At 47.9% G+C, this 54,976-nt stretch overlaps 1 protein-coding gene across 5 annotated transcripts; it reads right to left on the bottom strand.

Moving 5' to 3' along the window:
* Positions 1 to 1,115: 1,115 nt before the first annotated feature.
* LOC109701958 (rhomboid-related protein 3-like) lies at positions 1,116 to 53,458 on the bottom strand. Of its 5 annotated transcripts, XR_012438688.1 has the most exons (10): positions 53,042 to 53,455; positions 51,439 to 51,462; positions 34,646 to 34,804; positions 30,801 to 31,025; positions 27,303 to 27,451; positions 25,294 to 25,406; positions 19,193 to 19,293; positions 4,344 to 4,404; positions 3,692 to 4,258; positions 1,498 to 1,634 (listed from the first exon to the last, which is right to left on the bottom strand). XR_012438688.1 is itself a non-coding variant. In XM_074046404.1 (9 exons), the coding sequence occupies exons 1-9, from the start codon at positions 53,150 to 53,152 to the stop codon at positions 1,363 to 1,365; spliced, it is 1,215 nt and encodes a 404-aa protein (XP_073902505.1). In that variant the 5' UTR covers positions 53,153 to 53,255; the 3' UTR covers positions 1,116 to 1,362. The 5 variants fall into 5 exon arrangements, 4 of the variants coding, with proteins under 4 accessions (XP_073902505.1, XP_073902508.1, XP_073902507.1 ...); XM_074046404.1 differs by lacking the exon at positions 3,692 to 4,258 and having other exon boundaries at positions 1,116 to 1,634; positions 53,042 to 53,255; XM_074046407.1 differs by lacking the exons at positions 3,692 to 4,258; positions 53,042 to 53,455 and adding an exon at positions 51,674 to 51,772 and having other exon boundaries at positions 1,116 to 1,634.
* Between the last annotated feature and the right edge of the window lie 1,518 nt (positions 53,459 to 54,976).

The following is a 54,976-nucleotide window of genomic DNA, read 5'->3' as shown; positions in this document are numbered from 1 at the left end:
GCGTCTGTGGGCTGCTTCACCTTGGATGCTCATCCAAGCTCCCAACAATTCTTCCCCAAAGCAAAGTTCTCTATCCTAGTTAAAATTCCTTTCACAGCAGCTTCCTGTCCCACCAACTCACATAGACACATGGCCTTGATATTCCTATCCCAGCCTCTCTTGTACCTCAGAGTCTCTTCTGTGGGAGGCAGAACGGGACACTTTTGGATTTGAAAGCCACCCCAGAGGAAAATAGGAGTGTAATATGGCTGAGAGTCTTCTCTCAGTAGTCCAAGAGCCCCTGATAGAGCCAGAAATCTCCAGCATGGACAGTTTTTCCTACAGTCAGTGATGCTCAGGGAGGTGTCTGGAAGGGACAGGAGATGGGAAAGAAGGGGGCAGCTGTGCTAAAATTAAGGACATTCAGTGACCACACCACAGCATACCATGGCTCCCCTTCCCAGTACCATCTCTTCTCTTACACAAACACCCTCATACCCTCACTGTCCCTCCCTTACTCTGAGGCTCCTACGTCCCTCATATTGTCTTTCCCATCTCTCACTCTCCCACACACACACACTCACACCAAAACACTGTCTCTATACCCAAAGGAGAAGCACAAAGTAAGGAAAGGGCAGTGAAGAGAAAGAAAGACCTTAAAGTCCAAGCAGAGCGTGAACCTGGGGCACTGGTGTGAGATGCCAGCATTCTGGATGGCAGGGAGGGAATACTCTAAAGTTGGTTCTAGGCCTTCCCCAGGGGGAACTTGGGATAAACTTCATTCCTCCAGTTTGGATCCCTTCACTGGTCCTGATAGGCAAGAGTGAGGCCTTCAGCGTCTCCCCTGCTGTGCCCAGTGCAGGCCCTAGAAGCCATGCCCTAGCACCCACAGGCAGCCCAGGAAATCACGCTGGCTCAGAAGTCAAAGCCAACATAGCCAGCACCAGGCCCTCTTCTCACCCCAAGCTGCAGAGGTAACACTGCCTAGCATGCAGTTATCTCTGGGCAACCTCAGGATCTCTCCTCATGAAGGATAAGGGAAAGGGCTGCTGCTTGGTCTGTGGCAGGGAGAGGGGAGCACATGCAACCATGTGGCATGAACCCAGCTTGGGGGGATGGGCCACTCACCCAACCCCAGGCCTTCACTCTAGCATGATGTCTTTAGAATAGTCAAGAAAAATGATGGCAGCCACATGCAACTCCTCCACCAGTGCCTTTTAGAAAACCGCCTCCATTGCCTGTTCAAATCTAAACACAAATATCCCAGCGACCCAGTCTCTGTCCTCTATCCCGGGTCTCACAGAGCTGGTATGAGAAATAGATGCAGGTGCTCCCTCTGCATGCTGCTGTTCCCTCGCCTCCCCACCTCCATTCTCCAGCCCCTTAGGGCGGGGGCGGCAGCTTCAAGTCCAGCAGGGTGTAGGCAAATATGTTCCAGAAGACAGCAAACAGTACGAAGATGGTGTACATGGCCACAAAAATCCACCACAGGGACTGGTCCTGTAGCCTCTGCTCGTAGTTCCTCAGGACCACTACGCCCAAGGTGATGCCCACAGCAACACCCCCCAAGTGTGCCACGAAGCTCGGGTGAGGGCATGGAGGGTAAGCTGATGGGTGGAAGCGGAGCCATACAGCCCGCCCAAACTCCATGCTCACTGCAAAGAGAGGAAGGATAGAGACATCACAGGAGGGTTCTGAACAGGAGCTGGGGAGAGGCTTGCACTCCAGCCACCCAGCCACCCACTAATTCATTCACTGTCATGAGGCCAAGTGCCATATATGCACTGGAGACACAGTAATCAAGAAGACAGATGAAACTGTTCTAGAGCTTACAGGGTCTGGCAATAAACCAGTAAATGGCTATATACATAAGACAATTTCATTAAGAGATACAGACATGGAGAAAAACAGGTGCTCCAAAATCAATGCTTGGCATAAGGAGGCGACTCTTTGTTTGGAGAGTTAGGTAGGACCCCACACCCCCGCCTCAAGCGGAAACATTTGACCTGTGATCTGGGTATTGAAGGAGCCTTTTCAGGAGAAGACCCTGAAAAGGGCATTCCTGGCAGAGGGCACAGCTCTGCCCAAAGGCTCTTACACCTCTGTGGCCCAAAGGCTCTTGCACCTCCGTGGTCATGGCTGAGTCCTGGGGGTCTCAGTTTCCTCATCTGCCCACTGAGTCTCAGCCTCAGTGTACCAGGCAGCTTTGGTAAACATGACCGCAATTTCAACAAGTGCCTAGCACTTGGCAATCTATAGTGTTTCCATGAATTATCTCAAAACCGTTAGAAAACCCTGTGATTTTGTGGTTGGAAGGAAGGGATGGAGAGCAAAGAAAGAATGAAACTGGTTGTGGTGGCTCACGCCTGTAATCCTAGTTATCTGGGAGGCTGAGATTGGGAAGATCACAGTTTGAGGCCAGACCAGGCAGTATTTTAGTTTTAATGATTTTTAGAGTTGGATTTTTATAAATAGTGAGACTCATTCCACTCTCCTTCTTCCAAAGCAAACAAAAAGCAGAGTCTGAACAGATATGGCAGCTCTGTTCACCCTGCCCCACTTCCTGTCCCCTGCTGCCCTGGCTCAAACAGCGCATGGATTTTAAGGCTGGAAAGTCCTCTCTGTAATTAGAGATCCAATCCCATCCACGAAACAGATCCAGAGGGCCCCACAGTGGGTCAGGGGCAGACTCAATTTTGCAACAGCCATGAGGCAAAGAATGTGGAAGTGAATCAGAATAAAGCCCTTACAGGCCTGATCCCCACATCCCAGTTTGCTCTGCCTCAGTCTTCCTCTTATCCCCATAGTAGGTGGCTGATCCAGGCTGAGAAAGCCAAGGAGTTTGACTGAAGTGTTGGCCCTTAGAAATGGCACAAACTGGTTCTATGTTCTGGCTTTATCTCCCTTTAGCTTGGTGGCCTTGAACAAGGAGGCTAATACTCTGAAGCTCAACTTTCTACCTGGGAATTAAGCCTAAGGATGCCCTCTTCTTAGGTGTGTTCTGAGGACTAGAGGAGAGGTGGTGTTCATCCTTCTGTCTTCACTGCCTCTGTTCAGATCCATCTCTCCTTCTCAGGATGAGTTCAGCAGCCTCTGGTCTCACAACTCCCCTCTAACCCATTCTCTACACTGCAACTTGTCTTCCTATACTTCAAATCTTCCAATAGCTCTCTTGGTGAAAGTCCTCCTGGTGTGTTCAGGAGGATATATATGTATTTTTTCCTTTGCATTTTTTTTTTGTACAACTGGGGTTTGAACTCAGGGCTTTCTGCTTATAAAGCAGGTGCTCTACTGCTTGAGCCACACCTCCAGTCCATTTTGCACTGGTTATTTTGGAGATGGGGCGGTGGTCTCAAGGACTATCTGCCTGGGCTGGCCTAGAACCGTGATCTTCCTGATCTCAGACTCCTAAGTAACTAAGATTACAGGTGTGAGCCACCAGCTATGGGCTTCCTTCACCTCTAAAACCATCACCACCTGACTTCTGTGATTTCACTACATGTATCTTTTTTTTTTTTTTTTTTCTGAATCCAGGGCCTTAAGCATTCTACCAGTTGAGCCATACCTCCAGTCTTTTTGTTTTTATTTTGTTTTTGAGATATGGTCACCCTAACTTTTCCCAGACTGGCCTTGAACTCTTGGTTCTCCTGTCTGGCCTCCTGCTTTCATCTGAGTAGCTAGGATTACAAGTGTGTGCCACCATGTTACTTACCTCTTGTCACAGCCATACACAGTCCCAAGCTTCATTCATCAGTTTTGCTAGTCCTCTTGCTGGCAATGATCCTTTACCTGCTTCTCTCTCTTTATTCTCATGGTACCTGTGCCTGACATGCCCTCCTGCACCTGGGATGCCTTCTGAACACCTGCTTGCCTTTAACACACAAATGATCTCTGCAGGCAGAGATCAGCTCTTCAACGAGTGCCTTACCACACCATGGTTCATAGATTAGTCAGTTTGTGAACCTGCTAAAACTGTAAGTTTTAATGTGTGCATGTGTGTATGTGTATGTGCACACACAGAATGCACATATTCTGAGGAAGGGGTTGCTGACTTTCAACAGGGAATCTGAAAGAATCAACTCCATGACCCAAAGGCCATGAAGTCATTTTCTTGAGCTGGATGCTGGTCATTGAACACTTTTCTGTTTGCATATTTTATGTCCATAACAAGATGAAGAAGAGTTAAGAAGCAGTGTGGAGGAATAGGTTTTCTCACAACATCCCCATCTTGTGGCCTCATTACTGACGTGCCTCACTTCCTTTTCTTGACCACAAGTCTCTGAAAGGCAAGAACAGTGCCATCTCTGTATCCCTAGAACCGGGTGCCAGGCTTTCCCCCTCCAGTCTGCCCCATCAGTACTTACTACAGATTAAGGCCACAGCCATCCGTAGTAGCTTGAACTGGCATTTCATGCCTGACCAGTTCTAGAGAAAAAGGAGAGAGTTCTGTTAGTTCCAGATCAGGGCCACTCCCCTGCAGGTGTATTTTGCTTAAGAATACCTGACATTTAACCACCTCCATGAAGTCCTGAATGAGAGAGTTGGGGCTCAGTAGCAGAATACAGCAGCATGACTTTGAGCTTTGGGGCAATCATAAGTTTATCCCCATCATAAAAGCTCTTGAGCTGCACCAAGAGGGGCAGAGAATATTAACTCTGAGGACAGCCCATCTCCCTTCCTGGATGAATAATACCTGAGTTGCATCAACTATTGTGTCTTCCTGTTGACAAGGAATGCGGGGCAGCACCAAGCAAAGATAAAGGAGAACATCAGGGTGATAAGAGAACTCAAAATTCTTCTTATGAGGAAGCCAGGATCTTTCTGCCCAAAGATTTAGGGGTCAAGTTCATTGTTATCAAGCATCAAGTGAGTCAATACTAGGAAAATGTTAGATTTTTTTAGCTGAAGGCAAGTTTCCATTTGTAATAGGCAGAACGGTTCAAAGATGGAATGATCCATTGTGTGTGTGTGTGTATGTGTGGCGGGGTGATGGTTGTGAGTTTCCCATCAATGAGGTTCCAAACAGGGATTTCATGGCTCAGAGAGAATGCTCTAGAGAAGAATCAGGCATCAGGGAGGGAGTAGGCCAGATGGCCTTCAAACAAATCTGTCTCCCCTAGAAACTCTGAACCTCCAAAGCAGATAAATAGAATACAATTATTCACCTAAGAAAAGGATTTTTCACTTTACAAAAGACTTTGTCCCAGGTCTCCTTTGAGGAGTTTGGGTGGTGCACTCAAAGCACTCTTCTGCTTACACAGATGAACACACAGACAGGAACCTGGAATCTTCCTAGAACACATCAGCCCCAAAGAAGGAGGCGACTGGGCACTGCCAGGGAACATCTGTTCCTTCCCACCTATCCAATCTGCCTCCACTGGCTGCCAGGGCCCACTCCAGGGCAGAGCTCATACTCCTTTGAGGTTGCAGCAACATGTGTTGAACCTTACAGTGGCCAGATTACTGGGATCACAATACTGTCTATGAAGGTGTCAGTGGAGCAAGCAGGACATGGGGAAGCTGCCAAAAAGAGGGAGTTATCCTCACAGCTCTGGGCTTCTGCCACCTCCTCCTCTTTCACACCAACCAACAAGCCTTTCTTCGCAAAGGGTGAGGTGAGCAACACTCAGCCCCTCTGCAGGTACATAATAAAGAGCTTGCTGACAGAAATAGATGGCATGACAATGCCATTCCAGCTGGTGTCTGTCCACAGAGGAACCTCTTCAAGAGACAGGGTACAGAGAGTCAGTGCCTCTCCTGGACCCAGCAACACCATGTGAGGTAGCTCAATTGGTTGTTGGTGGGCAGCCCTCAGCTCCTCTCCAGGCTGAAGCCTGCAGATGGGAGAACCTGGGGAATTCCCTGATGGGCCACCTCTTCTGAGGATGGGTACCTCCCCCAGGTTGCCAACAAGATGGCCCTACAGCCCCTGTGAAGGGGAGCTCACTACCTCCTGGGGAGGTCCTGGGAGGAGCTCTCAACACTGGAAAGTTCTTCTTGATATTGTTTTCAAGGCTGGGTCTCCCTGTTTGTTTGTTTTGAGTTGGAGTCTATATTACTCAAGCTTCAAGTGATCCTCCTGTCTCAGCTTCCTGAGAAGCTGGCACTACAGGAACACACCACAATGCCCATGGATCTTAATTATCCCTTAAAAGTGAGAATCATGTTCATAGTACAGTATTTATAATAGTCAAAAGGTGGTTATGGACAGGTGAATGCAGAAACAAAATGCATTATGTATATGCACATACACACACACATAATGGAATATTATTCAGTCTTAAAAAGGAAATTCTTCCACATGCCACAACATGGACGAACTCTGATGTTATGCTAAGCAAAACATGCTGGTTACAAAAAGACAAGTGCACACTGTGTGCTGGTAGTTTATGCCTATAATCCTCGTTACTTGAGAGGCTGAGATCGGGAAGATCAAGGTTCAAGGCTAGTCTGGGCAAACAGTGAGACCCACCTCCAAAATAACCAAAGCAAGCTAGGCACCAGTGGCTCTACCTATAATCCTAGCTACTCAGGAGGCAGAGATCAGGAGGATTGCAGTTTGAAGCCAGCCCAGGCAAACAGTTTGGGAGACCCTGTCTCAAAAAAATCCATCATAAAAAAGAGCTGATGCAGTGGCTCAAGGTGTAGGTCCTGAGTTCAAACCCCAGTACCACTAAATAAATAAGTAAATAAATAAAACAACCAGTGCAAAATAGAATGGAGGTATGGCTCAACAGGAAGAGCAACTGCTTTACAAGTATGAAGTCCTGAGTTCAAACTCCAGTCACAAACACACACACACACACACACACACACACACACACACACACACACACACACAGGACAAGGTACATACAGTAGTCAAATTTACGGAGACAGAAAGTAGAATGGTGGGGCTGGGAATACAGCTCAGTATCAGTGCTTACCTAACACGGACAAGGCCTTGAGTTTAATCCCCAGCACTGCCAAAAAAAAAATTAGAATGGTGGTTGTCAGGGGCTGGGGGAGGAGTATATGGGGACTTAGTGTTTAATGGGTACAGAATTTCAGTTTGGGAAGATGAAGAAGAAGTTCTGGAGACAACATGGTGGAGGTGGCTGCAGGACAATAAAAGTGTACCTAATACCACTGAACTCAACATATGTGACATGGTTCAGAAGGGGGCTGGGAGGGGGCAGCTCAGTGGTAGAACCTAGTATCTGTAAAGCCGTGAGTTTGATCCCCAGCACCAAAAAGAAATTGATAAGATGATAAATTTTGTTACATGCAGTTACAAACAGAAGTGATACAGAACACTTCTAATATCCTGTTCCTCATAAAACTCTCTGAATATTGTATCTGCAGGCAGTATCTCTTTCTATGCCCTGAGCACTGTATCCTGAGCTGTAATCAAACAATGTAAGTTAGAATGTCCTCTCTCAGCCAGGTCCACTGCCTCCATTCAGATCCATCCATATTTTTGATCTGGTACAGCCATCCATTGCATGGCTCAGAATTCCTTTTTTTTTTTTTTAAGGGGGTGGGGGGGACTAGGGTTTGAACTCGGCTTCATGCTTGCAAAGCAGGCACTCTACCACTTGAGCCACACCTCCAGTCCTTTTTGCTCTGGTTATTTTGGAGGGAGCCTCAGGAACTACTTGCCTGGAATGGCCTCCAACCTGGAGGCCAACTAGCTTCCAAGTAGCTAGGATTACAGGCATGAGCCATGGCACCTGGCCTTCAGAATTCCTTTTTCTCTAGTGTCCTCTTTTGTGAATTTGAGATAATAACACTACCTGCTGATTACCTACGTCATTGGGTGGTTTAAAGGATGAAATGAATTAATATTCATAAAGTACTAACTCCTGGCATATGGTGGGTATCACATAAATGTCTAATATTAGTATTTAGACCTGGAGCAAATATGATGGGTTCACCCTCTAGAGTGTCTTTAAACTTTTGGAATACGAAGCCAGCATGATGGTACATGCCTATAATCCCAGCACTTGGGAGGCAGGGGCAATACAGTTGTGATTCAAGGCCAACCTGGGCTACACAGTGAATTCCAGGCCAGCCTGGAATACAAGAACCTGAATCAAAATACAAAACATTTGGCATCTAAATGGCCTTAGGAGAGCGAGGGAGCTCCAGTTTTATCACAGCACTTCTCAGGCCAGCTTCATGAGTTTTCAAACCTGCCTGGACCCTAGCTGGAAGTACTGGAGTTTGTCAAGTTGATCCAGTCCAACCCTCTACCCCACACTTCAGTGAAGAAGAAACTAAGGATCCAGGAGAGCTAGTTCAAGGACTCAGTGCAGGGTTCTGTCCACCACCCTTCAAAGACAGGGTCACATTCCATCTGCCATCATCTACCCAGCTGTCCCCAAAGCTGTCTGGATGCCAGTAAATGAAGTTCTCTCTGCAGCTGAGGTGTTAACCTAGAAAGTCACCCCTTCCCACCAGCTGCCTTATTTTCCCCGACCCATTAATTCCTCCAATAAAACAAGTGCAGTGAAACACCAGGAGAGAAGGGAAAAAACCTCACACACAGCTGGTACTGCTGCTGCTATAAATGTGGAAGGCCTATGGGCCTCTGGGGAACACAGACCTCTGTAGGCCCTTTAATTTCATTCTCTTCCAGAGCCTCACATGATAAGACAGTAACTCAGCCACAGCAAACAAGCCCAGAACAAGTCCTCTCAGCATCCTGCTAAACCAAGCCAAGCAGTTAAGAGCTCACAGGCTGGTAGAGATGATCGAGAGTTGTCTAGTACACATTTGCTCAATTCAGAGAGAGAGAGAGAGAGAGAGAGAGAGAGAGAAGCTGAAACTCAAGCAGGGAGATTCCATTCCATTATAGCTTTATATATGCTGGGTAGAAACCATTTCTTGCCAAAAAACTTCAAGAAAACCCAACACAGGAAACATGAAAGCAAGACATAGATAAGTCAGGGAGTGATTACCTGTTCTATAAAAGGATTTTCATGAATTACATTACATAAACCTTACAACAGATCTTTGGTGTCTTTTAGACAACTTTCTTTCTTGTGCTTTGATCATCTGGTTCAATCTGCAAAATTTCAGATTTCAAATATATTAGGAAAACATCTACCACACAGAGCAAAGTGTAACTAAATATTTTGTATATTTAAAAATGGAACTGTGGCCTACAGGCCCCAGCAGAAAGCAATTAATAAATTATTCAATTAGGTGGATCTTTGTATTTCCAGTGTCTAAAATAAAAATTCTTTTGTTTTTTTTTTTCTTTTACTATTCATATGTGCATACAAGGCTTGGGTCATTTCTCCCCCCTGCCCCCACCCCCTCCCTTACCACCCACTCCACCCTCTCCCTCTCCCCCCCGCTCAATACCCAGCAAAAACTATTTTTCCCTTATTTCTAATTTTGTTGTAGAGAGAGTATAAGCAATAACAGGAAGGGACAAGGGTTTTTGCTGGTTGAGATAAGGATAGCTATACAGGGCATTGACTCACATTGATTTCCTGTGCGTGGGTGTTACCTTCTAGGTTAATTCTTTTTGATCTAACCTTTTCTCTAGTACCTGTTCCCCTTTTCCTGTTGGCCTCAGTTGCTTTTAAGGTATCTGCTTTAGTTTCTCTGCGTTAAGGGCAACAAATGCTAGCTAGTTTTTAGGTGTCTTACCTATCCTCACCCCTCCCTTGTGTGCTCTCGCTTTTATCATGTGCTCATAGTCCAATCCCCTTGTTGTGTTTGCCCTTGATCTAATGTCCACATATGAGGGAGAACATACGATTTTTGGTCTTTTGGGCCAAGCTAACCTCACTCAGAATGATGTTCTCCAATTCCATCCATTTACCAGCGAATGATAACATTTCATTCTTCTTCATGGCTGCATAAAATTCCATTGTGTATAGATACCACATTTTCTTAATCCATTCTTCAGTGGTGGGGCATCTTGGCTGTTTCCATAACTTGGCTATTGTGAATAGTGCCGCAATAAACATGGATGTGCAGGTGCCTCTGGAGTAACAGTCTTTTGGGTATATCCCCAAGAGTGGTATTGCTGGATCAAATGGTAGATCGATGTCCAGCTTTTTAAGTAGCCTCCAAATTTTTTTCCAGAGTGGTTGTACTAGTCTACATTCCCACCAACAGTGTAAGAGGGTTCCTTTTTCCCCGCATCCTCGCCAACACCTGTTGTTGGTGGTGTTGCTGATGATGGCTATTCTAACAGGGGTGAGGTGGAATCTTAGCGTGGTTTTAATTTGCATAAAATAAAAATTCATGATCGAAGGTCTTTTTGCAACCCAGATCTTTCGTTGAAATATTTTCTGACCTTAATACTTTGAAGAAAACCATGAGCTTTCTGAAACTCAATGTGTTTTTTACAAAAAAATAAAACATCCAGGCACAGGCAGCTCATCCTAACTACTTGGGATGCTGAGATCAGGATGATCATGGTTCAAAGCCAGCCCAGGCAAATAGTTTGAGAGACCCTATCTCAGAAATAACAGCAAAATGGACTGGAGGTATGGCTCAAGTGGCAGAGTGCCTGCTTTGCAAGTGTGAAGCCCTGAGTTCAAACACCAGTTCCACCAAAAAAAAAAAAGACTTTTTTTTTTTCAGTATTGGGGATTGAATTTAGGGCTTCACATTTGCTAGGCAAGGGCTCTATCACTTGAGCCATTTCCCCAAACATTTTGATTTTCAGTTTGATTTGATTTTTAGATAGGGTCTCAAGCTACCTTTGCTTGGGCTGACCTCAAATCATGATCCTCCTACTTATGTCTCCCAAGTACGTGAGTTTACAGGTGTGTACCACCACACCTGGAATTTAAAAAAGTTTTTTCTTTGAAGTACTGGAGTTTGAACTCAGGGCCTCATACTCGCTAGGCAGGAGCTCTCCCATTTGAGGCATTCTGTCAGCCCTTTTTCTGTGTTCCTAACAATCCCCTTGTGAAGATGGGATTACAGATGAGAGCTATAGGGATCCCAGAAGTTGAAGGTAATGGACTCAGTCATTAAGATGGTGACACCAGTTCTCAAATCCATATTTTTTTATTGTGTAATCCATGCCTTCTGCTCTGATGAGGTTCTGTATTATGCACAAACACAACACACCCCAAATCTTCATTTTGGAATTGAAGACAGTAGTGTATCTATTAGGTTGAACCATATGAAATGGATAATATTATTTAAATACCCCTGGGCTACAGAAATGGCAATTTCATATGGGTCCACCCAATACATCCCTGAAAATCTGAGCACTGAGCTAATTTGGATAAAGGTGGGCTCTTGACAAAAGGAAACTGACTGATCTAATGAGAAAAAGAGGTTTCTTCACCATCAACAAGCACCACATAACTTTCTAGGGCAGGCTACTCATATGTCAGACTCTGGGGCCTGCACAGCTCCCAGTACGCAGGGAAAGTCACTTGCTTCTGGGAAGGCACTGTGGCAGGAAGGCAGGGAGGTAGAAGAGAGACTAATGAGTGGTACAGTGAAACAAAGAAAAACTGGAGTTAGGGAATGTTGTCTGGAGACCAGAGCAGGGTCACCTCACCCCAGAGATTAAAGCAGCCAGTGAAATAATATGTGACAAGCTGTTATTCCCCCGCCCCATTTCTGTGACCTGCTCTAAATGGTATATAAGGAAAGCCCCCTTTGTTCTTGGGGCTCAGCCTTTGGACTCGAGTCTGCTGAGTCTCTGCCTGCTTGCTTAATAAACTTGCTTCCCAAAAGCTTTGGTGCCCTCTCAATCTCTGTCTGAACCCTCCTGCCACATTTCTGAAGGCCTGCCTGGGATTTGGAGGGTGGTGTTTTCACCTACTTGTCACCAGCCCAGCGTCCTCAGCCTACTGGGAGAGACTCCCCTGCCAGGCACCACTGGACCACGTTGATCCAGGGGAGGGAGCCTGTCTCCTGGCAAGCCAAGGAGGTGAGGTCCGGTTGCACAAAGAAACCTGGAAAGGCTCAGAAACCAACCTGGGAGTCTCATCAGACTGGTAAGAACCCAAGCTCAAATTCAGGCCTGACTGAGGAGGCAGAAGGGGAGTCCAATCAACTCTCAAAACGCACCCTAGTAACTGCCCTTTTTGGGGTAAAATTGTGTCTTTCAAGTTCAGGGAGTGGGGTAGAGGTACTATGCTGTTTGGGAGTGTGAGCCTGAGACATAGCCTGGTTACAAAGCAAGTGTGGAGTACCAATCCATGGTTTCATGGCGAACTCGTATGATCTGGGGTAAGCCCTAACAGGGCCTCCGGTCTGGGGCTTATAAAAACTTACTATGGCCAAGAGATGCCTAAATCCCTGAGAGGGGAGTGGCCAGAGACAGACAAAGTGAGTGGTGTTATTTGTTTTACATTGTGTGCCAGAGAGGAGGACCTCTTACCTCCTCTCCACAGCCCTCATCCCTTCTGTCTTTGTCTCTGTCTCTGTCTAGACGTCTGACAATGGGAGGAATGGGAGGAGGTCAGAGTAAGAACACCTCCCTAGAACTTTAAAAAGGGATTTAATGGAGATTACAGGGTCAAACTGACTCCTGGCAGGCATAGGACCTTCTGTGAAATAGACTGGTTTGCTTTTGGTGTGCCATGGTCCTCGTAGGGGTGATCAGATAAGGTCATAGTCAATAGAGTTTTTGAAGTGGTTGTAGTGGAGCCTGGAACACCCAGATGGTTCCTTGTATTGATTACTGGCAGGATGCAGTCCTCATCAGCCCACATGGCTAAAGCCTCACCTAGAGAAAGCTTGTAAGGTAGCTAGGTGGCAGCAGTTTCCAAGTACAGGGAAAAATGTAAAAAGCCAGAGAAACCCATATTAGTGGGGGACCCCGAGGAGTCTCAGCTTCCCCCCCCCTTATGTGCCACTATACAGATTAGAAAATTTCTCAGAGCTGCAGGTTTCTGCTGGATCTGGATCCCCATTTTATTCTCTTTTGGAAAAAACCCTTTATAAAGTCACAAAGCGGGGAGAAGAGCAAGAAAAGTTCTTTAAAATAATTAGGAGGGCACTCACAAACACCCCTGCTCTGGGCCTGCCAGATGTGATAAAGCCTTCTTCCTATATGTACATGAAAGACTGGGAGCTGTAGGAGTTTTGACCCAGCTGCTAGGTTCCTGACACTGCCTGGTGACCTATTTATCTAAGCAACTTGGCACAGTTTCCTGAGGCTGGCTGCCCTGCCTGTGTGCCCTGGCAGCCACTGCCGTCTAGGTGGCTGAAGCAGACAAACTTACTTTAGGACAAGAACTCACAGTTTTGACTCCCATGGAATATAAAGAAAATTATTGGTTAAACTCTTGAATGGCCAAATATCAAAACATGTTATGTGAAAACCCGCATGTCTGGCTAGAGAGAGGTTGTTAAGACTCTAAACCCAGCCACCCTGAATTATGGGTTAATTCAGGCCCACCGGAGCACAACTGTTTAGAGATTATGGATGAGATATTCTCCAGCTGGCCAGACTTGATTGACCAGCCCATCCATTAGTCATCTGGACATTGAGTATTTCATAGGTGTTTTGACTGGACAGCACAAACTCTCAAGGGACACCACAGTGGCAGGAACATGCTGCGTGTATTTGAAGGAGCTGTCACTTCCCAGGCATTTTGCAAAGACTGGGTGGGGGCAGGTTATAAGGATGAGCTGTGTCTGGCCTAAGCAGTTAGACCTGCGGGAGGTCATCCGTCCTCTGGCGACCGGGACAACAGCTCTGTCCGGGACAGCACACATTTTGCCAGTATACAGGCTCTAAATATGCCTTCATTACCATTCATGTCTATGGAGCCCTATATAAAGAAGGGAGCTAATTAACGCAGGAGAAAAAAGTGTCAAATATGGACAAAAGAATTCTAAAATTACTAACAGCTGTATGGGCCCCTAAGTGAGTAGGGTCATGCACTGCCAAGGGCACCAGAGAGGGGAGACAACAGCTGTTCAGGGAAACTGAAAGGCTGATAGAGAAGCCAAGCTAACAGCCTTGTTCAGAACAGGAGGACAAATCTCAGCCTCATTGGCAGCTGCCTTGTTCTGTGTCCCTTATCTGAATGGGACCCATGGTATACTTCATAAGAACAGGCTTGGTTTGAGACTAAGGAGAAAATTTTCTACCGGACTGATGGTGGAAGTTTAGTGATGGTCACATTACCATACCTGAGTCACTGGCTCCCATATTTGTCAAGCAGTTCCATGAAGGAACTCACTCAGGGCAGATAGCTCTCGAGACCACCTTGGCCCAGCATTTTTATGTCCCCAAACTCTCCAATATAAGACAATATGGGAAACGTACCATCTCTGTGCCAAACCCCCCCCCGCCCCGCCCCCGGGCCGATATTTGCTGGTGTTTGTCTGTACTTTCTCAAGATGGATAAAAGCCTTCCCCACAAAGACTAAGAAAGTCCAAGAAGTGACCAGGTGCCTATTAAAGAAAATCATCCCTCGATTCAGAATACCTGTGTCTACTGAGTCAGACAATGGGCCCGCCTTTATAGCTGAGGTGGTGCAGTTAAAAGCCTAGCACCCCAGAGTTCAGAAAAAAATAAAACGTATAAACAAGACTCTAAAATTACAATTAGAAAAACTTTATCAGGAGACCCATCTACAATGGGACCAATTACTGCCCATAGCCTTGCTCAGGATTAAGTCAAGCCCCACCAAATGGATAGGTCTCTCCTCTTTTGAAATTATTTTTGGGTGTCCATTACTTTTACTCAAGGGCCTGCAAAAAATAAAAAATAAAAAAAGGGTGACCTCACCTTAAAACAACAGATGCAAACCCTCAGGTTGACTCTCAAAAACCAATGACTGCGTAGTGATGAGAGAGACTCCCCATTAGCCTGACAACTCCCAAGCACCTTTATAAACCAGGGGATGCTGTTTGGGTAAAGGGATGGAATGTTCAACTGCTAAAGTCCCACTGGAGGGGTCCTTTTGTTGTTGTTTTGTCCAACCCCCCACAGTTAAAGTAGCAGAGATCATTCCCTGGATCCACCACAGTCGAGTAAAGCCAGCTTCCCTCAAATGGGAATGCATCACTGACCCAGCCTCACCATACCCTGCTTCCCAGGAGACCATGGACGATGAGATGTCAGCCCTGCTCTAGTCACTCCAGAAACTGACTAGTCTATGCACAGTGGAAGGTTGAGGAGTCATCTATCTCACCTTTGAGGATGAGTCCATTCTGTGTTTTCATCTTGCTAATCTTGGTCAGCTCTGTACCTGGGGAATGTGTATGCACTACCCAAGCAGGGAGTGCTATTTCCAAAACTCTGGTTTTCCAAACTTATTATTCCTGTGCAAGCACAGTTGTTGGTTCATGCACCCACACCACCACCACCTACTCTGTGTGCTTTCATGATGGTCAGTATATCTGTTTTAACCCCATCTACTGCTCTCAAGAGCAATGGCTAGAGGTCCGAAGCTTCACCAGCACTGGGAAGCTCATTAACCACACCTGGATTAATGACCCCACCAAACCTGTGTATGTGTGTGCTGCAATAGCTGAAAACACCGGGCCTTAGGGCAACTGTGGGGGGCTAGCCTGGGAAAGGACCTACAGGTTAAATGACAAGTATATATGCTCAAAACATGACAGTGAAACATCTGGTTGTGCTTACTATGAACAACTCTACTGCCCTTGTTGAGATTGTAAAAGGTGGGCAACTGGCTTAACGGGGAGGTCCATACCTCACATGGAACTGCTGCTCTTTTACAAAAAAGGGAAGCAACCCCCAACTGCACTCTTGGTGCCTGTAACCCTGTACATGTCACTATTTTCAGCCTCAAAGAAACAGGCTGGGAAGTTGGGAAAAAGTTTGGCATTTTGATCTATAAAAAAGGAAACAGATCCCAGTACTTTGCTACATTTTCATGATCACTCATGAGAGTTCCTCATACCAGGCTTTTCACTCCTTTAACAAGGAAATACAAAGTGAGTTTCCCATCTTAGTTACAACCAAAAACCTCTCACTATCTGAGTCCATAGCACAAACTCTGAATATAATTTCATGTGATGTTTGTAGGGAAATGAATATGGGAGACCACTGAACATGAGAGGCAAAAAAAAACTAAACCCACAACAGCCCTTTAATGAAACCATTCCCCCAACCATGGACTGTTTGGCTCCTACAAACTTCTATTACTGGGAATTACTGTACCTCCTGTCCAAAAGGCCAATTCTCCACCCTGGTAGGGGACTTGATCTGCTTGGGACAAAAGGTTTATAATGATGCTACTCAGGAGATTCCAATCACATGGAGCCCCAACCTCACCCACTGGCTAACTTCCCTAAGTTTACAATAACCTAAAATACTCTCAATCTGAGTAGCTGCTGTTTACAGATTGATGATTAAAAAAAAGCTGATTAAAGAGATTACCAACAAGATGAAAAAGCCTGCCTGTGTCCCTGTGCAGATCTGAAAGGGATGGCGTCCCAGTGACCTATTCAGGGCTAGTTCTCAAGTCTAGGTGGGTTCAAGACCTTAACAGGGACAACGTTCCTTGTCTTAAAAGCATGCCTGATGTTACCCTGCTTAATCCCCCTGGAACTGTGGTCTTTATCAAGATGATGCTCTTTGACCCAGAAGTGGGTCTGAGCATCAAAGGGAGGAATGTGGCAGGAAGGCAGGGAGGAGGGAAGAGAGATTAATGAGGGATACAGTAAAACAAAGAAAAACCAGAATGGGGAATGTTACCTGGGGACCAGAGAAGGGTCACCTCCCCCCAGAGGTTAAAGCAGCCAATGAAATAACATGTGATTATGTGTAGGACAATCTGTTACTGCCTCCCCTCCCATTTCTGTAACCTGCTCTAAATGGTATACAAGGAAAGCTCCTTTATTCTTGGGGCTCGGCCTTTGGACTCGAGTCTGCTGAGTCACTGCTTGCTTGCTTAATAAACTTGTTTCCTGAAAGCTTTGGTGCCCTCTCAGTCTCTTTCTGAGCCCTCCTGTAGCCGTAGTGGGGTCTCAATCAGACTGTGCATCACCACAGCCACAGGCCATGGCTGTCTGCCCAGGCAGAAGTGTAAACTGGAACCAAACTGCTTTCACACCTCCCTGGACCCCCATACCCTGCCCCTAAATCTTGGGTGGGCCATCCTCTCCATGGGAACTTCTGGGCTGCCTCTCATGAGAGGGCAAAGGCATGGAATAGCACATCTTTATGAACTCTTATTTATCTCTTCTCTCCCCTGTTCTCATTCCGTTGTGCCTGTTCATCCCCCCTCCACATCCACATCCACATCTTTCGGGAATGCGAAGAAGAGGCCAGTACTTTTCGGGAATGCGAAGAAGAGGCCAGTACTTCCATCCCTACTGAGAGGAATTGGGGCAGGGGGAGGAGGAGTGGAGGAAGCAGAATTCAAAGGAAAAGCTGTGTCTGGGGAAAGATGTGACACTGATAAAGAATGACCCATTTAAGAGGGCCATGTGAGGCAGCCCTGTGCTCTCGAGCTTTCAGCACCTGAGCTGTGTGTGTGTAAACACACATGCACGAACACACACTCACATTCACACATGCTTTTCTGTACCCACACTCTCTAAGCACTCACTGGAAGTTGCCAGAATTCAGGCCAGGAGCTTCTCTCAGGAGTGTCTGCCTCTCTCTCCCTCTTTCTGTCTCTTTCTCCATTTACAAAGGGAACAATGATGAAAAGGGGTGGTGTTGGAAGTGTGGCAGTTGAGAATGGAATTGACCAAGAAAGCATGGATCCCAGTACTCAGGAGGCTGAAGCAGGAGATCACAAGTTCCAGGCCAGCCTTGGCTACATAGTGAAACCCTGTCTAAAAATCTGCTATACTGAGCAGTCCCATAATTGCTATGTGGGGAAACACAGTGATGGAGGAGGGGAGTGGAGGCAAGATCCATCCTTTCTCCCATTCTTCCCCCTCTTCTTTTCTTCCCTCCCCAAAACTTAGTGGGCATGGGACACAAGGCGAGCTCTAGGCTAGGTACAGGGGAATTGGTGTATAAGGCCTGCAGTTTTGTAGGCCAGCAGGGACATGAAGCAGGGCAGAAGGCCCTGCCAACGAGTTTTCCATCCACCTCTAAAAAAGGGGCTTCAACATCTTCCATCAGACTCATTCCAATTTCTTGCCTTGAAGGTCTGTCTAAGCTGAGCCTACCCTAGCCTCTTCTATGAGGGGCAGGGAATTAAATTAACATTTATCTTAAGTGGTCTTTTCATTTTCTCTCATTTCTTTCATTTAATGCATGTAATTCCATTTCCCAGATGCAGAAACCAAGGCACAAAGCAGTAAGTCGTCTAAGTGGTAGCTGGGATTCAGACTATGCTGCCGACGCTCCTGACCGTCAGACGGTGCTGCCCTTCAGGGAAAGGCGAAGAGAAGCAAGAGAAATGGAACGGAGTCTGGTCATCGTGAGGAGCTGGTACAAGGGACCAACACTTGAAGGGCTGTCAGGAGACATAGACTCAAGTCTTGATTTTACAATCAACCTGATTGTGATTTTGGGAAATTCACTTAACAAATTCCATTTGAGAATTTGGGTGAGATATTCTCCAAGGCCCTGTTACTTTTAACAATCTATGACAAACAAGGAACTGTTTGCATCCTAATGATCATGCATACTAGTGGCTTAATGAACACTTTTGTGCCGTACTTGGGGTTGAACTTAGACCTCATGCTTGCTAGGGAGGTGCTCTACCACTTGAACCATTCCACCAGCTGAGTTGATTTTTTGTTGTTTTTGTGGTACTGGCATTTGAACTCAGGCTCACGTTTGCTAGGTGGGCACTATATCATTTGAGCCACTCTACCAGCCCTCTTTTGTATTGGGTATTTTTGAGATAGGGTCTCGCTTTATGCCTGGGTCAGCCTGGACCATGATCCTCCTAGCTGGGGATGACAGGTGCATGCCATCACACCCAGCCATGAACTTTTTGCCCAGGCTGGACTCAAACCAAGATCCTTCCAATATCTACCTCCAAAGTAGCTAGGATTACAAGCTTGAGCACTGCACCAGGCTTAAATTCTAACACATTTTAAATGGGAAACAGGTGAAATAGGGAGACAGGCACATTCACAGGCCAAGCCATGACTGGAGAAAATATGAACTGGTATGGGAGGGACCCAGTTGAAATGGGCCTGCAAAGGAGGAGAGAAGCATGGATGAACCCTGCCACCAGTCAGTTCTATCTGGCACTTGACAGGCCAGCTCCAATGAATGAATGCCCAGGCCCAGTGATGGCAAAGGAGAGGCGAGAAGACATGCAGGGAACAGGATCCACTCACCATGACAACGTTGGCCAGATGGGCAGAGATGAGTGCATACACCCCTCCGGAAGAGCCCACGACAGGTGCGGTCATGTCAGCCACAGACACAGCCAAGGACCCTGGTATAGAAAGATGGAGAATTGTCAAGAATGGACTTGGCTGCCCAGCCTAGGCCCTGCCACCTGGGCAAAAAATCTCTACAGCAAGACACTTCATCTTCTCCTCCTTTGATACCACATTGTCTTGGTGCTTCCTGTGGATTTCCCAGAGGACTGGTTTATGGCAGAAAGAACTACTTGATTCAATCTTCACATTTTACAGATGGGAAACCAAGGCTCAAAGAAAGGAAAAATGAGCCTGTGTGGAGGTACATGCCTGTAATCCTAGCACTTAGGAGGTAGAAGCAGAAAGATCACAAGATGGAGGCCGGCCTGGGCTACACAGTCAGAACTTGTCTCAAAAAAGACAAAAAGTCTGACTTGGCCAAGGTGGAACTTAAGATTAAGACCCAGGTCATCTGCCTCTCCTCCCCACCTCTGCCTGACATTGTGCTGACACAGGGTTTTGCAGCAGCAACAAAAACATTGGCAGCAGTTACCCCAGAAAGAGCTGCCACACAGGTGGACTATGTGTCAGACCCTGGGCAGGTATGTCACATACATTTCTCCCTCTACCCCCAAGGCTGCGCTTTGTGGCAGGTGCTAACAGCCTCACTGCAGAGATGAGAAAAGGCTCTGAGCCCAGAGTTCTCTGCTGGGAAGTATGGGTACCAGTATTTGAATCCATACTTGCCTGACACAAAACCCATGCTCTTCTTTTGCAGTGTTGAGTATGGAACCACATACTCACATGCTAGGCAAGCACTTTATGGCTGAGCTATACTCCCAGCCCCAAACTTGTGAACTTTTTTAAATTTATTTTTATTTTTTGGTAGTACTGGGGTTTGAACTGAGGGCCTCATACTTGCTAGGCAGGTGCTCTACCACTTGAGCCATTCCACCAGCCCCAAACTTGTGTTCTTGGCCAAAGCCCTTATTCTTGACCTCAGTAGCAGCCACTTCCCACACAGGTACAGAGGTCACCTCCACCTTCTCAACTTCTCCCTCTGCTCTGTGATGCTGAGCACCACCTCCAACCTCCTTCTGAGTGAGCAAAATCACAAACAGCTAACAGGATCCCAAGTGGGGGCTTTCTCTGGAGGAAAAATGTCCTTGAAAAGTCCCTAGGAAAAGAGAGATGATGTCATGGTCTCTGGAGGAAAGGGAAGTCTACAGTTCTTGGTCTGGGGGATGACAAACTTTTGTACTGACAGGGAAGCTGAGCAGAGAGGAGATGGGAAATTTATTGTTCTGGTCTTATTTAAGTGTGATCAATGCTTTGGCCTCCCGAGAAGGACACAGGAGACTAAAAATAACCAGGAGGTAGAGCCCAGGGCACAGAAGGTGAGCAGTGGCTGGCCTGGGTTAGTGAGCAGAACCACCATTGGAAAATGTCCGCAGGCTCAGGAGCCAATTAGCCGCTGGAAAGAGGAGGGACAGGCAGAGAGCTGAGTTCTTCAGGTTCTGCAACAGTGGGGGGGGGGGGGCCAGCCCTGGAACCAGGGCACCTGACCATCTAGATCTGGACATGGAGAATTCCCCCATCAGAACATCATGAGCCATCTGCCTGTCCCCACCACCCCGCTCTGTGTTCAGGAGATCCTCAACCAATTCTTGGCCTCAAGGGAGATAAAATCGCTCAGAAAAAACCCCGAACAATCATGAACTGAAGACTCCCAAGTCCTTCGCCCCTCCTGGGGCAACTATAAATCCTTCTTCACCCCTTTCATGCCTTTTCTCTGGCTTTAATTAGGTATTGATCTATTGTCAGATAAACTTTCTTTTCTTTTTTTTTAATGGCCCAGCCAAAGGGTCAGCCATATATAACAGAGGAAAAAAATCTCAGGGTGGCAAACAAACAGACACAGATCTGAATGACAAAGGATTCCCATGCTCTCCTGGCAGGCAGTCTGAGAAGGCTGCATTGCAGGGCTGCTCAGGGCTGGTTGTCCAGCTCCTCATTAATTACCATTTGGACAGAGGAAGCCCCAGCCTCCCTGGGCTGGCCTTTTCCCTCCCACAGGCCCATGCAAAGCTGCTCCCTTATACTGCCCCAGCATGGTCCACTAGGGACTGAGAGGCTCCAGGGCAGCCTCCAGACAGGGAAGGGTCCCTGCCAGGGTCAAGCCTGCATAACACTGACCTTTCCCTCACCCTACCCATGGTTTAGAGTCTTGACCCCTGGGCCAGAGGCCAGCTTGGGACTGTGGCTGCAGTATGGAATAGGGGCATGTTGGACAATTATATGACCTTGGGCAAATGTCCCTGAATTCTTTGGGCTTCAGTTTTCACATCTATGAAATGAAGAAGTTTATGGCTTTCCAAATTTTCAACAGTGAAAACCCTTTTTCAAAAGAAACCTTTCTGGGGTCTCCTAAACCATGATCCACTCTGGCTGAATGGGGGTGGGGGGTAGGGCCTGGGGAGCAAAGCTTGCCATCCAGCAGAGGGGAACTTGAATGTTCTTATCAGGTCAGGAATTCATGGATTGTAGGCTTGGCCAAAGGCTCAGGGGCTGAGGCTCAGATCCTGCTTCCATAATCTTAAATGTAACCTGAACCCACCTGCTCAGGCTCTCCTAAGGTGCCTGTAGATCAGCAGGGAACTGAAAGGATTGGCTGGGACTAATAGAAATATAGTACTAAAGGCCATCCAGGATACATGGGCGAGGCAGGATCTCTTCACTAAGCTCTGAACCTCAGGGATGACAGTTCTATAAGGCCAGGACAAACTCCATGGAGGTTGTGGGGAGAGAACAGCAAACAAATGAACACCTCTCCTCTGCACACTGGCAGAAAAAGGGGCTGGGTCTATTCAGAACCACACATTTTCCAAAACACATTCTGGGTCCATGTCAGCACACAGATGAATTGGTGACCTTGCCATAAGGCACAGCTGTGGTAGTTTGAGCTTGGAAAGTGTTTGTTTGTTTTTGTTTTGTTTTTTGCAGTAGTGGGGTTTGAAGTCAGAGACTTCACCAAATCCTATTTTTGTATTGGGTTTTTTCGAGATAGGGTCTCAGGAACTTTTTGCCCAGGCTGGCTTCAAACTGTGATCCTCCTGATCTCTGCCTCCTGAGTTGGAGGATTTTCAGTGAGCTTGGAAAGTTTTAAGCAGGTATTCTCCAACATCTCCCTTGGCCATCAGAAAAAAATCCATATACTGTTGGGCGCCAGTGGCTCTGGCCTGAAATCCTAGCTACTCAGGAGGCAGAGATCAGGAGGATCACGGTTCAAAGCCAGCATGGGTAAATAATTCCTGAGAACCTATCACACGCACAAAAAAAAAATCAACATGAAGAGGGGCTGATGGAGTGGCTCAAGATGTAGGCCCTGAGTTCAAACCTTAGTACCACAAAAAAAAAAAAAAAATCAAATAAAAACTGGTACATCTACCCTTAAGCAATGTAACTTTATTAATTCATGTGTTCTTTTATTTACTGTACAAATATTTATTACCTAATTGGTGCCAGGTTCTGGATAAATACATCGCTTATATCTTATATAATCGGTAATGAAAGGTTGGTGATATAATTAAGATGCTGGTTTTTAAAGTACTTACATGGTTAGCCATAAGTAAGATATATATTGGCCCAAGTGTTGATTAGAAACACAGGGTTCTATCCTAATTCTACCATGTGTTAGGTGTGCAAACTGAACAAATTACTTCACCTCTCTGAACTGCCTTTAAAATGGGGATGACAGTACCCACCTTGTAGAACTGTTGTGATGCATGAGTGATGACATTCACAAACCTGGCATCACATGCCTGGAGCATTACATAGAGGTCAGCTATCCTTACAGAATGTGATGGACTTGGATCTGGAACACTCTTGCTAGGCAGAAATTAGAGAGTAGGGCCAGATATCTATTAGGCCTCCCTTGGTTTCTGATATTAAATTATCTGCACAAAGGAAAAGGCTGACTTTTTAGTTCTCTTCACACTATGTTAGTATTTACAGGACAGAGTTTGGGGTCACATAGCCTGGGCGTGAACCCCTCTCCACCATGTATGAGTTGTGTCTTTTTGAGCAAGTCACTTGTCATTTGTTCTAAGCCTTGGCTTCTGGATTTTGTGTGTGCCAGGGATTGAACCCATGGCTTTCACTTTTATTTATTTTTTTTGGTGGGACTGGGGTTTGAATATGGCCTTCACATATTGAACAAGTACTCTACCACTGAGATACACCCAAAGCCCCCAAGCCTTGGGTTCTGTTTCTGCACCAGGTAGAGAGTAGTAGCATCTGCCACATGGGCTAATTATGAGGATTAAATACAGCTGCCCGTGGTGGGCACAGATAACTACTACTGGCTCTCCAGTCAAGGTCTGGTTCTCTGTAAATGAGCTCTCCTCTGGGAAGAGGGATGGGGGAAGAGAGGGGGGCACTGCATAGGCAGATCAATCAACTCAATCCTGGAGATCAAAGACATGATATGTGGTATCCAGAGTGCCCTCTGGTCTAAAGCAATGACTCAGGCAGAGCCGGGCACACACTTGGCTGGATGCTGCAGACCATTGCCCTCCTATTTAGAGGCTGTGTCTGTATCTCCTCACTCTGCACTGACATCACTGGGGAGTGGTACCCACGCTGTCTCCTCACTGTGTCATCTGTTCTGGGTGAGGTCTGAGTCATTTTGAGTCTTATTTCTGCCTTCCAGGTTATTGGCACTCCCATCTAATTGAGTACTAACTGCAAGTGTTACGAGTGTCTTCCCTGTTCCCCGCCATTTAACATCTGGGACTCTGGGAATCTAGGTATGGAAAAGGTAGATAAAAATTCCCAGATGTTAGGACTAGGAGGTGTGTGGGAGGATGAGCAAGTTTGGAACAGAGGTGCTCACTAGACATTTTTTCCCCCCAGTACTAGGGATTGAAACCTCATTCTTGCTAGGTAAGAGCCCTACCATTTGAGCCACCTCCTACCACCACCCCAAGCCTAGACCTTTGTGGAGGACATGCTAGGTGCTGGATTTTGGAAAAGGTTTATGGAGGTGCCATCCAAGGTTCAAGGTGCTGGCCACATACAGGAGTGATGAGGACACTGCTGGGAGAATCTCAGGCCACGGGTTCACAAACTGGCAGAGGAGTCCTATAGTATAGGGCTGGACCCTTCCCTCCTTGATTTCTGAAACTACTTCAGTCACTATCAAGGCTGCCTGTTGTTTACAAGGCCAAAGCTGCCCTGCTCTCCTGATGACAACTTTGATGCCACTCAGGAAGGATTAAGATCTTATTTAAACATACACACAAAGCTCCCTTGGGCACAGCTGTCAAGCTGAAGAGCTGAGACAGCAAACCTTGTAAAAAAAATTTAAAAGAAAAAAAAAAAAAAGCAATGAAGTTGGAAGCTTCACTAGGGAGATCCCTGTGTTTAGAACTGGGCTGGTGAGACTTGTCCTGCAGAAATCTGCTCTGCTCTCCCCAGTTCACTTGTTCCACCTTCCCTCTATGCTTTGCTAGGTGTCAGGTGGAGTCACCCTGACCCAACATCTCCAGGATGGACTGAGAGTCTACTATCTCCTAGGCCAGACTCCTGTCTTCAGAGGGTCAGATAAGGGGACAGTGGCCAATCTGGACAGAGTTAAGTTCTCCCTTTGGGTTCAGGTGTTACCCTGGCCAGGAAGATGCGTGGCTCCAGACTTGCCTTCAATGCCTCTAGGCAACCTCTCTACACAGTTTAAATAGTTATCTCATTTACTGCCTCACTCCAGCCTCCTAACAACCCCACAGGAAGATTTCATTAGTTCCTTCTTTGAGCTGGACAGCCACACCACGGTTTCAGGAATTTCCCTAAACCCACACAGCTACAACATGGCAGTGTGGAAACTGGGTCAGGCTGCCTGTTCCAAATCCTGTGCTTTATTTCCTGTCAGGGTAGCAGTCCCCTTCCAGCCTCCCAAGAATTGGGAGATTCACCTAAACTTTGGTGATAAGATCCTATATGTGACCTAGAAGCCTGGGGTTTGTCCCACTCACAAGGTCTCCCCCAATCCACCTTGAACACAAAGCCCATCTACCTACCTGCTACAACACCAGCCATGTAGACAAGCCCGATGCGGGTGGCTCCATGCACCATCTCTAGAGGCACCCCCACCAGCAGCTGCAGGACCACGTTGAGTCCTAGGTGTTCTATCCTGCAACAGACCACATTCATCCATCCATCCATTCATTCATTCAATAAACACTGTGTACCAAGAGGCTGGGGATCTGGAAGTGAACAAGACTCTGTCTGTGCATTTGAAAGGCTTGCAGTCTGGGGAAAGGAAAGAAAATGTGGCCAGACTATTTGGAAACAATGATCCTTCCAGCTGAGACAGGAATTCACATACAATGACTGACAGTGTCTGCATCTGCCACCCCGACAGGGACTAACCACAGTCAAAATCTAGCAGCTAAACAAGGTCACTTGCGAGAAGGTTCAGAGAGGGGCAGTGACCGGCTTAAAGTCAGACAGCTGGTTAGTGGCTGGGCTGGGACTACTGGACAGGTCTCTGATCTGCCTGACTTACTCCATTCACCAGGCCCTGAGGTCATTCTGGCTCTCTAAGTTATTTGTAAGAGCTATGATACTGAAAAACAAAGATGTTCTCAAAACAAGGGCAAAAAGATCTCCTAACTTAGTAATTCAAAGCTTTCCTGTTAAGCCTAATAAGTGAAGCTTCTCCTTCCTGTGGTAAAAAGCGACCTGTTCCATTCTAACTCTCATGGCTGAGAGAGTGCTCCCCAGGTTTTCTTACCCCATGAATATCTACCTTTGTACACTACTACTAGTCATCTGGAGCCAGATCTTGTCACTAAATGAGTGTTGTATTTAGTCAAGTCCATGTATTATCAGAAAAGATCATAAGGTTACTAATTATTCAATCAATATAGGCTTTTCAAGTTCACAAAGCACTTTAACATCCATTATCTCATTTAAACTGAGGCAACAGCACTTGGACAGCTCCCTGGAGGGTAGGGGTGGGGAGGCAGTTAAGCTATGGAGTAACAGAAAACTTAACAAGGAGGCTGGGTCTTGGCCTGGGTCACAGCCCTGCCCTGGTCAGCACAGTCCTGCCTGGAGGCCCAACTGGACTATGGGGGTCTTTCTGCTGAGAACCAGGCATGATGGAGACCTGAGGGCCGGAATGATCCCCTTGCTATTTCTACTCAGGTCAGGAATCCTAGGAGCCTTTCCCAAGCTATCAATGAGCTCCCTCACTTCTCTGGAGGGGCTGGAGGAGACACAACCATGCTAGTGTCTGGGGTTTGCTTTCCCAACTCAGGCTTCTGCCATGGAAGAGCAGCCTCTAGCCAAGACTTCTGCTCTTCAAGGGACTTGAACCTGGGTGGCCACCTGGACAGCTGGTACGTCCTGCAGCAGAAGGCACCAGTGAGAGCTAATTCACCCCAGTCCCAAAAGAGGCCATGGGGCTCTATGAACAGAAACTATAATTATTGCCAGAGATCCCCAGAAAACCCTCACCACATATGCAAAGTGGTTCCAATAAATTAGTCCTTTATTTCACTTACAGGGTCACTCATACACATAGCTTATGAACAACAACTCTGGTGGCTGATCACATCCTCCTCTTTGCTTTGGTCACTAGGAAGTGCAGAACAAATGTTCAAGCTACCTCTAGCAAATAAATACATAGAATTGTGCTGTGTATGTGTGTGCTGATCTCACAGATGGCTTTCGGCATTTTCCTCTCTCTTTTTTCCTTTCACATATACTCTCAATGACTGACTTGTATATCTGGGTATCAGATGAGTTTCAAGTATCCATCTCAAATCCTGTGTCCAAGTGAATAAAAATACACTAAAACCTCTATTACAGGGCCTGGATGTATAGCTCAATGGTAGAGTGCTTGCCTAGGATGTGCAAAGCCCTAGGTTCAATCCTCAGCAACATACACACACACACAAATATATATGCATATGTAAATATGTGTGTAATATGTGTGTATGTACTTTATCCCAGGCAAGCTGGACCACTCATTTCTCTTCTCTGTGGAGACTCCTGGCACGGAAAGAAGACAGGTACTCACCCCGCATGCATGAAGATGTATGTCAGGTAGCGCCAAGCCTGTGCTCGGAGCTGAGGGTGGTAAACCAGTGAGTTCTTCAGGTAGTGTGGATGGGTCACCTGCAGCACAAACTGATCAAGAGACACCCCATTGTAGAGGAAAAAGGCAACCTGGGTGAAGCACAGAACGGAGGAGACCTGTTACTAGGCACAATTCTGCCCAGGGACCTCCCTCTCATGCTGCCACAGGGAACCCTGCAAAAGGCACCTCTATTCCTCTCTTGGAGAATGAAAGACACCCCACAGCACAGCCAGCGCCCAGTCAGCATCCAAACATCCCTCACCCCACTTCTGTTTGACCTTTTGCTACATGGTTACAACAGGGTCACACACACTGGTCTCTTTGGCCACACTTCCTTGGGGGAGTTGGACATTTTAACACTAGTAATAACTTACTCAGCTATTCCACTATCACCTTGTGTTCACAGAACTTGCAGATCTGAAACTTTGGACCCATTCAGCAATAATTCCCCATTCTCCCCGTCCCCTCCAGGTTCTTCTGACTTTCAGTCTACATGAACTGACTACTCCAGGTACAGCATATAATTGGAATCACACAGTATTTCTCCTGTGACTGTGTAGCATATATTCCTTTTTAAAGGCTGAGTAATATCCCATTGTATGTATCTAGCACATTCTTTTACATCCATTCATCTGTCAAGGGACTTTTTTTTTTGCAGTACTGGGGATCAAACCCAGGGTGTGTACACTAGGCAAGCATTTAACCACTAAGCCACATCCCCAACACCTCCATGGACATTTTTGGCCATTGTGAGCAATGTGGCTATGAAACATGGGTGTACAAATATCTCTTCTAGTCCCTGTTTTCAACTCTTTTGATATACACTCATAAGTGCAATTCCTGGGTCATATGGTAGTTCTGTTCAGGTTTTTGAAGAAATGCCAGAATTTTTTCCATAGTGGCTGTACTATCTTACATTTCCACCAACAGCACACAAGGTTTCAGTTTCCCCACATCTCCACCAACACCCCACGTAAGTTGATTTTGCAGATAGGCCTACTTATTTAGACCCTAAAAGGGTATTTTTTTCCAAAATGATTTCTAAAATGCATCATTTATATCTCTGGGGTTTTTTTGTTTTGAGGTTCTAGGGTTTGAACTCTCAGGGCCTGTCGATTGCTAGGCAGGTTCTCTACCACCTGAGCTACATCCTCAGCCCTTTTTGCTTTATTTGTTTTTTGAATAGCATCTTGTATTTGTATGCATGCCAGACAGGATTCTCCTGTTTACACCACAATCCTCCTGTAGCTAGGGTAACAAGTGTGTGCTGCCACCCTCAACTGTTAAGATGGGAGGTCTCAACTTTTTGCCCAGGCTGGCCTTGAACCACAATATTCTTGGTCTTTGCCTCCTGAGTAGCTGGGATTACAGGCATGAGCCACCATTGCTGTCCCTGTTTTGTTTTGGTTTTTTGCAGTTTGATCTCAGGGCCTTGTACTTGTTAGGCAGGCACTCTATCGCTTGAGCCACATCACCAGCCCCATCCCTGTGTTCTTGATCAGGGTATGTGCAGAACCATGTAAGGATATCTAAGTCTAGACTATGACAATGATGTCTTTTCCATCAATCAAGATGGATGGAGTTTCCTCTCCTACACTGGCCCAAATTCTTGTGTTTAAGACTGAGGTCTACTTTTAAATATTCTTTTATTATTTCTCTCACTGTCAAATTGTCAGCTGTTAACTTCTTATTGCTTGCTGGTATTGGGCCTGTCTAGTAGCTTTCCCCATGTTCTTCTATTCTCTATTTGCACTGAAATCAGAGAATTAGTTTCTTTTAGATTGATGGTTCAAGTTTACATTTGGAAATCAGAACCAATTTAGACACAAAAACCAATCTGGACAAAACTGGTTATATTATTTTGAATTACTGGTCCTCGGCTTCCTTATCTGGAAATGGTACCAATGGATACACTTCCAGAGTAGTTAAGAGGCTTAAAAGTGATTAAGTATTTGGGCACAATGGCACACACCTATAATACTAGTACTTGGGAAGCTGAGGTAGGAGGATCATGAGTTTGAGGTTGGCCTGGACTACAAAGCAAGACCCTGTCTCAAAATAATCCCACCCCCCAAAAAAAGTGATAAAAACACAAAGAATCACCCCCATGACCAACACTCACAGAGAAGGAAGCTATAACTAGTGTCGGGTTTAGACTGTCTGGGCTAAACCTGGGAATGGCTTAGGCCCCCAGCAGCTGTGTCTCTGGGGCTCTCTGAGAATCTATTCTATCCACCTAACACCACATGGTGGCCTGGCAGCAAATACCGCTTCCAAGCCAACTCATTATTATTAGTCTTCAAATAGAAGTTAATAAATAGACCAAAGCAATAAGCATTGCTTATTCTTGGAATGAGTCCAAGAATATCTCAGAAAAATCGCAACCACAATATGTACTTAGATGAAGCCATAACAATTAGAGGAGCTGTGGTCTGCAGACTGGAAATTTCTGATTTAGCAAAAGAGAAGAAGAAAGATGCCACGAAGCTGAAGGATCCTGCCATTTGATTAGGCAGGAACTTTACAAGAACATATGCAGAGGCAGTGATTAGGTCCGGGGCTTTGGAAGAGAAACAGTGGAAGAGCCTAACATGCCAAAGGAAAGTGAAGCATGCATTTAGGAGCTTGTGGTAGGGTGGGCTATTCAGGTTCCTGAGTTGAACAGTCAGGAGAATGGAGTTCCATCTCACAGGGGCACACAACACAGAAGACAGTACCTTTGCACTCTGTTGCCTAAGCAGGTGACCTTTTTTTTTGCATGACAGTAGGTATAGCTGATTCCCTAAGAGGAAAATGTTCTTTAAAAATAAGTTATGGAGTGGAAGCGTGGCTCAAGTGGTAAAACTCCTGCTTTTCAAGCTTGAAGCCCTGCATTCAAATCCCAGAACAACCCAAAATAAATAAATAAATAAAAGTTAAGCCTACCTTTACTTGTTCATACACCCTCCCTCCCAGAGAAATCTGTGTGTGATGCTTCTTTTGTGTTTAGAAAATACCCACAGCCACTCTCACTGTAAACAGAGGGGTCCTGCCTTCCTATGGCAGCACCAGCACAAGTCTTGTTATACCTGCACTACAGGTGAGAACTGAAGTCCTAGGGAGTCAGTAGTTGGTTCACTTTGCCCACCTGGGGAAGAACTAAAATAAACTGGTTTTACTGAGTTTGCCTTGCTAAATCCCCAACTCCATGAACTTTCTGCAGTTTCTGTTGCTGTTGTTTTGGTGGGTATGGCCACAGAGGGACTTTGCTACAAAAATTGCTTGTAGTAATTGCTTTGAAATATCTCTTTGCAGTCTACAATTCAACAACACTTGCATTCACTGTAACAGGTCTGTCATCTGATCCTCAACCATCACCCTTCAGGGGAGGAGACTCCCCACTCCCCTCATGATATTCTTGTGGCTGCTCTCCCCATCCTCCCCCACCCTTGTCCTTGCCTCCAGCAGTGTGATTGTGATCATGAACCAGGGCGGGGGACAGCAGGTATAGCTGTCATAGTACCACTTGCGGTCAATCTCACGGGGCAGGGTCTTGTAGGCCACGTGGCGGATCAGTCGCTGCGAGAGGCTCAGCCCCTTCTCCTCCAGCAGGGCTTTGCTGCTCAACCTGCGGTTGCCCTGTAGAATGGCCTGGCGGAAGCTGTTGGACCGTTTGTTGCTCATCTGCGCAGGCAATGGGATGGGGAGATGATCAGAGCAGGGGCTTCTGGGAAGCCTACACCCACTTCCCAGCTAGCATGTTCCTTAGAGCAGGCCAAACCCCACGGTCCCTGTGCTCTTATGATGTGGCACTTCACATGTGTTGACTCATTTGGTGTTCACAAGTAATCCACCTGTTAGATAAGGACTACGAATAGGAAGCCCACCAAGTTCAAACCCAGAGCCTGTATTCATATTCACTCTATCTTCCTTTCATCTGCCCATCACAATTTACTGAGCAACTACTTAATGTCAGGACATAGAAGTGACCAACAGTCACAGTTCAGAGTCAGTGAGGGCTTCCTGGAGGAGGTACTGGCTGGGTGGGAGCCTCAGAGTAAGTAGAAGGCAGCATCTTCAGATATGCTGGCTTAGGAAGACTGGAGCAGCCCTTAGCTGGATGGTTCTGGAGGGAAGCCTTCCCAGACCAGAACTGAGAGCCCTGCTGTGAAAGCTGCCACTCCTGAGTGCTTCCCGGAACCTGTGATGCCTGGCAAGCCCAGGGCCTGGTGATGGGTCCCCAGGCCTGCTGCTTCCTTCAGCAGCCTTGTGATGTACTAGTGGAGCTTGAGATGCCTCTCCCAGCAGTCAGCTTGACTTCCAGCCTCCAGGAGCCTTTGTACCCCAACCTGCCTTCCAGGGACACATTCCAGACCCTTGAGGGAGAAACTAGAGACATAGCTCTCCCTGCCCCAGAACCTAGATGCCCAGTGGCTGCTGAAGTGGCAATTATCCATGTATTCTGGGAGTAAATCACGGCCACCAGTACTTCAAGGGCTAGAAGTGAATGGCAGATCAGATCTGAAGATTGGAGCCAAGCAGTGCTGGCAAGGTGAACCAGGCTGCAGCAAGGCACAAGGGGATGAGCCCTGTCAATGGAAGGCAGCTAAGAGGATCTGTGTTTAGACCGGGCCAGGTAGTGGGATCCTCCCTGCTCAGTCCCCTCCTTAGAACTCAGCCCTACTGTCTCTCACCTTCAATATCTGGCTTCAAGCCCACCCCCTCCAGGAAGCCATCCTAAATGAACCCTTTCTACCATGCCCACCTTCATCCCTTCCAGCTTATAAAGCTTGGCTCTGTCTCAGTGGCTCAGGAGCTCTGTAAATGCAGGTGTGAGCCAGGGCTCCCACAGACATCATGGGCCCCAAATAGGATCTCACTGTCAAATTATTTTGTAGCTACTCTTCTCCCCAGTCCTGGAGGGTGCACATGCATAAAGCACACACAGCATACATGCACACACAGCATACATGCACACACAGCGTACATGCTCATACACACACACTCCTGGCCAAAGCATAAGCACAGGAGAAGCAGTGTGTGCACACTCACCGTTCAGCTGTGTCCTGGACGGGCCCAGAGCTATGGGAGGCCTAGTTGTAGTGGTGGTCTTGGGCCTCACAAAGTTTACAGGGAGATAAGTACAAACAGCAGCAAAAAAGGGGGGCATCTTAATTACCTTGCATGTGGTCATATTCCCTCATCAGGAAGATAGGGACTGAAGCTTTGGGAGGGTAAGTCACTACCCTACAACCCCAAAGTAAATCACACAGCCAGGATTCAAATCCAGATCACACTAGCCCATGTGGAGCTTTTATGATGATCAGATAAAGGAGTTTCTTCAAAGCCTTGGTGAGCAAAGTTGAGGCCAGATCTCAGTCAGGCATCCCTATACAGTACACAACTTGCACGTCTATAGGTGACAACCCTGTCTGCTCAGCTGTATGCAATGTCGTCTCTGCTATGAGGCTGAGAAAAGCACAGTAGGGGCTCTGGATTTGTTCTGCATGGGATGGGGTAGGAAAAACCTCACAAAAGATGCAGGGAAAGAGGTGGACATGTGGCTCAAGTAGTAAAGCACTTGCCTAGCAGGCACAAGGCCATGAATTCAAGCCCTAGTACCACCACCACCACCAAAAAAAAAAAAAAAAAAAAAAAAAAAAGCAGGGAGTTTACCTGGTAGAAGAACATTCAGAGACAACGGAAACTTTCAAATATAGTTTTATCATATTTGATCCTTGCAGTAACCCTGAATGAACCTTTGGGCTCCTTTTACAAATGGGTCACAAAGGCCCAGAGGATCTTTCCCAGCAAGTGGCAAAGGCAGATTGAGGACCTAGGCTTCTGCCCTACCCAGAGCTCCCTCCCTGATGCGTCCCTTCTATGTTGAGTCTCTAGGGAATTCAGGCTGTGGCTGGCCACTCCAGCCCAGAAAAATTCCAACTATGGCACAGCCATCACATGCTTTCCTGAGTTCACACAGAGAGTTCCACTGGCGCCCAGCTGGACAGAAGCACCTCTCTGCCCAGCATGCCCTCCCTATGCCCTAGGACCGGGCAGGTATCTTGTACACACATGACGGCATTGGGGCTGTGCAGGCTTAGACCCGTGGCCTGTTCTTTGGTGGCACTGCTAGGTTCCCTGTCACAGGACTCACTTCCACCGCCCGCGCTATGAATCCCACTGCCCCCACTATGAATCCCACTGCCCCCACATCCCCTCTCAGTTCCACTCTCCCAGGCTTCAGGAGCTCTGCTCCCCAGGTCTGCTCTGAACAGAAGATCACACACCTCTACAGCCCTGCAGTAGCTCTCTGAAAACCTGCTAACCCCTGGACTGAGAGACTGTTACAGAACCCACTGCTTTGGCACCTGCCTCATGGACAGCTGGCATGGCACAATGACAGCTATGAGAGGTGTGGGCTCCTCACCCCCAATTGATGCCTCCGGATTCTAGGAGCCTGAAGGTCACACATTTAATTTCATGCTTGCCCCCTGCATGGGTGACATGAAAAGAGGTGGACCACCTCTATCACAGTACTAGGAAAACCAAGCGAAGACTTCTGGTCCTGTATTCATCTTGGTAATTAACACAGTTTCTACTAAGTTCCTGTCCATCACAGTGGCTAAAATCCTGCCTGCTTAAACCCACTGGAGCCCACTTCAATGCTGCCGTGGTAGCCCCTGCAATAGCACAGCATTAACCCTCAGGAAGGAGGAAGTCTCCATGCCAAGACACCAGACCACAGGGCAGGACTCACGAGTCTTCCATCTCCAGCTCCTGTGACAACCTTGAGCACCTGCCAGCAGGTCTGCTGATCTATGGCCTCCACCCATGTGCTGCACTACTAGTAGGGAGGTCTGGCTCACCCCAGCTCCTTCTTCTGCCAACAATAACCTCCCCACTCCTGTCCTTCATTTTGGAGGAACTGACCCCACTTTCAGCTCCAGGGATGGGCACTGATTGATTTAAGTTTGTTAATAAATACTGCTGACCCAAGCTAGGCCAGTGAAAGGGAAGACATCCCAGGCCTTTTGCAGGAGCTACCATAAGAAGAGACTCTCTTTCTTTATATGGTATGGACTGAGGGTGTGAGGGCTCAAACAGTGCAGTCACCTCGAGCCACATAAGAGGGTCTGGACTTGCCAGAAGCTGCTTTGAGGATGGCTTGATACAGAAGGCAGAACCCAGGGACAAAGAGAAAGCTGGTCCTCAGTGGTATTCGTTCTCTTGCCGAAGCCTGGGTTTTTTCAATGCTGTGAGCCAACAGACCCATCCCAGTGCAAGGGCCCCAAGGTGCTCACCAGGTTGACAAAATCCTGGTAGCAGATCTGCCCATCTGCATGGCTGTCAGCGAGAGCCAGGAGCACCTCCTTTTTGCGCGGGTCCAGCTTGGAGCTGTGGCTCTCCAGGAGGCTCCGGAATTTGTCTGTGCTGATGTAGCCCGTGTTCCCAGGGTCAAACTGAGGGAGAAGCAGAGAGCAGTGGGGTCAGCAGGGCACCACCCCCTCTCAGCACTGATGCAGAACCCATGCAGTGCTCCTGCCTTACCCTCTGCCCACAGAGGCCAGGTGGTGTCTGGGATCTTTCCAAGGCACCTGTTCAGGATCACCCAACCTAACCATGTTGAGAAGAGAAAAGGAACAGGTGCAGAGAGGTTAAAGCACCTCTTCTACACCCTTATTCCTGATGGTGGACAGGAAAGCAGAAACAAAGGGCTACAGACAGAGGGAGGCAAGGAGCTTCTAGGAACAGGAGAGATGGCAGTGAGAAAAAGGTGTTTGAGAAGACCTTCCTGGTGACAGGCAAGCAGGAGGGGCTCAGTCAAGGGACTGCAAGGGGAATGTGGAGGCCTGGTCTGGTCTGGCCTGGTCTTCTACACCTGGCTGCAGCCCCTCCCAGTGCTTCACTCACCCAGGCAGGACTGGCAGACTTTCCAAAGATTCATTATCTGTTTATGTTTAGAGAGTGTGCATTTTCCACCATTCTCTTTTCCTCTACAGCTTTGTACCCGTGGGTCCCTCCATTTAGGATTGTCTTTCCTCCCTCATCATCCTCATCACTCTCCCAACTACTCCGATGTCCCTTTCTGTCCTTCTCAGCCTGATCCCTGCACCCCGGGTAGCCTGCGGACCGCCCCCACACACAGTCTCTTACTCTCTCTGCCTACTCACTGGACTGCGGCTCCTCAAAGGCTGGTTCTATACCTGCTCCTGGGTGCTCAGAACAGAGCCTTCATCATAAGCACTCAATCAAGAATAGATGGGATGTTCGGATAAAAAGACAGGCACTAATTTTCCATGAAATGCCTTGTGGGTTCAGTTAGAAAAACCCATTCATCTCTCCCAGAGAAGACTTTAACCTTTCCGCCCCTCCTTCCTCACAGAGCCCACCCATGTCCACCCTCAATTGTTCCCTGCCAGGAAATGATACTTCATCTCTTGTCTCTTACTGTGCCGAGCATCCCTCCTAGCAAAGGGCTTCCCCACATGAGACCCCAGTGTCTCTCTGGAGATGCTGCTGTGGATTGCTTAAGTTTTAAAAGGCAATGGATGGCCTCTGGGTGTGGCTCAGTGGTAAGGCGCTTGCCTAGCATGTGCAAGGCCCTGAGTTCAAGCCACAGCACCTCAAAAGTAAATAAAAGGCAACATGTGTGTAGGACAAGAGAGTCGGGCAGGCCAAACCACTCACATTCTCCTCTACTTTTTTTCCTTTCACTTTTTTGAGACAAGGTCTCACTATTTGGCCTAGGCTGGTTTTAAACCTCAGCCTCCTGAGTGCTGGTATTACAGGTAGGCACAACCATGCCCTGCACATTTCCCCTTTTTCTGCATAAAGTTAATGAAGACTATTTTGGGAAATCAGGTTGTGTGTGCAATGTTTCTAAGACAATCCAAGAGAAATAACCAGGAGTTACAGTCACGGACTATTTCAGTTCTCTGCAGAACTCCACATGAGGACATCTCTAAAGAGGCTGATTGTCATTAGCATTTCTATACACTAACAATGAGCAAACGGAAAAAGAATGTATGAAAACAATTCCATTTACAATAGCCTCAAAAAAAATCAAATACCTAGGTGTAAACCTAACAAAACATGTGAAAGACCTCTATAAGGAAAACTATACACTTCTGAAGAAAGAGATTGAGGAAGACTATAGAAAGTGGAGAGATCTCCCATGCTCATGGATTGGTAGAATCAACATAGTAAAAATGTCGATACTCCCAAAAGTAATCTACATGTTTAATGCAATTCCCATCAAAATTCCAATGACATACATTAAAGAGATTGAAAAATCTACTGTTAAATTTATATGGAAACACAAGAGGCCACAAATAGCCAAGGCAATACTCAGTCAAAAGAACAATGCAGGAGGTATCACAATACCTGACTTCAAACTATATTACAAAGCAATAACAATAAAAATAGCATAGTACTGGCAAAAACAGACATGAAGACCAGTGGAACAGAATAGAGGACCCAGATATAAAGCCACACAATTATAACCACTTGTCTTTGACAAAGGCGCTAAAAATATACAATGGAGAAATAGCAGCCTCTTCAACAAAAACTGCTGGGAAAACTGGTTAGCAGTCTGCAAAAAAACTGAAACTAGATCCATGTATATCACCTTATACCAACATTAACTCAAAATGGATCAAGGATCTTAATATCAGACCACAAACTCTAAAGTTGATCCAGGAAAGAGTAGGAAATACTCTGGAGTTAGTAGGTATAGGTAAGAACTTTCTCAACGAAACCCCAGCAGCACAGCAACTAAGAGATAGCATAGATAAATGGGACCTCATAAAGCTAAAAAGCTTCTGTTCATCAAAAGAAATGGTCTCTAAAGTGAAGAGAACACCCACAGAGTGGGAGAAAATATTTGCCAACTATACATCAGACAAATGACTGATAACCAGAATATATAGGGCACTTAAAAAACTAAATTCTCCCAAAACTAATGAAACAATAAAGAAATGGGCAAGTGAACTAAACATAATTTTTTCAAAAGAAGAAATTCAAATGGCCAGAAAACACATGAAAAAATGCTCACCATCTCTAGCAATAAAGGAAATGCAAATTAAAACCACGCTAAGATTCCACCTCACCCCTGTTAGAATAGCCATCATTAGCAACACCACCAACAACAGGTGTTGGCGAGGATGCGGGGAAAAAGGAACCCTCTTACACTGTTGGTGGGAATGTAGACTAGTACAACCACTCTGGAAAAAAATTTCGAGGCTACTTAAAAAGCTAGACATTGATCTATCATTTGATCCAGCAATATCTCTCCTGGGGATATACCCAAAAGACTGTGACACAGGTTACTCCAGAGGCACCTGTACACCCATGTTTATTGCGGCACTATTCACAATAGCCAAGTTATGGAAACAGCCAAGATGCCCCACCACTGACGAATGAATTAAGAAAATGTGGTATCCACTCTTGGGGATATACCCAAAAGATTGTTACTCCAGAGGCACCTGCACATCCATGTTTATTGCGGCACTATTCACAATAGCCAAGTTATGGAAACAGCCAAGATGCCCCAGCACTGACGAATGGATTAAGAAAATGTGATATCTATACACAATGGAATTCTATGCAGCCATGAAGAAGAGCGAAATGTTATCATTCGCTGGTAAATGGATGGAATTGGAGAACATCATTCTGAGTGAGGTTAGCCTGGCTCAAAAAAACCAAAAATTGTATGTTCTCCCTCATATGTGGACATTAGATCAAGGGCAAACACAACAAGGGGATTGGACTATGAGCACATGATAAAAGCGAGAGCACACAAGGGAGGGGTGAGGATAGGTAAGACACCTAAAAAACTAGCTAGCATTTGTTGCCCTTAACGCAGAGAAACTAAAGCAGATACCTTAAAGCAACTGAGGCCAATAGGAAAAGGGGAACAGGTACTAGAGAAAAGGTTAGATCAAAAAGAATTAACCTAGAAGGTAACACCCACGCACAGGAAATCAATGTGAGTCAATGCCCTGTATAGCTATCCTTATCTCAACCAGCAAAACCCCTTGTTCCTTCCTATTATTGCTGATACTCTCTCTACAACAAAATTAGAAATAAGGGCAAAATAGTTTCTGCTGGGTATTGAGGGGGTGGGAGGGAGAGGGTGGGGGCAGAGTGGGTGGTAAGGGAGGGGAAGGGGCAGGGGGGAGAAATGAACCAAGCCTTGTATGCACATATGAATAATAAAAGAAAAAAAAAAGAGGCTGATTGTAAAATCCATGTATTTACCCACCACTCTCCACCTGAAATACTAGAATTCATGGATGACATCTATTTGGTTCTCACCCTATTCCAGAAATATCTTCATTTCTGACATTTGCTGAGTGTTTTCATTGTGTCAAACAGTACTTTAAGCACTTCTGTACAGATTTTCTTTGACCTCCTCCCAAAACAGATATAGCAGATTGTATTATGATCCTCATATTACCGATGAGGAAAGAGAGGCACCAGCAGAGTTAGGATTCACATCTGGGCAGCTTGGCCCTCTGCTGAAAGCCACTGCTGGCTGCCACTGACCTTCAGTTCCAAGGGCTGTTTTGCTGATCAGAGGCAAAATGAAGGATTAGAGCTGAGCACAGCCCCAGACCTGGGAGAGGCAGGGGATTCTCTATGGTCCTACCCAAAACAGAAATTTATGCAGCAGGAAAGAGCCCCAAACATCAAGTCTTGGCCTCCTTATTGCTCAGATGCGAAAACTTAGCCTAGATAGGGACCATGGCAATGGCTGGCAGAGGGTGCATTCCTTGGTGCCTTGGACCCCCTTCATCCCTGAGAGCCTCTTGGACCCACCCGGATTCCATTTTGGGAATGCACTAGCCTAGTTTTCGCCTGCTCTCACATGGACCTCAGTGCTGGGTGGGCAGATGGGGCACAGACATGTTTGTGTGTGTGTGCGTGTGTGTGTGTACGTGCGTGCCTGGGAAGAATCCCAATGGGCCCTGTAAGGGAGCAGTGGTCTGCTGCACAGCATGGACTCCCTCTTGCCTCAGCAGGGGGGAGGAAGCCCAATGGTTTTGCATGTGCTGGGAGCAGGGATGTCAATCCCTTCCCAGGGGCCTCCTTGAAGGCTGGGGAGGGCAATGAGGTAAGGGTCTGGGATCAGGCAGCAGACAAAGAGCCACCTGCTCTCTTCCTTGCCCTCCCCTTCTCTGTGGCTCCCTGCTGTTGCCCTAGTGACAGGAGCTGCCCTGTGGCTCCCTGGTCCCCAGCCCCCACCCTGGCCTGCTCACCCTGTCCGAAGCACATTACAGGCTCTACATTTTTACTCAAAGAACTAGCTGGAATCATGCCGAGCCTCCATTCTCTGCCAAAACTCTATCTTTCATGCCAGGGCCAGACAGGCCAGACAATGCAGGGTCACCACTACCTTAATAATGAGGCCTCAGGGACCAGAGAATCACTAGTGGGGAGAGAGAGGCAGGGATAGGGTCAGCTCACAGAGCCCCATGAATGCAAACAGGGAACCTTTCCATCACCACTCAACACCTGGGAAGATGAAGGCAAGAGCAGGCACTGGCAGGAGGTAGAGATAAGGAGACAAAGGGAGAAAGGGACAGAGAGAGTAAGCTAGAGGGAGAGCATGTGCCCAGAAGGCAGGAAAGAGGTAGGTCCTATCACCCCAGAAGGAAGCTGAGGGCTTCAAAATAAGCCTATGCCCCTCAAGCAGATATAAGCCAAAATACTCTTGTCCTGGCCACTGATCAGGATTTGTATAATTTAGGGTAAACAGCTTAAGCCACTCCTGCCTCATTTGTAGAATGGGTGGCTTTCCTTGCAGATCATGGTGGGTGGATGCACACCCAGGGCATCAGCTCACCAGGGCCTGGGGCTATGACATTTGATGGGGGTGGGGATCTCTCCTTCCAGCAGTCTGGTCACCCCTCTCTGGGCACACATCCTACCTCCTGGCTTCTTCAGGCCTTTTGGGGTGGGGGTTGGGGGATGAGTCCTGTAAATGCAATAATGTGTTGACGCTCCCGAAGCTGCCCCTCCTTGGGTTCTCCATGCCCTGGATTCACCCACTTAGGCAGTGGGGCACTTTTAGGATGAGACTGGGGTTGGTCTATGAGTGGTTGGGTCAGCAGGAAGTGTGCGTTGTGAATGGGGCTGGGGCCTATGTGCAGAGCCAGGATGGATCCTGAGCTGCCTCCTGAACAGGGCTTAGCGCTGTGGAGGAAGGGGTAAGTCCATATTCAGCCTGAGTGCACGATGCTGGCAGCAGAGCGAGGAGAAAGGCATGAAGTGAGAAGCTGGCCCTCCAGCCCACCTGCCTCAGCCTTGAAAAGAGCTTTGAGAGGCTCCAAGGGGACTTTTAATCTCATTGGTGCCCAGCCCTCTGGCCACTAATCCCCTGGGTCACCAGCTCTCCCTAGTCTGAGGCCACATGTGTCCATGCACATGCGCGCGCGCGCGCGCACGCACACACACACACACACACACACACACACACACACACAAACTTCCCTTCTCTAACCCTGAGCCATTTACCCACCAAGCCTAGAGAAATGACCCATCAAATTCTCTGTATTGTTGGCACCTAGGGCTCCTTCCCCCTCTTTTGGACAAGGTGGGGATAGTTAAGGAAAGAGCCCCTACCCCCAGCTGCTGTGCCATTTTGGGAAATTTATTCAGCCACACTGCCTCAGTTTTTCCATCAATGAAATGGTAGGCCCTCTACCTTCTTGGGGAAATGGAAGGGGGTTCATCTCCAACTCTGAGCACATAAGCAAGCAGTATGTAGAAAGAGGGATGGGAAGAGAAATTCATAGCTCATTCATCCCATGGGAGCAGCCAACGTTCTACTGAATCCTGATGGGAAATTTGGGGCTAGGATGAGGTGGGGCTTCTCCATATGGGGGTGGTCAGGTGGGGCTGGCACTATGTAGATCTGTGCTGCCAGGGGGACCTGGTGAAATTGGAGAGGCACAGCAGATTAGAGACTCATAAATAAGGTCCAAATAACTGGCGGGATCCTCTGTGACTCTCAAACTGTACTGCAGAGTTGTACAGGCTGTGGGGCCTCTGAGGCCCAGCAGCAGTGGGGAGGGGGCTGAGCAGCTTCACTCTGAACATCCCAGCCTTCTGCCTACTGTCCAGGCGAGTGACAAATAACATATATGAGATGACTGCTACATATCAGACACTATCTCACTGCGACCTCAAGTCACCATCCATCTTGGTTTGCCTGGTTTCCCTTTCTCCGAACACGATTATTAACAATGCCCCTTTCACTCTGTGTCCCAAATTGGCTGCCAAATTTTGTGGTTTCCCCCTTTCAAATCTCACAATCACCCTATGAGGTAGACACTATTCTTAGCTCCATTTTATTGAGGAGGGGTGACCAAGGCACAAAGAGCTGAGTTGCTCAAGTTTGATCAGACAGTGATTGTTGCAGACAAATTCATACCCAGGCAGGAGCCCAGAGCCCACACTCTCTCCCATCACTAGAATTCTGTGCTAAAAAGAGTTCCAGGAACCCTACTCCAGTCCTCCCAACCATATTTGCTAAGGATCCACTATATCCAGGCATCATCCTCTTTTTGTAGAAGGGAAAACAGGTGCAGACACTAAAAAGGAATGAAAGAAACAAGCTCAAGGTCAGAGAATGAGTTAATGGTCAGGATGGAAATAATTTTTTCTGGCACCATCTGAACACAGGGCTTTACGCTATCCATGCAGGTGCTCAATCACTTGAGCCACACCCTCAGCCTTTTTTTGCTTAGTTATTTTTCAACAGGGTCTCACTTTTTTTTTTTTTTCGTCTAGGTCACCCTGGACCATGACCTCCTATTTATGCCTCTTGCACAGCTGGGATGACAAGCATACACCACCACACCCAGCTTATTGGTTGAGATGAGGTCTTACTAGCTTTTTATCTGGGCTGGCCTTGAACCAGGATCCTCTCCATCTCTACCTCTTGAGTTGTTGGGATTGAGCCACTGTGCCCAGTAGGATGGAAATAATTTCTGGCTTCTCCACTGGGTTCACTGGCCCTAACCTTTCCTTCCCCTGTTTTTCTCCATCCTGTTCAGTTGTATGAAACATAGTCCCTAGTGCAGGACTTTCCCAACATTTGTTTTGTGGAACTCTAGACCAAAGATGGTGCATGAGATAAGGGTTCTGTGGTCCCATAATTTGGAAAACCCTCTTGGAGGGGCTCTGCAAGGTCTTACAGTGGAGATCTTGCTCGGTCTGACATTTGATCATGGTAGTTTTTCACAGTAACATTGTGCAGAACACTCTTTAGGAAAAATGCATGAGTCCATAGTAATGTTTCCTTTTTGTGAAAGCCAGTCCCTTTGTTGGTGGTTTGGACTCAGCTTTTTTCCTCCAGCTCATGAATGGCACAGACTTTTAAGGTAGCTGACACTATGCTGTATGCCGGAATGCCCCAGCAAAGCTAGAAGTCTGTGGGATCTAGGCCCAGCCAGAAGGTTGGCTGGGGACACAAGGTCCCAGGAAGGGCTGAGAAATCAGTGACTGGCCTAGTGGGGCCACTGACCTGAACTCTCAGAGAATGAACCTGCCAGAGCTGGGATTTGTCTGCTCAGCACCCAGGACAGCAGCCCTGCTTCTCCCCTTCCAGCTACAGGCCAATGAGCTTTGCTAAGGCTTCAGAATTTACTCAGCAGCATGGAAACACAAGAGAAGGAAGAGAAAAAAAAAAAAAAAAAAAAGAGAAGGAAGAGAAGAGCCTGACTATTTCATATGTACTAGGTATTTGTGACTTGCACAAACTGCATTTCCAGGACAAGGCCATGTCTGATTCCTGCTCCTAGTGCTTGAATTCTCTCTCTGGCATCTGGAGAGGCCCAGGACCTCAGAGAGGGCTGTGAGTACTTGCAATGAGCCAGAGGCAGCCTGTGGGGCCACTGAACCAGCTGACATTCTGTAAAGACCTCTGGGGTCTGGAAGGGGGAGCCTCAGATCTGGGACATGTTCCTTTCCCCATTCCCACTGTCTCCTGTCTGTCCCCCACAGCAGAAGGAGCCCTGGGAAATGACATGGGACAAGGTAAGGTGAAGAGCCAACATCCTCACAGCTCATCTGCATCACTACCAAGCTACTGAGCACAATGGAACTAACAAGGATGTCCAAGTGTTTATGGCTCAGAAAAGCTTTCTCCACCCAATAGCCAGAGCCCATCAGGGAACTCTGGCCCATTCATGGATATTTACAGCCCCATACATTAGGTCCAGGCTGTAGCTGCTGGGGTCAGGCACTTTCTCTTCCACTTCTCCTTCCTTGCAAATGAGGATGCTAATCTGCCCCACACAGAAAACCACCTCGTGCCCTTCTCCTGACCGTCTCCCCCCTCCTCAAAACACTAACTCTCACAAATCTTTTATTATTTCATTCTCACACCAACTACAGATTAAGTGTGACTAGTCCCACCTAACAGATAAGGAAACTGAGGCACCGAGAGAGAGCTGGCAGAACCACAGCTGTCCATGTGAGAACAGGCACTGTGGGACCTGCTCCAAGATGAGCAAGGGGTGGATTTCCAAACCCTTCATGGGAGGGGAGTGGAGCTGGTCCTAAAACCATCTTCTGACCCCTCCTCTCTTCCAGGTTCTGCAGAGTGAATCACTGGAGCCTGGTGCTCCTCACTGCCCTGGGGTTTGGCCAGTCTGATTGAGGAGACCCAATTGTATTATTTCTGCTCTTGCAATTGCCCCTGCAGGGACCTGGGGAGGCAGCACAGGCCTCACAAGGGACTTCTCCCAAAGCCACAAACCAGGCTCCAGAGCATCCCTCCTCTCAGACGTCAAAATCATGAATCTCAGGGCTGCTGGCAGGCCGGTTAGGCCAAAATATTTTCCCCAGCAGAGAAGGGCATCCTTGGCCTGAATCCAGGTTGGCTGAGTGACTGGACAATCAGCATTTCCAGAAAAATCACCTACTCTTCCAACACCTGGACAAAGGGAGGAACATTCTCAGTGCTTTCCTGGAATTTGGGAAGCTGGGGTGGGTGGGCACCAAGGGGTGAGGTCAGCTTCCTTTCAGCAGGCTCTGGCCCTTCACACCTGACAGTGTGCCCCTGGAATACCCCACTTCTCCCCCTTCAGAGCCACCCCCTAAGGCATCCCATGCATGCAGAGGGCCACAGGCCCTGAGGGGGTGACTGGGTGCTGTGACTCAAGCAGTCTCCTGGGTACTGGGAGGGAGTAGAAGTAGTGCCTAAACTGACTCATCCAGCCCAGCCTGTCAGGGCTGCCTAAGGCCATAAAGCCAGGAGTCTGGGGGAGCAGCAGGAAGGGAATGGAGGGAAGAGGTGTCGGTGGGCTGGGAGGGAGGGTCTGACATCTGCCCCTTCAGCTTAAAACCTTGGCACCTGAGGCGTCTCTTGGAAGCCACCACAGAGTCCCATTGGTCCCCAGAACACAGAGCTGAGAGATCTGGGAGAAGGAGGGGAATGGGAGGCAGTCCAGGAGCAGGAAGGCAGGATAAATGGGTTCTAAACTGCCCCTTCACCTCCTGTGGGTCTTCTGTCTCATGACAAGCAACCCAGAAACATTGGGGACAAACACAAACTGACTGCAGAAGCTCCTCATTAGCTTGTCTTTGGGCAAGCCCCGCCCCCTCTGCCCTTAGTTTCCTCCTCTGTAAAGAAAGGACACAGCATCCTCACCTCATCAAGTTGCTGAGAAAGAAACACAAAATGACAGACATATGTGTACATAGTAGAAACTCAAGTGTTTGCTCCCTCCAAGAAATTTTATCAATTCAGACTTGTACCTTGCTTCAAAAAAACTTGGGCCTGGGTTTCATGGTGCACATTTATAACCCCAGCACTCAGGACGCTAATGCAGGATAGGGACTTCGAGGGCAGCCTGGGCTACATAGACCCTGTCAAAACAACAACAACAAAAAGCTGGACGTTACCTCTACCCGATCACAGCTCAAGACACACTGACTCATTTTCCAAAACATAAGACAGTGCCTAAGTCACCACTGGCCACCAAGGAAAAGTCCAGGAGGAACTGCCAAATGGTGACACCAGGCAGAGAGGAGGACTGGACTATCTGAAGGACAGACCTCATCCTCACCTTTGCCCCTCCTCAAGGCAGGCAGACAAGCTAGGTGAGCAGAGGGGTGTACTTGTACATCAATACTCAGGCAACCTTTATTCAAAAACCTCTTTCCTTTCTCACTGGAAAGTTCAGGTGGGAAGGTAATTTTTCAGTTTCTGCCCTAAAGAAGGTAGTTTAGCTTGACAAGAAGGAAGGAACCTGGATTGAGGATCTGGACACCTTGTTTCAAGACCTGGATCTATCATATATATCTACCCATTTCAAAAACAGCATTTCTTTCTTTAAATTCCAGTAACACGCAATAATATTTACAAGGTGCTTACTACACACTGTGCCAAGCACTATGCACACATCACCCCTCCTCACAACAAGGCTGAGGGCGGGTATTATTCTAGGCAGTTGCAGAGAGAAGTCTGAGGCTCGGTGAGGCTGCCTGGCCTGCCACCATCACAAAGCTAGGACTTGGCCCAGATTATGTCCTCCTGCCCACCTGTCTCATCTCCCCATCTGCCTTAATCATTACTCAAGATAAGCAAATGGGAGCCTTCAGGGCCTGGTGGCAAGAACACAGGAGCTCTAGCACTACATTACACCAAGTGACCTCAGAAGGCTGATCTGTCTTTCCTTATTTGCAGAATGAACAAATTGTACAAGATGTTTCCATTGACCTTCTAATAACCTATGGTTCTTGAGGTGGCAGCAGCCACAAGGTGTGTGCGTGGGAGGGGAAGACAGACATGAGCCTTAGCAGGTCATGGTCAGGGTCTGCTCCTGGACGTTTTAACCCAAGACAGCACATGCAGGGCTGTATTTCGATCTGTCATTCACTCAAACTTGTGTGGGCCTATTACGTGTCAGGCAGGCAGCCACGCAGTGCATGAGGCTGGATCCCTTGGAATGCATTTTTGTGAGTGGTCAGGGATAAAGGGTTAACCCCAGCATACCTGATGAGGTCACTATAGTAGGAGCAGGGTAGGAAAGCTGGTTTTGTGGTAGAAGGAAGTCCATAGCCTCAAGAGTCCTCCAGGCTAGCTACTTGCTAAAGGGTTGGGAGCATAGAGCCCAAGGGAGGCTTTGTCCCTCTCTGGGAACCCTACTCTGTTGGCTAATCATGCTCTCCAGGGGCCATGGCCATCACTGCTGTCTCTGCGCAGGTGTTTTCTCTGTGGCATCTCGATAATTCATTCAGCGGTTTCCTCTGAACCTCTTTTCAGCTCCTAACCCCTCCCCCCTCCTGCCCAAGTCACTTACAGGAAAATTGCAAATGATGTGGGCATCAGGATCAGGCCAGGGGAAGCCCTCTAGTCTGGGGGGAAGGGGAGTAGGCAGGGGAGGCACTGGGAGAAAGAAAGCAGAAAAATCCTGTGGGTTCAGAAGTAGCTCTCTCAAGGAGCCACCATCCCCACCAGGGTCCAGGTGTCAGAAATGGTCCTGTACTTCACCGGGAATTCCGACTCCCAGTCAAGGCACATCTATCAAATGACCATTAGGAATCAGATATCGTGAAAGGAGTTTCCACTTCCAATCTATTCTCGTGATCACCCTGGAGTTAAAGATCATCATCCCCATTTTATGAAGGAGGAAAGTGAGGCTCAGAAAGGTAATATAGGGCTGGAGGCCTGGCTCAAGCAGTAGAACACCTGCCACCTGCCTAGCAAGCACAAAGCCCTGAGATCAAACCCCAGCACTACCAAAGGAAAAAAAAAAAAAAAAAAGAAAGGTAATATAATTTCCCCCAGTCACAAAGTAGGTAAGACTGGAAGCCAGGTTTATCTATCACCAAATCCAAGGTTCTTCTCCCATTAGCCCATCAAAACAGTCCCAAGCTCCATCTGCAGCACATGTTTTTAATCTCAGCAGAACAGTCAATGTCAACTTCCTGTCTGAGGGATTACCAAAATTGGTCTCTTTTCAGGGAAATGCATGGTCCCCAGTAGGAAGGGGAACGAGGAGACACAATTAAGAGATTGCCAATTCTTCCTTTTTTCTCTCTTCTTTTGAGCTCAAAAGCAACTGTTTTGTTGACTTATCAAAACTCTTCTCCAAATACTTGTGCTCATTAAACACTCAAAGATCTTGGAGTCATTTTTAAGGGTGAACCTGGAGAATGGCTCTGTCAATACAGGAAACTGTTTGCAGGTTAACTGAAGTCCAGTCCCATATCTGCCACTGACCCACTATTTGACCTTGGGAAAAAAACTTGAGGCTCAAAAAGGGACTGAGCACACAACCTGAAAGGAGGAGCTTTTAGAAACTTCTGGAACAAATAAAAAACACTAACTAAAGGATACATTACCTGTGCAAAATTATATCTGTGACATAGATTAGAAAATTTATCAAATGATGCCATTTCTCAAACAATATATAAAGAGTTTCTGAGTAAGCAATGCAGCTGTAAGCAGAGAGCAGTAACACCCAGGGGGAGTGAAGTGTTACATAACTGAGAAAAGTAGTAGGACATAGAAGGGTTTATTTGAGACCTGGAAAGGGATGAAAATTGTCTTAGGCCTGAAACAATAGAGGAATCATGAAGGAAATGATATTCAATGATGGAAAAATAAAAAATCTTTTCGATATAGTACTGCACTAAAACAGCAAGTTAATACTTATGGTCACTTTATTATTACTATTAATACTTTGGCAGTGCTTAGGGATCAAACCCAGGGCCTTGTGCATGTTAGGCAAGTGCTGTACCATTGAGACTGACCCCCAGCCCTATGGTAACTTTAAAACCTATTTAAATATTTAGGAAAACCATCAAGATCCCAAAGTTATGAAAAGACAGTTCCCTTAAGGAGAAGTTCAAGTAGGAAATGAACCCATGGAACATCTGGAAGGTGAATTGATGACCCTTAAGCTTCCTGCCTTTGGTGGTATCTTTGGCCCATAGAGAAGTGAGAAGGGATGATGTGGAACTGATCATGCTGTATCCCTGCGTGAGCAGACCAGACAAAATCCAGAACGATAAAGGGGCGAGGAAAACTTCCAAGGGGCTGAGGTGACTTGCTCTGCTCACTCCCAATTCCTTTATAAAAGGCACCCTGGCCATTTACTTGAAAGGTGGTCACATAGGATCAACAATGCCAACATGGTGGCCCTTGGGGTTCAGGGAGCTTCATGCTAGGTCAACGCTACTCCATATGGTAAAGAACCATATAGCACAGAGACGTTGATCAAATTCCATCCCTAACACATGGGAAACAGATTCCAGTTTGAAACTGGGTGCCACTGGTGTCTCCTTGACCCAAGAAAGGGAGGGAGACTGTGCTGAATGGTTCCAGCCTTCCACACCACTGACCTCTGGAAGGGGAACTCAGGCACCACTTGGCTCACAGGGATTCTGTGACACATGACAGGTGTCATGTGTCCTATTCACCACCATTCGACCTATCAGGGATGTCTACTTCTGGAGGAAATGTTGGGGCGGCTACTTGGTGCACCCAGCCAAACTTTCCCAACATGTACCAATTTCACAACTTGCCAAATCTACTTTTAGTCAGGCCCAGAGGAAGAGGAGGGATAAATCGTTTCAGCTTTTGGAAGAACCTGACATCCTACTGAGGCTGAGTCCATTCGAGAAGCTTCATACTTACTCTTCCCTTCGCCCTGTCAGGGGAATGGTTAAAGGACAGAGGCAATGAATGCAGAAGGACTGGACATCTGCCAGAGGTCAAAGTCATCCTCAGGGGCAGCTCTTCTTAAACACAAAGCACCAATAGGAAGGCAGAAACAGGTTTCTGATGCCTCATGAGGGTTGGGGAGTACATACAGGCTAAAATTCCTATACGAAAAAATGGTCTACACTAATTTTGGTAGTTTCTTTCCTAGAATTATTTTCGGCTGTCCAGAATGATTTCTGAGTGGCCTCCCCAGAAGCAGGGGAGGCCGTGGATCTCCCTCCAACTGGATTTTATTGATCTTCAGTAATATTGACTACTTCACACTCTCTACTCGGGACTGTACTTGGGTTCCAAATTCTTCCCACTAAAAGTTCTCTATTCATCCAAATGTTTTGTTTTAAAATGTAAACACATACATAGGAAATGGCAAAGGAAATTAGTCAAATGTGAAAGACACAGAGAAAAAGCATGATACACTTTGTTCGAGGTTCTGATTCTAAATCTGGCAGGAGGTGTGAAGGGCTGGCAGCTTGGTGATAGTGGTAGCAGTGGCAACAGAGTGGCTCCCTCCTGACTCAGGGCATCAGGCCAGCAGCTGCTATACTCTTAGGGACCAGAGGGAGCATAGATGGCACTAGGAACAGAGGAAAAGAGGCTCTTCTACATCAGGACAGCAGCCAGTTCATGATCCTCAAGCTATCGTCAGTCTGGTGGAAGATAACGCCAAATTCTCACCCCAGGTCCACCATGTCTTTCCCTCTGCAATCCCATGTGTTCAGTCCCACTAAGGCCTGTGCATTTAGCTGGCTACGCAAATTAAACTTATCTGGAATCAAAGCTGTCATTTTGCTTACCTCCCCCACCTCTACTTTTCCCTTTTCTCCTCAGTTATTCAGCTCTATTAATATCTTCCATTCCCCTATCACTACACCCCTCTTTTTTTTTTTTTTTCATTCTCATTGTCACCAAGGTAAAGCATGCTATGATTTGGATAAGTGTTCCCAAAGCTATTAAAGGCTTGGTCCCCAGCTAGGAGCAATTGGGAGGTTGTGAAAACTTTAAGAGGTGGGGGCTAGTGGGAGCTATTTAGGTCACTAGGGAGGTGCTCACAAAGGGACTTGTGGGGTCTTAGTCTCTTCTTCTCTGCTCTGTGGTCATAAGATGAATGGCTTTTGCTTCACCACAGGTTTCTGCCAGGATGTACTCTCTCACAATGGGGCAGACCAATTGTGGACCTCCAAAATCATGATCCAAAGAAAACCTTTTTTCTTTATAATGTGATTACCTCAGATGTTTACTATAGTAATGGAAAGCTAACTAACCTAAGGTGCTTGTGTCCATTCACTACAGCAGGCCCCTGACTACTGTCTTCCATCCCTGCAATCCATCTCACCCCTACCCACTATCACACAGTATCTTTCCAAGCATTGCTTGCATCCCAAAACAATTTGCTTAAAACAAACAAACAAACAAAAAACCAATCAAACAAAAAAACCCAACAACTTTCAAAGGCATCCCCCTGCCTACAACAAAGGTCTGGATCAAGTTATTGTTTCATATTTATTTCCCTCTCTAACTCCACACATTTCTTCTGGTCCAAACAGAACAATCTTTTAAAGTTATACAAACTTCATGGCACAATCACTGTCACTACAGGACTGCAGTTTTCTCTATCTTATTCCCAGCCTCCCTCCACCCCCATCTCCAGCCTCCTCTCCTCCTGCACCATGGATCATAGTGGGAAAAGTAAATACACAACAGCAACCGAGCACCAAGCAAAAACAACCGTTTCCTTGGTGTAGGTCAAATGTCCATCTCTTGACTCAAAGTCAACACTTGGCACTCCCAACTCCATTCCTCACAGTTAGATTTGAGGTACTGCAAACAATCATGTACCATTTTTCATTTGTAACTTCCCAGTACTCCTCCATCCCTATTGCAGAATTAAAGAAACAGAATCAGCCTTCAAAAGAGCCCATATCATGAGTTGACTCCCCAAGGATAGTAGAGATTTCACTTCAGTGATGGCCATGGGTCTTACAGGTAGAAAGAGAACTGGGTGGTTAATCCAAGCCCCTTCCCCACCTCCTCAGCCTGCTACTGCTATCCTCCTGTGTACAGAAACTTCCTAAGCATTAACTACCTATCGCCCAATTCCTACATGGTATAAACCCAGCCATGATGCAGGGGGAGTTGTTGGGAGGAAGGGATTCTCTCAGGGGAGCCCACCACCTCCTCCAGATACCTGAAGCAGGGTTGCTCAGCCTGAGATGCAGTATGCCACGCCTCCATCCCACAACATCATCTCAGGAGCACAGAGCTAGGAAAGCCCATGCAAGCAGGGAGACTGAGACTGATTTCAGGGAGGGCTGGAAGGAAAGGGTGAGGGGAATTTAACTGCTCACATACCTTATCAAACAGGACTTTCCAGTGCTGGTAGAGAGGCAGGCCATGCAGGAGAGGAGGAAGAGAAGAGAAAGAAAAAATAAAGACACTTATCACTAAGGTCTCTGCAGCCCCCTGAGGTTTTTGATGTAACCTCCCAGCTGCTGCCCAGGAGGCAGAACCAGGTTCATGGATGGGCCACAGAGTGGAGGGAAAACCTGGGAAGAGCTCCCCAAATGAGCAAAGCCAGGGAACTCACAGTAGGGAGTTGGGGACAGCAAGGTGGGTGTCCCCTGTCCGGGACAGTTGGGTGGAGGAATGAGAAACAAGGATGATTCTCAGCATTGACCAAAGGCCTCCAGCTCTGTAACTTCTGCCACCTGAAGCTTCTGTCCACATCTACTCCCAGGCCTCTGAATCCTGCCCAGACTCTCAGACCCTAGGAGGCCAGAGAACCTACTTAGAACTCACCCCTGCATAGAGGTAACATTTTGCTTGCAGGTGTTTTTGGGTTTTTTTTTTGTTTTTTTCCTTTTTGGTGGCAGTGGGTGGGGGGAATGGGGGGGGTGCGAGTGACTTTCCAATGCGCTGAACCCCACCCATTTTCTTCTAAGGCTGAGACTCTACCAGGGGTCTAGGGCCAGAGGAAGTGATAGGTTTAATCACAGAAGTCCCGGGCCCATCCAGTTTTGCTGGCTTTGGTTTTGCAGGTTGGAGGACCTGGCTTCACTTCCATCTCTCCACCCTGAGGAACGGATGGGGCAGGGCAGGAGGCCTGCCCAGTTTTTCACGCCTATTTGCAGGATAACCCTGAGAGGAGAAGCTTAAGCAACTCCAGTTCCAGGGCTTCCCAACGCCGGATCCACCCTTGGCTCCCAGGACAGGTGGGCTGGAGACTCGCACGGCAGAGGGCAGGGAAGTCCTCCGGGGTAGCCCCTCCCTCTCTTCCCCCGAGGGGACAGTCCCAGGCACGGCCGCGGTCTGGGATTCCAGAGCCAAACCTCTCCCAACAGTCCTCCTCCCCTTGCCCTGGCCTGCAGGGTTAAGGAACAGGGGCCAGTCTGAATTTCAATCAGTGTCGCGACAGAGCAGGTGGCGGGTAGGAGCTAATCTGGGAGCGGAGAAGGGGGTCGCCAGACCGGTCTGCGCGGCCAGCGGAGTCCGCAGGTCGCGAGAGAGAGAGAGAGAGAGAGAGAGAGAGAGAGAGAGAGAGAGAGAGAGAGAGAGAGAGAGAGAGAGAGAGAGAGAGAGAGAGAGAGAGAGAGAGAAAGGGGGAGTTACTGCTGTGACGCGGCCGCCTCTGCAGGAAAACGCCGTGTCCCAGGCACTGCACGAGCCGCGGGGAGGGGGCTCCCGCGGCCGACAGGTCCCTGGTGCAGCGGCGGGGCTGTGTCCCGCAGGGAAGCCACGGGAGCCCGAGCGGGGGAGGGGTGCGCGCGCGTGCACTTGAGGGAGACCGGTCCCTCAGTCCCTTCTCGCTCGCGGGGACCCCGCCAATCCCGGGCGCTCCCGCATCACCTTGAAACCTCCAACTTGCCCCGCGGGGAGGGTGAGTCGGGGCAGCTTTCCCCCAAGACCCCCCCCCCACCCCGCAGAAAGTTTGCCGGGTGGAGGAGGGGACACTCACGTCCTCGGGCGCCGCGGGCAGCCGCTCCTCGGCCTCGGGTTCCAGCTCCTCGATGCGCTCCGCCTCGGCGCAGCCAGCCACTGCGGGACCCGGGCTGGGGTGCTCGCCCATGGCCGAGGCGGGCGCTCCAGTGGCTGCGCCGCTCGTCCCGGGCCGCCGGGCTAACTTTGCGCCGCCGCGGCCGCGCCGCTCTAAGGGCTTGGTGCGCGCCGCACCGCCCCCGCCCGGCCGCCCCTGGCCGCCCCCATGGCCCCGGCCTCTGCCACCGCGGGACGCCGGGCCCTGGGCCGCCAAACTTCTCAGCGCTCGCCAGCCCGCTGGCCTCCGCCTCCGCCGCGGCCCCGCGCCCAGCTCCCAGGCGAAGGCGCCCTTGGGCCGGCCCGGCCCGGCCCGGCTGCTCCCAGCACCCCCTTCCTGCTCCGCGCGGCCCCCGCTCTGCGCTGGAGTCTCCACCTCCCAGCGGACTCCTCGGGGGCGGCGCGCAGGCGGGGGCGGGGCTGCTCACGGGGCCGCGGCCCCCGCCCCCACCCCACCCGGACGCCGCCGCCCGGGCCCAGTCGGTCGGAGCTGCGCCACCCCGGGAGGGAGGGAGGGCTGCGGCGGAGCTGGCGGGGAAGTGGCTGCACTGCCCAGGGCATAGATGGGGACCACGCTGTCCTCCTCCCCATTACCAGCAGCCTCCACTCGGGGTCCTGGGCTCCGAGTCTCCCTCACCGGGTGGTTTAACGGTCACTTGGAGGCAGCAGATTATACGTCGGAGGCAGAGGCGACGTTTTTGTGAAGTTAGCAACCGCAGGGTTAATTAGGAGTGAATTGGGGCGGGACGTTGTGAGGACTGCATCCCCCACAACCACCGACCCTTATGCCTCTATTCACTGTGGACTCAGATTATTGGAAGGTCCAGGGAAGCCTCGGGATGGGAGAAGTCAGATAGGAGAGTACGGAACCCCAAACCCTAAACCTTGTCCTCCCTGCACCCAGAGTTGTTGAGACTCTGCCCAGGCTTCATTTGACCACAGTGAGTGAGCCCAGGAAAGTGCCTCTCCTGGAAGAGGAGGATGAAGAAACTAAAAAGGAATGAAGTTAGGAAAACAGGGATCTTTTAAGGAAAAGACCCCAGGAAATACTGTCTCCTCTAAGCAAAGGATCTACCTGTAACGTGTCACCAGTGGCCCCCTGGGACTGGTGCCCAGCTCTCCACCGGAGGCTCAGGGACTCACTCCTGGCTAAATCTTCCAGTCAGTCCCCCACCCAGCACCAAAGCTGTGCCCTTCCACCTCTTCCCACCATTTACCCCTCTCAGCTTCCTGTCAGAAATTGAGCCTCTTTCTGTTGGTGAGTTGCAATTAATGCTCTCGGCTTTGCAAGGCAAACACATAACCACAGAACAGCAGCCCTGGGATCCAACCTGTAACCATCTTCATCCAGCAGTGACTGCTCCCCCTAAATACAGAAGGAAATTAGCTCTATTCTAATTAGGTGACTTTGCTACAGACACCAATTTTTATCTCCGTTTCAGAAAGTGTGATCATTTCAACTATTTTTGTTTCTCACCACCCTCCCCCATCTCTACTCTACTAACAAGACAAGATCCTGCCAAGATTTCCTTGTAAATAAAACTGTCTGCATGGGGTGTGATTTTTGAAAACAGCCTTCGGGAGGACAGAACAGAGCCTGACTTCTTTGTGGAAGGAAATCTAGAAGGATAAGTGACTGCTGGGGACCCTAAGGCCAGTATCACTACTTCTCCCACCCTCTGCTGTCATTTGCATGACTTGCATGGGTTCAAGTTATGCTCAGATCTTTGGTTCTGGAGAGATGGCCTCAGAAGCCTGATTCTAGGAGAACTGGAAGAAGGGCACACAGAGGAGCTGGCTATTCTTTTCTGAGATCCTGAGCAGCCCAGCTGGTTCTGATCTCAGATTCTCCTTGGAT

This window comes from Castor canadensis, chromosome 11 (assembly GCF_047511655.1).
Source record: "Castor canadensis chromosome 11, mCasCan1.hap1v2, whole genome shotgun sequence".
Lineage (NCBI taxonomy): Eukaryota > Metazoa > Chordata > Mammalia > Rodentia > Castoridae > Castor > Castor canadensis.
Note: the sequence above shows the minus strand (reverse complement) of the source record. Positions and strands in the feature narration are given on the sequence as shown.

Coding starts and splice junctions, on each gene's coding strand:
- LOC109701958 (XM_074046404.1), bottom strand. CDS start 53,152: ATGGGCGAGCACCCCAGCCCGGGTCCCGCAGTGGCTGGCTGCGCCGAG. Junction 27,452..30,800: donor TCACAATCACACTGCTGGAG/GCAAGGACAAGG, acceptor TGCTTCACCCAG/GTTGCCTTTTTCCTCTACAA. Junction 4,405..19,192: donor ATCTGGCCAACGTTGTCATG/GTGAGTGGATCC, acceptor CTTTTTCTCTAG/AACTGGTCAGGCATGAAATG.